Source organism: Ictidomys tridecemlineatus, chromosome 10 (assembly GCF_052094955.1).
Source record: "Ictidomys tridecemlineatus isolate mIctTri1 chromosome 10, mIctTri1.hap1, whole genome shotgun sequence".
Lineage (NCBI taxonomy): Eukaryota > Metazoa > Chordata > Mammalia > Rodentia > Sciuridae > Ictidomys > Ictidomys tridecemlineatus.
In genome coordinates this window covers 51866395-51938483 of record NC_135486.1, presented here as the reverse complement: position 1 = coordinate 51938483, position 72089 = coordinate 51866395, and the positions used below count along the sequence as shown (strand labels likewise).

The 72089-nt window shown below is 41.7% G+C and overlaps 1 protein-coding gene across 1 annotated transcript; it reads left to right on the top strand.

Annotated features, from left to right (window-relative positions):
• The first annotated feature begins 22859 nt into the window (after window positions 1-22859).
• Window positions 22860-67961, top strand: Parp1 (poly(ADP-ribose) polymerase 1). The gene is made up of 23 exons (XM_005326543.5): window positions 22860-23144; window positions 26967-27132; window positions 38356-38471; window positions 40171-40385; window positions 41742-41841; window positions 44543-44659; window positions 45391-45567; window positions 48018-48165; window positions 49593-49733; window positions 50422-50664; window positions 50975-51043; window positions 51201-51333; window positions 52100-52295; window positions 54800-54928; window positions 58531-58614; window positions 60262-60384; window positions 60927-61055; window positions 63371-63469; window positions 63965-64117; window positions 65109-65236; window positions 65968-66029; window positions 66616-66730; window positions 67099-67961. Exons 1-23 carry the CDS (start codon window positions 23025-23027, stop codon window positions 67178-67180), a joined length of 3045 nt encoding a protein of 1014 aa, XP_005326600.1. The 5' UTR covers window positions 22860-23024; the 3' UTR covers window positions 67181-67961.
• Window positions 67962-72089: the final 4128 nt, after the last annotated feature.

The following is a 72089-nucleotide window of genomic DNA, read 5'->3' as shown; positions in this document are numbered from 1 at the left end:
AGACAGGCACAGTGAAATGGATTGCCATTTCAAACCCCAGAAGACTTACTCAATACCTGTGCAGTCAGACTGTCCAAAGGCCTGCTTCCCACCTTCAAAGACAGCAGTGCTAGAAAGCGTTCATCTGGGCTTTGTTGTTGTTTGAAACTTTTTATTATGAAATGTCAATATATCATATACAACTTTTTAAAGGAATGATAATAAAATAGTCATACATTCATCTAACTTAAAAATAAAATAAGCTCCTGAGTTGCCTTCCCAGTTTTATTTTCCCCAATCCCTCAAGAAATAACCACTATTGAAAATGTATCAATAATTTTGTGCCTTTTTTATTTTTTGTGCCAGAGATTGAACCCAGAGGCACTTAACCATTTTGCCACATCACCAGCCCTTTTTTAAATTTTGAGACAGGGTGTCACCAGGTTGCTAAGGGCCTTGCTAAGTTGCTGAGGCTGGCTTTGAACTTGCAATCCTCCTACCTCAGCCTCCTGGTCTACTGGGATAACAGGTGAGCACCACCATGCCTGGCTTTGTGTCTTTTTTTAATGAATTATATGTGTGCATGTAATTGAAACAATATATTATTTAGTTTTTCTTGGCTTGGAATTTTGTATAAATGAACCCACACTAAGTGAATTATTCTTACCTTTTTTTTACTTTACACTATGTTTTTGAGATTCATACATATTGATACATGAGCTGTATTTCATTCATTTACACTGATGTGGAGTGGCCCATTGAATGAATATTCTGCAGTATACTTACTGTTTTACCATTTATGAATATCTGTATCATTTCTATTTGGAGTTATTATGAATAATTTTGATATGGACAAATTTATAATCTTCCTATCTTCCTAGTGCCTATGAGCAAGAGTTTTCCAAGAGGACACCTAGGGCTGGAATTATAGGTCAAAGGAGATGAGCAAGTTCCAATTTATTAGGCAATGAATGGCTATGATTTTATGCTGTTCTGGAGTTAGGTCTATATGGGGCAATTGCCATTGCTCATGTATTTTGCAAACATTTATTGAGTTCTTTTTTACACCAAACACTGTGCTAGGTACTAGATTCAGAGTGACAAAGATACTGCCTTTGTTCTTTAGAGTTCACAAGTTAGATGGTACAATGGACTGAATGTTTATAGTTCTTCAAAATTTCACTTATTGAAGTTCTAATCCTAAAGTGTATTAGGAGGTAGGGGTTTGGGGAATTGATTAGGTAATGAGGGCAAAGCCCTTATCAATGGAATTAGCGCCCTCAAAAAAGAGATCCCAGAGACTTCCTTGTCCTTTCCACCATGTGGCATAATGGTGAGATGACCACTGGTGAGGAAGCAGACCCTCACCAGACACCAAATCTGCTGGCACCTTGATCTTGGACTTTCCAGCCTCCAGACTGTGAGAAATAAGTTCCTGTTGTTTATAAGCCACCCAGTCTATGATATTTTGTTATAGCAGCCCAAGCAGACTAAGCCAGATGGGAAAGCCAGATATGTAAGCAGATTATTATAAAACAGGATTTAGCACATGGTAGAAGAACATCTATGAAGTTTAGGCTGTGGGCAGAATGCCAATCTGCTGTCATGGTTTCTTAATTATAGTTAAAAACCTTCTCTCAGTCAGCTTTGAAAGAAGAGCCACTTGGATAGTATCCCCAGGACACAGATTCTCCTTGTATTCTGGAGAGGAACCTTGCTCTACATGACCCATCTGTGGTATAACCAAAGTGACCAAGTATATCTTGAGTTGACCTGGCTTTCCAAGTGTGAATCATCCCTGACTAGTTGCTTCTTGCCACTTTCTTACACCTCTGCCCACTTGCTCATCTCACCAGTATAGAATGCTTCTCCCCAGAACACTAGCCACAGCTCATAAATTTATCGTGTCCCTATTGGGGCAGAGTGAAAAAAATCACAGGCCACGGCTGTCTTCTCTTTACTCTGTCACACAGTAGGTGGTGACCTTTGGAAAATCAATTGCCTCTGGCCTCAGCTGTAAATCTAGAACACCAGGCAGGTCCCCATGATCCCTCCCTGTTCTAAAACTCTGGGGGTTTTTACTGCATGTAATTGTATTTCAGGAACTAAATACAACTCAATTATTTCTCAATATGTCAAGTAAATCATGTCACAATAAGGTTCTAATGTAATTCAAAAAAAGATCAAAACTAAAAACATGAAATTACTTGCATTTATTTAGTTCTAGCTGAATTTTCTGCCTCTGAAATTATAGAGAAAGGAGAATTGGAATTTTGATGCTATTTTTTTTAAAAAAAGGAAGAGTTATTGACAAATAAATCATAACAATTAAAAAGTGCCTGTGTGAATACAGATAGAAATCTACACGCCCTGGCTGTACGTGGTAGCGCACACCTGTAACCCCATCTAATTGGTAGGATCATGAGTTCGAGGACAGCATGGGCAGTTTAGCAGAACCCTGTTCCAAAAGTTAAAAATAAATAAAATAAAAAGGACTGGGGATGTAGCTCAGTGGTAAAGCACCCCTAGGTTCAAAAACTTTTAAAAAGTGGAAATCAGATTAGAATTATGCAACAATTTCCAATGCAGCACTGTTTCATAAACCCAAAGGTTCCCAGCTGGGTTGTAATGTAACTGGTTTGGTGAAATTATTTCCCTTTTGGATTGATGAGCCATCTGCAGTTTTTTTGGTTGTTTGTGTGTTTTAGTTTAGGCTATCCCCACTCCCCCACACACCCCTTTTCTTTCGACCTTTAACAAGAGAATGGAGAATCTGTCTTGTGGCTTTGATTTCATTTGAGAAACTAATCACTTACACCTTCAGCTTAAGCTATGAGCTCTTCCCAGGGTGACTGGTGCCACCACAAGGAAGACCCATTCTTGACAGAAAATCAGCATCCAAGACAACTGCAAGAGCTTGGAAAGGAAATGAGAATATAAAATGAGTAAGACTCTCAAGGAGAAAATGCTAGTCCTCTAAGAATATGAGAGAGCAGGAAATGCAATGGTCATGATAAGAGCAGGAGGCTTCCTTTATTTATTGTTCATTTATGATCCAGAGAAACTGTTTTTTCTAAGTTGTCTGTCCCAGGTGTCCCTTTGGAGGAGATCTATGTTCAAACATTGTCAATCAGTTAAATAAAAGTAGAGCCCCACTACCCCTAGTTGAAGTGCAACTCCACCAACTACTGCTTGGCATGCAGAGCTGTCAAGAAAGTAAAACTGCCAGGAGCTAGGGTTGTGGATCAGTAGTAGAGCACTTGCCTAGCACATGTGAGGCACTGGGTTTGATCCTCAGCACCACATAAAAACAAATAAAATATAGGTTTTGTGTCCACCTACAAGTAAAAAATACATATGTATGGTATGTGTTTTTATTTTTAATTTAAATGTTGGGCATGGTGGTGCAAGCCTGTAATCCCAGTGGCTTGGGAGGCTAAGACAGGAAGATCTCAAGTTCAAAGCCAGCCTCAGCAAAACGAGGCACTAAGCAACTCGGTGAGACCCTGAGTCCAAATTAAATGCAGAATAGGGACAGGGATGTGGCTCGATGGGCAAATGCCCCCAGTTCAATCCCTGGTACCCAACCCCCCCCCCAAAAAAAAAAAAAACCTGCAAGAAAGTCAGGGAGACCCTGGGAGAAAAGGGCAGGGCTCAGACCTCTCCTCCCCACCCACTAAAACTTCTTGACTTATTGAGATGGTTCCTTCTGATATTCATGGGCAGCAATGGACACAAGGACCCTGGTATAGTCTTGATCTCAAAAGTCTCCCAAAGTTCCATGGGTTAAAGTGTTGGTCCCCTGCTCAGTGCTATTGGGAGGTAGTAGTATTATGAACCAGTTTATATGGACAATGACCAAACAGACTCCATTTTACCCTAAGAGTCCTTGTCATATAAGAAGTGCTTTTTCCCAAAACTCCTCCTCTGTCATCCTGATCCTGCTTAGCACACCCTGCTCAGAAAAGCAAACGTTTCTGTTCTTCTTATACAAGGTAAAATTGTTCTCTTTTTGGTTCCCATTTTTCTTGGACAATGTACCCTGACAGAAAATGATTGTCTAGACATTAGTAACCATTCTTTAACTTGTACTCAACTAGGGTCATTTTGATCCCTTCCCCTTCTGCTTATGATTTTAGATCTCATGATGTTTGTTTAGGGTCTTGAATCATAGCAATAGGCACTTATGATTAATGTCTTAATATGCTTTACTTATGGTATAAAAGGTGTACTCAAACCCCTGGAGGGGGTCAAAGGGTGTAGGCTTGTAGCCTGCCCCTTGGCCTGCCAGATGGTGAGTAAAGATGATTCTGTCTCCTGCTTTAAGATTGACTTGGTGGGGGGGGGGGGTTGGCTCAGTGGTAGAACACTTGATAGCATGTGTGTGAGGCACTGGATTCAATTCTCAGCACTGAATATAAATGAGTGAATAAAATAAAGGTCCATCAATGTCTAAAAAAAAATTTTAATACATTGCATTAAAAAAAAAGATTGACTCAGTGATTTATTGCAATCTCACTATAACATTTTGGAGGCCTCAGCAAGATGATAACTAGTCAAGTCTGTGACTCTTGGATTTACCAGAATCCCTCATCCTCTGACAGAGAGAGGAGCCCTCCCTCTCTAGATGTGGGAGTCTCTGTTTTGTGAGGGTCTGGACCTCCTGTGTTAACCAACTCCAGCCTGCCCACAGGAAGCTCTGGTGCCACTCACATCTGTAAATCCAGAGGCTTTGAAGGAGGACGGAACTGCATTGTGTTTGGATACCTAATTTGTTCTCTCTGTTTAACTTGATTGTAAAGCATTAGAGGTTCCTGATTGTAAATCTTTCGAAGTGTATCAGGGGCTCTCCTCTGGGGGTGTATCAAGTGCTTGATTGTAAAGCCCAAAGGTATATCAAGTGACCAGGAGTCTGAGGAGACCTCCTTGGTCAAAGCCCAGTAGCCCTGGAAGATAGACCATGACTAGAGGCTGGGTTATGTGGAGGAGAGAGTATCTGTCTTTTGTTTTTGTCTTATCCTGTTTGTTGTTTGTTATTGTTTAATCCCCTTTGTTACTTTATGTCTCCATTTCGGTTTGTTTCTAACATTTTTTCCTCAACAGTTTGCCCTAGCAAAACTTGCCAAAATTTTTGTTTTTCACCTTCCTTTTATTTCTGCCTATTGGTTTAATTCTTAGCCTTTCATGGGAAACTGAATCAGAACCTGGCCTGATTACCAAACTGGAAAAAAAGTGGTTAAAAGGCCCCAGCTCACTGAAGCTTACATTAAAAATGTAAATGGCTGCCAACACAGGACTGAAGGAAAAACAAATGTTGGTTTTACTTCTCCCTGGTCACTACACAGGAAAAGAAAATGATTTCAGGGCTCTCTCTCTCTTTTTCTCATTCACACTGCTTTACTCTCTCCCTCTCTCTTTCACATTCTGCCATATCATTTTGTCTAGAAAAATTTGGTTTCTGTCTCTCTGTCAGCCCCAGATATTCACAGAAAACTCCCAAAACTTAAAGGATTTGCAGGAATGAATAACTTTCAACAATTGGAGGTAAGCCAAAAGGTTTTTAAATATGACAGTCCAACTGATAAAGGTTTTTCAAAATAATAGTCTAAAATTTTGTGGAGAGTATCCAAGAGATCAGAAAAACCATTTTAAGACAGGACCCCAACCAAAGGAGACTGCTCTCCCAAGGAGAAATTCCTTCAGGGAGAGATGGGTCCCTGGCCTTTGTCTGTGATCCCTAACGCTTTTCACCTCTGATGGGTGGGACAACTTAAGGGTAGAGGCCCACAAGGCTTTTAAAATTCTATATTGTTTTAATTCATTATTTTGATCCAGTGTGCCTAGGTTAATTTTTTATTTTTCTGACCAGACCTATTTTATCCCACTATAAAAGTTTGGTTTTGTTAAATATATTCTGCTTGGGGCTGGGATTGTGGCTCAGTGGTAGACACTCGCCTAGCCCATGTGAGGTCCTGGGTTCAATCCTCAGCACCACATAAAAATAAATAAATAAATAAATAAAGATATATAAAAAAAAGAAAAAAAATTTTTAAATAAATAAATATACTCTGCTTTGTTCACAGGCCAATTTACAAGGGTTACTCTCAATCTCATAGGTTTTAAAAATAAGCTACAAGGCCTTTATTTGTTTGTTTTGTGTACATCAGCATATTGTCATGTCTACATATATCTGGTACCAAAATTGACATATGCACTCATAAACTAAAATTTTTTTAAAAAACAATATATCCAAATACCTTTGGCTCACATAATTTAAAGGGTTCAATTTAAATTGGGTAAACAGATAAATTTATGTCTATAAAATGTCTAATATCCATTGTTTCTAGGGCTTTACTTCAACAAGAAAGAGATGGCTAATGCTGTTCAACACACTTATCTGATATCTTGGTTTTTAAAAAATAAATAAATTACATTTAATATATCTGAAATTAATCATAAATGTGTTTGATATAGATATCTGATTGGTTTATAGAGTAAAAATGCTGTTAAATATAACATCAAGAACTCTTAACTCCTTGAATTCCATAGGGTAAAATACTTAAACATTATTGGTGTTTTCATAAATTGTTCAATAAAAAAAGAGATTAAGCCAAGCATAGAGATACATGCCTGAAATCCCAACAGTTCTGGAGGCTGAGACTGGAGGATGGCTAGTTCAAAGCCAACCGCAGCAAAAATAAGGTGCTAAGCAACTTAGTGAGACTCTGTCTCTAAATAAAATACAAAATAGGGCTGGGGATGTGGCTCAGTGGGCGAGTGCCCTTGAGTTCAAGCCCCAGTACCCCCCCCCAAAAAAAATAGATGGGGGTGTTAAACTCATTTTGTGTCATCACTAAAAACAAGGTTACTAAAAGTCCCAACAGGTATAATTCTATATACAAAGCGTCCAGAAATTTCAAATACATCTCAATTAGAGTACATAAAATATTTCTTCTTATTAAACTAATTTTTCTAAATTCATAAATTTACAAGGGTTGTTTCAGAATATAAATTTTAAAAGGGGGCCAACAGATAGGAAATAAAATTAGAAAGTTCTAGGTATAAAAATATTTTGAGTAAAAAAAAAAAATTCTAGGTAAGAAAGTCTTTGTGGTAAAATTGTAATACATCTAAGTAAAGAACCAGAGGGTCTAATTAAGTGATTAAAAAGTTTATATAAATAAAGGGTGAGTTTTAAAAGGTTTGTTTTTAACCAAGTTGGCTTATAAATAACAAAAACAGTTAAAGCTATTCCAAGTTTTTCCCTAAAGTCAAATATTAATATATTGATAGAAACCAAAGTTTGATCTATATGTTAAAATGACAAGGATTTCTAAAACTCTAATTTATTCCTAACATTATATCTGTTAAGTTTTATTCTCTAGTCTTAAAGAAATTAGAGTATGTACAACTCTGGTTAAACATAAACTGTTTAATTTTAGAGTATTGTACTACATTACAAAAGTCTAGATTTTTCTTTAAAAACTAAACTTGGTTGATATAAAAACATCAACGTAATTGTGGTGCTATTACTCTTCTTTGTATATTAAATGTGTTCATATCTTCCAGGTATACAAGTCTTTAAAACTAAAAGGTTTAAAGGAACATTTTATCAAGCTAGTGTTCTCCAAACTAAACTTGTCTGTAATGATGATTTTGGATTTATAAAGATAAAAAATTTTATTAGAAATTTATTTATATCATTTAATGTCCTGTGACCAAATCTAAACTTTATGTTATCTTTTACACTGAGATATAAAAATATAAAGGTATTTCTGAAAGATAGCAAGAGCCTGATCAGTTTAAAGGTTAATATTGTGAAACATTTTGCAACTTTTTTCCACACCAAAAAAGTAAAAGGCTCTCAGCCTTTCTTTGGTTTGTTTTAGATGTAATGCCGTGTTGTATTAGCTAACACTCTTACAGATTCAAAAAAACAAAATATGTAAACTTTATAAAATGATATTTTGTTATGCTCGAACTCCGGACCCCCAAAGACCACCAGAGATCGATGTAAGCAGCAAAGAGGTGTTTATTGCAAGCTAGCTCCGTCCTCCGCACACACATACAGCAACTAGTGATGCTGAGAGGCCCTGAGCCCAGGGATTGCAGCAGTTTTATACATTTTTTGGAGAGGGCAGGGACTTCACATACATCATAGCAAATCATCACACACCTCGGGAAAATCAAATAACAACTCTAAAACATGATTAGCACATTCACTGGAGGGAACAAGTTGGGAAGGGGTGATTGGTCAGTACAAAAGGGGTATTCATTTGAACTGATTGGTTTGAGCCAAGAGGGGTGTACGTGCTGAACTACATGGTTTCCCAACTTGTTATCAACCACCATAAAATACTGGAAGGGTCATCTGGCATCCCAGGTATTTCCCTGACTCATGCTGATTGGTGGCTGCTAGGGGGCTGCTATGGATCCCCACCTAGCCTGACTGAGTCAGGGACACCTGGCGCAGCAGATCTCTCCTGTTATTTGTAGATAAACAACTTAGCAGGGTGGGAATGTACCTAGGAGTGCTCTGTGGGTTTTTCCAAGGACAAAGGCATGTCCGTTCCTTGGACAGGCTTTGCTCTGAGATAGAGGCTGTTTTTTCAATTTAAAGAGAGAGACCAAGATCAGCTTCAGAACTAGAACACTTTACCTAAGATTTGTAAAAAGCCCCATGTTGGTAAAGATGGCGCCAGGACCGTTTCTCTTCCGGGAGCTCAGGTCCAGGATGCACTGAATGTCACGAGAACCATCACCTCCAATCCCTGTGAATGGCGCCAACTTTGAATGGCGCACCTCCAGTCCCTGAAGTGGCGGGAACTCTTGGACAATGAAGAAGTTACTGGCCTTCTCCTCCTCATCCTGCGTTAAGCCCATAAACATCAACACCCTGTTCGTGCTCTCTCTCTCCCTCTCCCCTCTCCCATCTCTCCTCTCTCTCTCTCTCCCCTCTCCCATCTCTCCTCTCTCTCTCCCCTCTTTCCCCCTTTCCCCCTCTCCTCCCTCCCTCCCTCCCCCCCCTCTCTCCTCTCTCTCTTCCCCCCTCTCTTCTGCGGCTGCCCACTATGGTCTTGCTAATAAAATCTGGGACAGGTTTTAGATTTGGTCACAGAACAATCTCAGATAATTTGAGATATTAAGCCATCATCTGTTGACAGATAGTAAATAAAAGGGGTAAAAATAACTTCATATCATAAACATTAAAGTTTAAACTCAATTCTCTTACTTTAAGACTGGTGAAACTGGCTTGCTATATGTTTTAAGAGCAAGGCTTAAAGATTAAGTCTAAAATACAGGATTCAAGAAAAACAATATTTGAGTTGCCCTCTGAGTTATCTTGAACCCAGGAAACAAGGGGAAGAGCTCTACAACTCTGGGTCACATGACCTACCAATTAAGGAGATTACTGGACTCTAAAAAGAAAATCAGTGCACATACTGCAAGGGAGAGATGTCCCTAATGCTTCCAAGGAAAGCCTTATGGTGAGCAAGAATTTAACCCATTCTAGTGCAGATTGCACTAGCAAAGCTAAAATGCCGCTCATGAGCTCCCTGCGAGTAGATAGACCCCAAGGGAACTCAGCTGACTCTTTACAATAGATATGAACAAGGTCAGTTTGACCACCTTGATCTTAAAGACTTAGCAAAAACTCTAAAACCAAAACACAGCCATTCCTGGGCATTAAAAAAAAAAAAAAAAAAAAAACAAGGAAGGGCTGGGGTTATGGCTCAGTGGTAGAGTCCTTGTCTAGCATGCATGAGGCACTGGGTTTGATTCCCAGAACCAGGTAAAAATAAACAAATAAAATAAAGGTATTGTGTTCATCTACAACTAAAAAAATTAAAAAGTAATTATTTTAATGTAACTTAAGATGTACACTTGGGGCTGGGGATGTGGCTCAAAAGGTAGCGCGCTTGCCTGGCATGCGTGCTGCCCGGTTCGATCCTCAGCACCACATACAGACAAAAATGTTGTGTCCGCCGATAACTAAAAAAAAAAAAATTTTTTAAACTATTTAAAAAATTCTCTAAAAAAAAAAAAGTCAGTTTAAGGCCTACAGATCTTCCTAACCTCCTACACAGGTAGGCTTAAACAATGTTTGCTCATATAATTATCTAGCCCTAATAATAAAGATAAAGGGATCTCTACTAAACCCAGAGGTCATGCCAATAAAAATACATTTTACAAAAATCAGATGACATTAGGTAACTTAACTAGATATTGTGTTTACATTCCTGATAACTCTAACAATGTTAAAGATTTACATTCCCAAATAAAGGCCTTCTTAGATTTTGTTAGGCCTTGTTACGGGGATAACTTCTCAGCTCTTTCACCTCCTGGTAAGAGATTATTGATTTCTATCATCTTCATGATATTCATTGACAAGTTCTAGATGCTGCAACATTTATTTTGTATTAATCATATTTCAGTACTCATGTCTTTTTGTTTCTCTCATAGAAGCACCCATCCCCAGATGACTTTAAACCTGTTCTTCCTGAACAAGACTTTTACCGTGGACCCCCTCAATCAACTGAGTTTCTAAAAGGAAATTCCAAACTGCCTGCACCATCCCACATCATCCCCTCTCAGTTCAAAGCAGCAAGAGCAGTTTCACCCTTTTCCCTACTGCAGGAAGAGGTCCCTAAAATTAGAGGAGAAAATACAGCAAAAATTAAAGACAGTCAATGTAGTTAGGTAATTGGGCCAGATTACAAAAGGGAGACCAGTTTGGGTCCAAAAAGTTGGAGATCACCTCTAGAGATTACAACAAAAACATCTCCTACAGAAGAATGACATCCCTCAATGTGGTGATAATTACTATCCAAAATACATGTATGAAGACACGAAGTGGTATGAATATACTATGTATATAACCAGAGATATGAAAAAAATCATGCTCTATATATGTAATAAGAATTGAAATGCATTCTGCTGTTATATATAAATTTTAAAAATTACATTAAAAAAAAAAAGAATGACATCCCTCAAAAACCCCAACCACCTTCTAAAGATAAGACTAAAAAATGTCAATCATGTTTTTTTTTTTTCTCTTGCTTGGACTATGTTATAAGACCAAGAAGCTAAAACAATACATTTCATCAGTCAAGCTAATGTATTTACATGGCCATTACAATCCCTTACCTAATTTAAAAGATAAATCAAGGGTTTGATTGTTTCTAGCAAAGGGGGAAATGTTATGGGCCAGGTTATATGGGCAATGACCAAACAGACTCCATTTTACCCTGAGAGCCCTTGTCATATAACAAGTACTTCTCCCAAAAACTCCTCCTCTGCCATCCTGATCCTGCTTAGCACACCCTGCTTAGAAAAGCAAACGTTTCTGTTCTTCTTATACAAGGTAAAATTGTTCTCTTTATGGTTCCCATTTTTCCTGGACAATGTACCCTGTCAGAAAATGATTGTCTAGACATTAGTAACCATTCTTTAACTTGTACTCAACTAGGGACATTTTGTTCCCTTCCCCTTCTGCTTATGATTTTAGATCTTATGATGTTTGTTTAGGATCTTGAATCATAGCAACAGGCACTTATGATTAATGTCTTAACATGCTTTACTTATGGTATAAAAGGTGTACTCAAACCCCTGGAGGGAGTCAAAGGGTGTAGGCTTGTAGCCTGCCCCTTGGCCTGCCAGCTGGTCCAGACTGTCAGCTGGTGAATAAAGATGGTTCTGTCTCCTGCTTTAAGATTGACTCAATGATTTCTTGCAATCTCACTGGTTCCTCCAAAATGGCAGAGTTTTCTCATGGGAGAAGCATTTATTATATAATAAGGAGTCTCAGGATAAAATGGAGTCTGTTTGGTCACTGCCCATATAGCCTGGCCCATAACAATAGAAATTTAAGAGGTGGACGGTGGTCTTCCAGTCACTTGAAACATGCCATTGAAGGGAATAGTGGGAACCCCCCACCCCCACCCCGCGCCTGTGCGCTCTCTCTCTCTCTCTCTCTCTCTCTCTCTCTCTCTCTCTCTCTCTCATTCTCTCTCTCTCTGTTCAGGCCATGTGGTGAGAAGTTTTGTTCCTCTACTCACTCTCTACCATGATGTACCACCTCCACTCAGACCCCAAAACAACCAGAGCCAACCAAGTATGATCTGAAACTTCCAAAAATGTGAGCCAAAAATAAACCTTTTCCTTTTATAAGTTGATTATCTCAGGTATTTGTTACAGTAGTGGAAAGCTGACTAACACAAGTGCCAAAGGTGCCAGGTGCTCAGACCATTGGGAGGATGATGGTTCAACCAATTTATGGCCCTTGTTTTGAACTAAACAGCTAGAATCTCATAGCCATATTCTTAACATCAGGGTTACAGAGATGAAAAGAATAACTCAGAAAAGGAGCCAAGAGGCTTTGCATACAACCCAAACAGTGATCTCCGAGGAATCTAAGCTTACTCTCAAGAGTAAATAGGAACAAGTTCAGATTTGACCAACGTGGTCTTAAACATCTGGCAAGAGAATATCACTTAAGCATAGTCCTATAAGGACATTTAAAAGGAAAAATAATGCTTTTTTTTTTTAATGTAACTTAAGATGTACACTTGTGTCAGCCCTACCAAAGTAAGTAAAGCTGGAGGCTCTAAAGGAAGGGCTCTTGTGTAAGAGTGCCTAATAATAATGATCACAAAGGAGTTGCAAGTTTGTCCTGAGTTAATTTGAGCCTGATTTCATAGACTTACAAATCTTTTAACCTCCTACCTTAATAAACTTGATCTCTTTTCACAGATATGATTATGATTTACTGTTGTCATGGTTTTTAGAGACTGGCTGAATTACTAATTGCTTTTGTGCTAATTGTTTACCAAAAAGTAATGCTTTGCTGCCTTGTTTATTGTTGGCTTAGCATGATCCCTGCCATATGTATGCCCTGTCCAGTCACCAACATCTGCCACTAAGGACTTCTGGACTTCTCTGATGCCGACTACCCTTAACTGTCCATGCCCCACTTGATGAAGAACAAGCACTTTGGATTGCTTCCCCCAACTTCACCTCCTTTTAGCAGGAAGTACCTTGGAGATATCATCACCCCTTTTTCCATAGAAAGGGAATATAGAAATTGATAGTGGTCCACTTTATGCTTTGAATATAGCCCTTTCTGCTCAGCCTCTGTGATTTATTTTTAAAACGAACTCTTCCTCTCTCCCTGCTGCTCCCTAATCTCTCCCCATCCCTAATCTCAGGGGACACAGAATTGCCTTTCTTCCCCATTTTAGGCAGAATTGTGTGCCTGAGTACATACCCACTATAGGAATGAAGTAATTCAGACTTTAGGGATGGTACCAGAAGATCTCAGAAATGACAATCTCCCTAATTAACAAGTGAATTATAACTCCAACAGAGAATACATGGAATAGCCTTTGAATCATTCCTGTTCCTGCTGATGCGCAGAATCACAGCCTCTGGGACAGGAGTCTCCTGTGCTTCTCCTTTGCTAGCAAAGCAATACCATTCTTTTCCTTTTGCTCAATAATAATAATAATAATAATAATGACTCAGAGCCCTGCCTGCAAGATGCCTGCTTTCTAGAGCAGTCACCAAAACATAATAGAGTAGGATTTCAGGTGTTTGTCCTTCCTTATGCTTGAAATTAGTATAGTTTTGGTTTGTTTTTACAAATTGCATGCATTATTTATATAATCAGAAAAAGAGGCATCCAACCTGTTTATATTATGATTTCTTTAAAAAAAAAAAAAAGGGGGGGGGGAGGGATACAAAAAAATAGTCTGGGATGTAGCTTGGTGGTAGAGCACATGTTTGGCCTGCACAAGAACAGAAGTTCTGTAAGGTCCTTGCTTAGCTTCTGGATGGCCATCTTAAGTGACAGCGCCATTCTAAGAAAAAGTTTGCTTTCCAGCCCAAGGGCATTTCTGAGAAAGGCTCACCATTCCATCTTACCAACCCCACCCTTAACCGACCTCTCTAATCCCTGAGCCTGCCCCCTAAAAATCCGGATCCCCAAGCCTGTTTTGCCTCTCTCCGTCTATGGAGAGATATGCCTTTATTTGTCAACTCTGACAAATAAACTCTCATGCCTCTCTTTGCCTGGTCTCTGTCTTTCTTGCTCGCCCATCTTCTGGTTCCTCGCTTTCCTTTCAGATTCAATTCCTAGCACCAAAAAATGAAAAAAGAAATAAGACAAGGAGGGGGAGGTGGTGTGTGGTGGAGGCATCCATGGAAACAGAGTCCTGTTCCTCTCACTCCACATAGGTCCCGGCTCCAATCCACCCACCACAGCTCTCTGAGTCGATTTTCCCTTCCTTCATCATACAACAGCCTTTTTGTCTCCAGGCTCACTCTTTTAACAAACCAACAATATAACATATGGTAAACGGCATTAAGAAGTTAAGAGCAAACAAGGGAAATAAAGTAAGAAATGTTTATATCATTAAAAAGTAAACAATATGGGGAAATTTTTTTTTTAAAGAGAGAGTGAGAGAGGAGAGAGAGAGAAAGAGAATTTTTTTAATATTTATTTTTTAGTTCTCGGCGGACACAACATCTTTGTTGGTATGTGGTGCGTTGGATTGAACCCAGGCCGCGCACGCCAGGCGAGCGTGCTACCGCTTGAGCCACATCCCCAGCCAGGGGAAAATTTTTAATGGGCAAAAGGTATTACAGGAGGGGCTGGGGATGTGGCTCAAGCGGTAGCGCGATCGCCTGGCATGCGTGCAGCCCGGGTTCGATCCTCAGCACCACATACAAACAAAGATGTTGTGTCCACCGGAAAAAAACTAAAAAATAAATATATAAGAAAAAAAAAGGTAGTTCAGGAAATTCAAAGAAGAAGAAATTGAAATAGCCAACAAAATATAAAAGGACTCAACCTTACCAGACATGGTGATGCATACCTTTAATTTCCAGCTACCCTGGAGGCTGAGACAGGACGATCACTTGAGTCCAGGAGTTTGAGGCCAGCCTGAGCAATGTCTTCAAAGAAAGAAAGAAAGGAGAAAAAAAGAAAGAGGAAAGAAAATATACATTCATATATACACACACATATATGTATATGAAACTTTATTGGTAATAAAGATAACATTAAAACTGACAATAAAACAATACTAAGTACTAAGTATATGCAAAGATATGGAACTACTAGAACTCCCCTATCCTGCTTTTGGGGGTACAAATTGGTACAACCAGTTTATAAAACTTTGGAAGAATTTATTACAGCTAAAACTAAGCAAACCCCATAATACAATAATCCACTCCTGAGTAAATATCTAACAGAAATTACACAAAGAAGAATGAAAAGATGTACACATTTCAGTGGGCCACAAGACTTGAAATATTCCCAAACCTGAAAACAGCCCAAATATTCACCCACCAAAGAATAGAAGGTAAACTGAGGTACAGTCACTCAATGGAATAGTACATAGAGATGAGAATGGACAAACTGCAGCCACACCCAAAAATATGGAGATTCATAGGCTTAATACTGAACAAAATAAGCAAGCACAAAAAAAGACACCTAGTGTATGATCCCACTCACATGATGCTCAAAAGCAAGCAAAACTGAAAAGACAGAAGTCAGAACTGTGGGAGGTAAGAGCTAATGGCTGGGAATGGGCAGGAGAGATGCTCAGGAAAAGCTGGGAGGGTTCTCTATTCAGAATTGGCTGGTGTTCATGCAGTAAAAAGTTCACCAGACTGTACCCTCCAGGTACATACACTTCATAATTTGTATGTTATTCTTCAAAAATATCATTACAAATAAAATCAGGAACTCATTAGACCTTCAAAATTTAAAGGATTATGAATTTCCCTGCACACTCAAAATAGTGGATAATGTTAGTTTCACATGTTGCTAGGGGACATATGATCCCCTACAGCTTTTTCAATGGTCAACTTTGTTTTTGTGTTTTTTAAATTTGTTCTAATTAGTTATACATGACAGTAGAATGCATTTGGACACAACATACATAAATGTCGTCTAACTAATCATTATTCTGGTTGTCCATGATATAGAGTTACACAGGTCATGTAATCATATATGCACATAAGGTAATGATGTCCAATTCATTCTACTATCCTTCCTTCCCACATACCCCCTCCCCTCCCTTCACTCCCCTCTGTCTAGCCCAAAGTACCTCTATTCTTCCCTAGCCCCCCTCTTATTCTGATTTAGCATCTGCATATCAAAGAAAACATTTGGCCTTTGGTTCTTTGGGATTGGCTTATTTCACTTAACATGATATTCTCCAGCTCAATTTAATTACCAGCAAATGCCATAATTTCATTCTTTTCTAAGGCTAGGTAATATTCTATTGTGTATATATACCACAATTTCTTAATCTATTTATCTGTTGAAGGGCACCCAGCTTAGTTTCATAGTTTAGCTATTGTGAATTGAGCCGATATAAACATTGATGTGGCTTCGTCACTGCAGTATGCTGATTTTAAGTCTTTGGTTATAAACCTTGGTGTGAGATAACTGGGTCAAATGATGGTTTCCATTCCAGGTTGTCTGAGGAATCTCGATACTGCTTTCCATAGTGGTTGCAGTCCAATTTGCATCCTACCAGTAATCTATAAGTGTATCAAATCCTTCTAGGATTTGTTAGTCAGTTGTCCATTATTCTAACAGAATACCTGAGATAATCAATTTAGGAAGAGGAAGCGTTTATTTTTGACTCACTGTTCTGGAAGTTTTAAACCCATGATCAATTGGCAACAGCTTTGAGCCTTTGGTGGTACATCATGGCAGAACAAGTATTGTAGAATAAACTGTTTGCCTCATGGTGGAGAAATGAAAAAAAAAAGAGAGAGGAAGTGTCATGACCCCCTTGCCCGCAAGGAAGACGCGACTCAGGAATCTTCTTTCAGCAGTTTATTCAGGCCCTTGACATTCTTCTAATAATTCTTCTAATCCTCCTCGGATGCCCCTCCCAGCCTTAATAAAGCACCGCGAACCCCAATGCGAAGCTGCCACGTGGACCCTTCTCACAGGGTGCTAGAAAACGACACGCCAACTTTCTCTGATAAGGAGTTGACAATACGCCAACTCTCTCTGATATGGAGTTGTCCTTCACAGACCACAGCGGAGCCAGCGCCATCATATAATGGCGACCACAGTCCGCAGGAACGGCTCACCACAAGGAAGAGTCCAGGGTGTCCCTATTCCCTTCAAAAGTATGGTCCAATGACCTAACACTTCCTACGAGGTCCCATCTCTTCAATATTCTACTGCCCAGTCACCTCCAAAGAGTGCCAACCTAAGGACCAGGTCCTCACACATGGACCTTTAGGGGACATTTCAGATCCAACTAAAGCAGAATCTATCACAGAAATAATAGCAGAATGGCTGGAGTTGTGGCTCAGTGAATCTATCACAGAAATAATAGCAGAGTGGCTGGAGTTGTGGCTCAGTGATAGAGCGCTTGCCTAGCATGAGTGAAGCACTAGGTTCAATCCCCAGCACCACATAGAAAAAATAAACAAATAAAATAAAGGTATTGGGGTCCATCTACAACATATATATATATATATATATATATATATATATATATATATATATATATTGGGGTCCATCTACAACATACATACATATATATATGTTTATATTTATATATGAAATAATAGCAGAGGTGTGCAAACACAATGCATATGGATGAAAACAGCAGTGTTATTTTTTAAGAACAACAACAACAAAAGGAAACAACTTAAATAATCTAAACATTTTTAAAATTAGCCTAGTAAATTGAGAGATTGAGAGATAGATTAAGCACAGTTCTTCAATACCCATGCAAAACCAAAGTCAGAGAGAAAATATATTAAAGTAAACTAAGAAGGTCGGCAGCAGCTTATTACTCAGATAAACTCACAGCCCAGATGTGGAGAACACCATGCAAGGACACATGGGGGCACATTTGCCAGCAGGGACTGCAGGAGGCAGGTTTTACAGTGACAAGAAGTCCAGGTGACCCTGATTACCATGGGATTAAGTAATTGGCTTGTAGGTTCTGAAGCTGATAAGGAACTTCTCTGTTGGGGGGCGGGGTTTCCTGCTGGGCAGGGGGGCTATCTAGTGAGGCCCAGGGCTATAATATGGATCTTAATTATCCCTCAAAGGCCCTTGTGTTAAAGGCTGAGTGCTATTGGAAGGTGGTGGATCCTTAAAGAGATGGGGCCTAGCGGGAAGTCTAAGGTCATTGCAGATGTGCTCCTAAGGGGGATAATGGGAAGCCAGCCCCTTCCTGCTCTGTCCATATCCTGGCCATAAGGTGAGTGGCATTTTGCTCTAGCACATACTCTCACCACAATGTGCTACCTCACTACAGGCCCCAAAGCAATGTGGGCAACTGATCATTGGGCCAACCAACCATTGGGCTAAAGCCTCCAAAACTATGAGCCAAAATAAGCCTTTCTTCTTTAGGGAGTTGATTGCCTCAGATGTTTGTTACAGTAATGAACAACTAACTAATACACCCAGGAAATCCACAGTTAGGTCTATGAGGTTTAAAGATGGCAAAGCAGTACATGGAATCATAGGTCTTATAAAATACAGTGGACTGATCGGGAAATCCTGAAATATGAACCACAGAGAATCTGGATGTGTAAGGGAACACCTGGGTAACTGCACAAGAGGAGTCTGCCACACAGCAGTATGGGAAGCTGCAAATCATAACAACAGCTAAGAGAAAAAGGGGGGTTCCTGGGCATTGGGCAAGGTAATGAAGACACATTCAATACAGATAAGGGGACTGGAGGGGCTTTGGGATCCCCAGGAGAAATGGGAATTCTTGCAGCCAGGAGACAGCCCACCTGCACCCCCGACCTGCCCTCACCTCCCACACACATAGCCATTGACCTGAGCTGGGTGCCGTGGCACATGTTTATAATCCCAGCATCTCAGGAGGCTGAGACAGGAGGATTTCAATTCAAAGCCAGTCTCATCGACTTAGTGAGGCCCTAAGCAACTCAGTGAGACCCTGTCTCAAAATAAAAAAGGATTTGGGATATGTCTCAGTAGTTAAGGGCCCCCTGGTTTCAATCCCCCGTACCAAAATAAAAAAAAAAAAATCAGAGAAGTGGAGAACATTCTGTTAAAGAGAAAGGAAATCACTATAAGCATGGTAAGAGTTCCCTCATGAAGAGAAATGAACATTTACATCCCTCCTAAAACAGAAATGAAAAAGATGCTCAGGATTCCAGGGCATCCAAAAGGACCCCTTTGGCTTTTTTCTTTTTCTTTTTTTTAATTTATTTTTTCTTAGTTCTCGGCGGACACAACATCTTTTTTTGTATGTGGTGCTGAGGATCGAACCCAGGCCGCACGCACGCTGGGCGAGCGCGCTACCGCTTAAGCCACATCACCAGCCCCTGGCTTTTTTCTTTATATTCTGAGTACTGCCCCCAAATCAAAGGAGAGCCTGGCTTGTCCATTGGCAATAACTCAAAGAAGCTGGGAGAGAGGTTAGACAACTCTGTACTTATGGTATTTTCAATAGCCACCAACCTTGCCTTGTCTATTATCAGGGTTGTAAATTGACATAGGGATTTATAGCAGTAGCTTCTTGTTGGTGCATGGTACAAATTAGTTTCATACGAGGATAGTGGATTTTTTTCTTGAAGAGCTTTCTGTTCATATAAACTCATACAGGGTAAATGAAATTCTTACACTGTTAACTAAATAGCCCTTTGGGGGGGGGGGGAAAGCAGCTACTTTGTGAACATTCTGAATGCTTCTTAGTAAATAAAACTGTTTATTAGTTTCTCAAAAACCAATTGCAGCATTATAATGAGGAACAAACAAAATAATGTTTATGAGAGCCCTTTGTAACATGAAAAGCTACACAAGTATGAAAGAATATTATTAATTAAATAGCTGGGCTGTGCAGAGAGAGGGCCAAGTGTGGGGTTCAGCATTCTTTCAACAAGTGTTTTTGAGTGCTTGGCACTGTTCTAGGCACTGAGGATACTGCTATGAGCGAAAGAAACAACAATTTCTGTCTTCATGGGGCTTCCAGTATAGTGAGAGAGAAAAATGATAAACATATACAGACGCAGAAAATATACTGTTAAGAGTAATAGGTGTGCTGGGTGAGGTGGAACATGCCTGTAATCCCAGCAGCTCAGGAGGCTGAGGCGAAGTAATGAGAGTTCAAAGCCAGCCTCAGCAACTTAGCAAGACCTTGTCTCTAAATAAAAATACAAAGAAGGGCTGGGAATGTGGCTCAGTGGAGGAGCACCCCTGGGTTCAATCCCAGGTACCAAAAAAAAAAAAAAAAGAGTAATAAGTGCAAAGAAGTATATAAGCAGCATCTCAGCTAAAGTAATCAGGGAATACCTGGGATGGACAGATCAGGTGGCTTGTGAGCAGAAGCTCAATGAAGTAGCGGAGTAAACTGCATGCTGGCTGGGTGAAGACTATTTTAGAAGAGCAACAGTTGATGCAAAAAAAGACTTTGAGGTGGGGAGCTATCTTGAGGTGCTTGAGGAACAGGCAGAAGACCTGTGAGGCTGCCATAGAGCTCCCTCTCTATGGCAGAGGGAGCTATAGAGAAGGGGCAGCAATGAATTTTGAGAAGTGGGCAAGGACCAGACCTGAACAAGGGGAGAAACTTGGATTTTATTCTAAGTGGTGAAGAATCTCTGGAGGGTTTTGAGCACGGAGGTGACACAGGTTGCCATATAAAGTGACTCCATATGGTTTCATGGAGAAAAGATTGCAGGAGGGCAGGTATTGAAGAAGGCCAGCTAAGACACTATCTCAGAACCACAGAAGACCACAGTGGCTGTGACAGTACTGGGGAAGGTGGGGAGAAACCATCAAAGTCAAGATTTGGTGACTTGAGACAGATTAGAAAGGAAAAAAGGTGATACCAAGGTGTTTGGCCAAGTAATATGGAGAATGGTGGGCCATATCCTGATGTGGGGAGCAGAGGAGAAAGTTTGTCTCTAATTGAAGTATATACTAAGCCATCATTCAAAAATATTGAGCAGGCAACTGGTTCTCCTTAGGATTCCAGGGCAGGAATTCTTAACCATTTGAGTACGTGCACAGGACCATTTTAGTGGTCTCGGGAAGCCTATGGACCCCTTTCAGGAATAAACATCATGTAAAAAATTACCTGAATGCAATAATATCTTCCAGAGACACTCTCAGGCAAGCTATCCCAGAACCACAAAACAGAATGCTTCAAAGACCAAATTACAATGCTGGAATTGCAAGGCTTATTGAATTAGTTTAGAACATCTGATTTAAACCACTTGCAAAAGGAAAACTTGTTAGGATAGATAACATTTACAGGATATGGTACAGAAAGGTAGAAGAACCATGTGTTCATCTCTGTGGCATCAGCCTGCCCCACTAATGTGAGATTAGAGGATCACAGCTGAGGATGTTCTTGGTGGCTCAATACAAGGTACTGTGACCAGAGTCCTAGGCCAGACTCTGGGGGTCCCAACAAATCAATCTGGCTATTTTCCCCCAAAACCAAATGAGGACAGAAAAGGGAAAGGGATTTTAATCAACATGGCCATATTGGGAAGGCAAAGTGAGATAAAGCATCTCAGTCCTGATTTCGTACCTAGTTTTCATAAACTTCAGTTTTAAGTGCAGGAAGAACTGGGGAAGGGGCTAGAGATATGTATAATTAAGCAGTCTTGGTCAAACTGTGGTCTGGTTCATCATTATTTCATTTCTGGTTGTACAAAATAGCTCCAGAGAAATTCTTATCATTGAGGGCAATCTCCATTTGCTGCTCAGGATATTTATCTATCAGATCTATAGTCTTAAAAAAGGGTGCAATTTGAGACCAGATAATTGCTCTTGCCTAGTGGGCAGTCTCATCATGAGGTAATCTGTCTGCAATGCTCTGCTACCACGTAGGACAATAACGGGAGATATCTAGGCACTGCTTCAGGAGGTCTGGAGGAGGAGAGTTTAAAGGCTGGCAATTGAATGTCCCTGAAAATCTTGAAAATACTCTAATCTTGGTGTCCTTAGTCTTAAAGGGGGACAAAAATAGGTTAGGTAAATTTAGGGCAAATAAACTGTATAACCAGTTTTTAGAAGTTCACCTGGCCACAGCTGTAGCTTGCCAAGCAGCCTACTGAACAGCCATGGATTTTATCTGCATTTTGGGGACAGAGCATATGGATGACAGAATGGGACCAAAGGATCGCCATTTAGAGATGACATAGTTGTCAAAGCAGAGGTGGAATGAACATGTCTTTTGGTGACTCTCTAAGTAAAACTCTTAACGTATGTTTCATCATGTATGCTACTTATTCCATTTACCTTCAACACAGCTAACAGGTTACTAACTTTTAGGATTCTACTGGTGTCTCTCAACCTACTTGCCTACTTAACAGCTGTATCTCTTTGCTTGTGTTTCTTGTTTTCCAAAGCAGAAGTGAACAGTCTAAAATATGGCACGCTCACCATACAATGTATTAAATGAATAAAACAAAAGGCATGGGACTAAAAAAAGAAACTTTGTATTTAAAAAATACAGTTCTGCATCAAATAATGAGTTCCACAATTTTCAAGTAGTGATTATCTTAATAATTTGAGTTCTCTCTAACTCTAAAGTGGTATGAAAACATCTGTGAAGTGCAGGCGTGGTAGTGCACACCTGAAGTCCCAGCTACTGGGGAGGCTGAAGCGGAAGGATCGCTTGAGCCCAGCGATTCAAGGTCGAGTAAAGAGATCGCGGCTCAAAAAGAAAAATCCGCAGTGACTATTGCTACTGTAGCGACCCATGGCGCTTAGACATGCGGGAACTCAGACCCCCGACACGCCTAGGAAAGTTCGCCCCTCCCGGCCGGCAGGGGGCACTCCCGCCGCTGGCCCCGCCCCTAAGCGCGGGTGCTGGGGGCGTTCCCGCCGCCAGGCATCAGCAATCTATCGGGGAGCGGCGGCGGTCGGCGTGGCGTGCTCGGCAGCGGCTTTGGGCGCCTGAGCACTTGCGGTGAGCGGACCGGCGCGGGCGGAGTGGTGAAGCGGCTGCAGCGGTGGTGTGTGTCCAAGTTGCGGTGTCTGGTCCCAGAGCCGCAGCTGCACGAGCGAAGGGATGGCCGAGTCTTCGGACAAGCTCTACCGAGTCGAGTACGCGAAAAGCGGGCGCGCCTCTTGCAAGAAATGCAGCGAGAGCATCCCCAAGGACTCGCTCCGGATGGCCATCATGGTGCAGGTGCGGGGGTGGGGGGAGGGACGGAGCCGGGCGCTCGGCGCAGCCCGGGGCGTCCCGGGCCGCTTTGTGGGCAGCGGGATGAGGCGCGTGGTCCCACCTGGTTAACTGTGTCGGGGCAGGAAGGACGGAGGACCGTCTGGGAAGGAGCCAGGCCTGTGGCGCTGCCGCCGCCCCCAGTGGCCCTCCCGGTCGACCCTTCCGGGAGATTTTGCTGATCTTGCAAGAAAAGCCCGGGAAATAAGAGTTTTCAGCTAGCGGTACCATTTGCTCTGTAAAACTAAGAAACCACTTCTTTCTGGGTGGCAGAATTCTTGTGTTATTGCCATTCGCCTCGGGGAAGAAAAAAAAAATCTGTGCTACTCTGATTATGACCTACCTTCTGGAAGATTTTTGTCCTACATGGGTGGTGTCTACTGGCATGTGAGGATTTTTTTTTTCTTAAACCTATTTTTGGCTCTCATTTCAACACCCACACCCTCTCCTTTTTTATTTTAATTATGCAAAACTGCAAGGCAGTTTCGTTTCCATGTAGTGAATTCACTTTGGACCTGATTTGTGATTGAAAAACCTTTTCCTCAAACTTTGCAGGTTCACAAATTCATTGTCCTTGCTTTTGCAGCTGTCTGGTTTGAGGAAGAGTGGCTCTTGGGGCTTTCTTATCTAGGTTCTTTTGAAAGATTGGGGGGGTCCCCTCTGGTGTTCTCTGAGGCTTCCAAGGTGGTTAGGGAAGTGTCCAGGTGTTGTAGTGAGAGGGTGGGCTAGCAGGCCTTTGCCAAGGCCAGAGGTTCCTGTGTTCTCAGGTTTCCAGTTTGCTGTTGTCTGCCTTTGAAATTCTGGTTCAGTGTTTTCCCATTCCTCCCATCTTCAGCATAAGCTGTTACCCAAGCTCAGTGCTAATGGTCAAGATAATTGATTTCCCTCTCTGCCCTGGACTGTAATGTGTTTCACGAATGACCTGATATCCCTCAAGGGATTTTTCAGTACTTGGGTAGAGGGCAGGAAAACATTTATCCAGTGGGTACCAAGGGCCAACTGTACCTCTGTTATCTCATTTCACAATATGGCAGGGACTGAGGCTGTCATCATGGTATCTTCAGGGCCTTCTGTCTCAGTACCTGGCACAGTACTTTTTCATTCTGTAGACATGTAAGTGCCTCATAAGCTCCAAGCACTGTTAACTAATACCTGTAATTACCATTGGTGACAGAAATCACACATACTGCTAACACACCTTTGCTTTGCTGCTGATATTCAGGATTGAAAAAAAATGATTTTATTTAGAGGTTAGGAAAGACAGATGTAATTTGTTTATTTTTTAACAAAAAGGATACAAGAGAATCAATCCTTCGGAGCTTGGTAAATATTGCTGTACAAGGTGGGTGGTACTTGGTGGAGCTGGGCACTAGGCAGTGTGCCCAGGAGAGAACCCAAGATGTCTTAGCCAAGTGTGGGAGCTTTAGAGTTCTTATTCACAGAAGTAGGGCAGGAAGATGAGACTGGAGAAATAGATAGGGCCTAAGATTTGAAGAACAGTGACCACACCCAGGGTCTTTGATCTTCACCCTAAATGTATAGGCCTGCTTTTAAGTTCCCCCTGCTAGTGCTGGGGGTTCTTAACCTGGGTCTGTGGGTGACTGAATAGAATACAAGAGATCCCCAAATTTAGGTAAGAAAAAATTCACATCTCATCTTTACTAATCTCTAGATTAAGTTCATTATTTTCTCCAGTCATCAATATTAGCAGCAAATCCAAGGTATTTTACCTGGGATTTTTGTCACAACAAGAGACATTTTCAAATCACTTTACAGCTGGGGATTGCTCAAAATAGCATACATAACTGTGACTACTTCAGAATTACTGTTAGTTACGAGTGGTAAAGCTTATAGATTAATGTACCCCGAAAACGCTTTTTTAATGTTTTGATAATTATTTCAATATAGTTTCCTGTGTTTATTATGCATTTAAGGTGTTACTTCTAGAAAAGGACTTTCTTAGGCCTCACCTCCTAGGCCTCCCCGTTCAGCCAGATGATCCTCTTAGTGGGAAGTATGGGCAGAAACCTAAGTATAGCCAGTGTACTGAGAAAAGAAGAGGGGGAGGAGGAGGCTGCTGCTGCTGCTGGGAATTCCAGGAAGGTTCCTGAGAGGAACCTGAACCTGATAAAATTTAGCATTCTGGGACCTCCTTCCCTTTACTAGATATTGAAAGAAACTCTTTATTATTCAAAGTTAGCTTGGTTTTCTGTAGTTGTAATTGGAAATTTTAATTCAGAACTTAAAGTTGGTCCTATAGGCTGAGCTGTGGAAGCCAAAATGAAAGAAGTCATTCTTCTCGGTGCTTGAATTTAAATACCTTCTTTTACATTTGTATGGGGGGATTGTTCTCCAAGCAACCAATACCTGATACTTTTTAGCTATGGTGCCTTGAGGCAGCCTTAGAGGGAAGAGCTGGGCCCGGGTGGGGTGTTTTGACTGGGAGGGGTGGTGGGCCTGTGAGTTCCTCAGCCCTGAGCATTCTTGGCACACAGCACAGTCTGTGTAGACAGGCAGGTGGTGTGGCCTTTTTACACAGAAGAAATAGTGAAGGTTTGGGAAATGGTGGCTGGGTGAGGACTCATCTGTGGTGTGAGCCCTTGGGCAGCGCCTCTCAGATGCCCAGTACTCAACACAGCACCCAAACCAAGGAGCAGAAGGTAGGATCCCCCAGCACAGCCAGGAAGAAATGCTACAGGCACATGTCCTCTTTGGCACAAGGGTAGTCCAAGCTTGCCAAGGAGGGGTTGACCAGGGAGGGTTCCAGGTAGATCCAAGTTGAAGCCACTTTTGGTGTCCTTGACAGCCAGATGCTTGGGTATCTACATGGACTTCCTGGTGATATCTGGTGGAATGAGAACATGGGTTTTCTCTCAGAAATGCTATTTGTCATCTAGTTTTGGGGGCCCATCTTTTCTTTTTTTCTAATAATTATTTTTTAGTTGTAATTGGACACAACACCTTTATTTCACTTGTTTGTTTTTGTATGTGGTGCTGAGGATCAAACCCAGGGTCTCGTAAGTCCGAGGTGAGCTCTCTACCACTGAGCCACAACCCCAGCCCAAGGGGCGGGGGACATCTTTTCTGTTGTTTCCCATTTTTCCCCCCTCTAGATTTAGGGGGAGAAAATTATCTCCTTTTCCTAAAGGAGAGGCAGATCATTCTGTCTCAGGGCCCTCTAGCCCTCAACTGTTATTGCACAGTGCTTTCCTCACAGAAATTAATTCATTCCATTTATCTGTCTTACTGCTGCAAACTTGACACTTTTCTGACACATTTTCTCTGCCTTTCTCATTATCTGGGTCTTGTTCCTCATTATTGGTAACTGCAGAAGCATTTAAAGAGCCACTTTCTAGGCTGTCCAGGCCCTTTGAGTCCAGAGGTGATTGCTGTGGCTATCTGGCCTTTCCAGCAGGTGCAGTGGGGCCAGGACACCAAACGAGTGTCTTGCGCATTTCACTAGTCTGTGCAGCAAATCACTAATGTGGAACAACAAGGGGCTAAAAGGGACACAAAGCAGAGATCTGTTGTAGGACACTACCACTTCATGGCAGTAGTCAGCCACAGTTCTCTAAGCTGTTGGGAAAGATTTTGAGGAGGAACATAGGATAGAAGTGTTGTTAATCACTCACATGCAGCTCCTTGTGGGATATGTGGAGGACACAGGCCAGGCCATTTTAGAGAAGGAAACATTCGCTGTGATGCCGTACACTGAAAGCTAGGGTGGTCTGGCAAGCCTGACTCCGGGGTTGACTGCTCACTCACCACCTCTGATTCCTTTCCTTTCAGTCACCCATGTTTGATGGAAAAATCCCACACTGGTACCACTTCTCCTGCTTCTGGAAGGTGGGCCACTCTATCCGGCAGCCTGACCTTGAGATAGACGGGTTCTCTGAGCTGCGCTGGGATGACCAGCAGAAAGTCAAGAAGACTGCGGAGGCTGGAGGAGTGACTGGTGCGTACACAAAGAGAGGGCTTGGGAGTTTGCCCCCGCTTCCCAAAGCTTCCAGAGGGTCTTTTTGGAGGGAGCAAAGATTGTCCCCCATCTTTCCTTCTGTGTCTCACATAGGTGGTTCAGGAGCCCAGTGCCCATGTGTTTTAGCAACAGCTCCTCAACCTGCCTTGCCTGGAGCGTGTTTGGCCTTTTACTTTTCACATGCTTGAGATATAGCCCTTAATGATTATTTAATCTTGTTTATAAGACTTTGTGTTTTTAGAGCAGTTTGAGTTTTCACAGCAAAATTGAGTAAAAGTACAAAAGTAGAATTCCCATTACCATCAGTTTTTCCCCCACCTTAGCGGTACATGTATTACAGTCGGTGAACATACATTGAGACATTATTATCCAGCATTCGTCAATTCACTGCCTTAAAATCTTCTGTGCAAGACTGGGGATGTGGCTCAGTGGAAGAGCACTTGCCTGGCGTGCATAAGCCCCTGGTTTTCATCCCTAGCACCACAAAAAAAAAAAAAAGAAGAAGAAGAAGAAATAAACAAAACCCTCTGTGCTATGCCTGTTCATCCCTTCCTTCCCTCTAAGCTCTGGAAATCACAAATCTTTTTTATTGTTTCTATAGTTTCTTCTGATGTCTTAGCCCATGTCATGTCAGGTTACATAGGAAACAAAGCGATTAAATGCCTTATCATGAGATGAAATCCTGAGGCAAGAGAGAGTAAAAAGGGAAAGAGGAAGGTGATATCCATGGTGTAATCAAGGGATTGGTTCCAGGATTCCAGATGCTCATGACCATTATATAAAATGTTGTAGTGTTTGCATACAACCTACACCCATTCTCTTGTATACCTGAAGTCATCTCTAGTTTACTCACAGTGCCTATGTAAATAGTTGTTACACTGTAGTAATTAAGGATAATGAGGAGGAAAAAAGTGTACATGTTTACTATAGAGGCGACCTTCTCCTTACGTCTTGCCAAAATAGTTTTTTAATCTATAATTGATTGAATCAATAGATGCAAAAATCCACAAAGGGTCAACTATGTATGGCAGCATGTCAGGCTGACCATAGTTTCATAAGAAATAGTCAGTTGCCTCCAAACAGGTCTTCACCACCAAGCTTCAGGAAGGCCCCTTGAAGAGGAAGGAGGATGTGTTATCACCCCTATTGGACCAGGCTCACCTGAGTGCAGTTGTTCCTGTGCACTTTGAGTGTGGTACTCAGCCTCAGAGTAACTGGCAATCAGATCTCACATCAAAGACTTCCTGGATTTGTGGTTGTTTGTTTGTTGTTTTGATTTGGAGGGCTATTTTCTTGTTTGTTTTTTTTTTATACCAGGGATTGTAGCACTTTACCATGGAGCTACATCTCCAGCACTTTTTATTTTTTTATTTTGAGACAGGGTCTCACTAAGTTACTGAGGCTAGCTTTAAATTTGCAATTCTCGGGCTGGGGATGTGGCTCAAGCAATAGCGCGCTCGCCTGGCATACGTGCGGCCCGGGTTCGATCCTCAGCACCACATACCAACAAAGATGTTGTGTCTGCCAAGAACTAAAAAAATAAATATTAAAAAAAAATTCTCTCGGGGGCTGGGATGTGGCTCAAGCGGTAGCGCGCTCGCCTAGCATGGGTGCGGCCCGGGTTCGATCCTCAGCAGCACCACATACCAACAAAGATGTTGTGTCCGCCGAGAACTAAGAAAAAATAAATAAATGTTAAAATTCTCTCTCTCTGTCTGTCCCCCTCTCTCACTCTCTCTTTAAAAAAAAAAAATTCTCTCTCTCTCTCTCTCTCTCTCTCTCTCTCTCTCTCTCTCTCTCTCTCTTTAAAAAAAAATAAAATAAAAAATTGCAATTCTCCTGCCTCAGCCTTCCAAGTCACTAGGATTACAGGCATGTGTCACCTTGCCCAGCAACTCCCTGGGTTTGATGGAGATGGCCCATTGGTCAGAACTGTGGCCTGACCCTTACCCTGAGATAGTGACAACCTTAGGGAACAAGGCTGTGGCCCTAGTAGCCATGGCCTCCATGGAGTAAATAGCCCAAGCCTGGGAAGGGGAATGAGCCCAAGGACATAGATGAATTGGACCAGGACGTGTAGTTTTATGGTTCCTTTTGTTTTTTTCATTTAAACATTTGATCTGTTTGGAATTTGTGCTGGTGTGTGATGTGAAGAATGCCTCCAATTTTACTTTTTCCGCTTATTGAATAGTTCATCATCTTTCCCACTGATAAAGAGGACTTGTTATTTATAAAAATTCCTGCGTTTGGGGGTCCTTAAATTTTCAGTTCCAGTGGTCAGTTTGTTCAAGTTTCTGTGTTTATGTACACATATACAGTTTTTTGGGAAACTTTAGTTTACAGCAAAATGGAACAAAGTGCATAGGTTTTCCATATACCCTTTGCTTAGTCTTCCATAGCCTCCCCCTCGGCCAACAGCCTGCACCAGAGTAGCACACTTGTTAGAATCAGTTAACCTACTTTGCACATCATTATTACCCAAAGTCCATAGTTTACATTAGGATTCACTTTATTTTATTCATTCATTTATTTATGTGCAATGCTGAGAATCACACACAAGGCAAGGACTCTGCCACTGAGCCACAACTGCATTCCCATTCTGTGGGTTTTGACAAATGTATTTTGAATATGTTTACTTTTACAGTGTCATAGATTAGTTTCACTGCTCTAAAAATTCCCTGTGCTCCGCCTGTTCATTGCTCCCTCCTCCCTAACCCATGGCCATCACTGATCTTTTTTTTACTGTCTCCCTTGTTTTGCCTTTTCCTGAAAGAAATGTAGTTAGAATCTTATTACTAGGCTTCTTGCACTTAGTAATAGGCATTGAAGGTTCCTCTCAATCTTTTCTGTTAGCTTGTTTCTTGTTAGTGCTAAGTAATCCTCCATCAAATGGCTGGCTGTACCTTATTTTATCTGTTTACCTGCTGAAGGAGATCTTGATTGTTTCTGAGTTTGGGCAGTTATAAACAAAACTGCTATAAATGTCTGCAGATTTTCATGTCAATATGTTTTTGACTCCTTTGTGTAGATGCATGATTGCTATATCTTAGGGTAAAAGTATATTCAGTTTGGTAAGAAACTGCCAAACTATCTTCAAAAATGGCTGACCCTTTCTATAGTCCCAGTAGTTGAATGAGAATTCCTGTCTATCCACATCTCTGCTGGTATTCTGTTTTGAATTTTGGCCATTATGGTAGGTGTATAGTATTTTATTATTGCTTTATGCTTTTCTAGTGCTATAATAATTTTTCACATGCTTATTTGTCATCTGTGTGTCTTTGGTGAGGTGTCTGTTTAGGTCATCAGCCCATTTTTAATTGGGTTGTTTTCTTACCACTAAGCTTTGAATCCTTTTGTATTTTGGGGTGAGGCCTGTGGCTCACTGGTAGAGTACTTGCCTAGCATGCATAAGCCCTGGTTCCATTTCCAGCATGGAGGGGGGTGGGTCTTTGTGTACTTATGATAATAGCTTATAATATCTTTTGCAGATACTTTCTCCCAGTATATGACTGGTCTTTTTTTTTTTTTCAGTGTCTTTCATAGTACAGAAGTTTTTAAATTTTAGTGAAGTCTTGCTTATCAGTTACTTCTTTCATGGATTTTACCTTTGGGGTTTATCTAAAATGTCAGCACTAGACCTAGAGTCATAACAGGTTTTCTCTTGTTATCTTCTAGTTTTGTGTTTTATATTTAGGTCTGAGATCCATTTTGAGTTGTCTTTCATGAACAGTTGAAGATCTGTATCTAGATTCTTGTTTGGTGTGGGGGTGGGGGTTTTTTGTTTTGTTGTATGTAAATGTCCTATTTAGCACCATTTGTTGAAAAGACTCTTTTCTCCATTATTACCTTTGCTTCTTTGCCAAAGATCAGTGGACTGTATTTATGTGGGTCTATTTCTGGGCTGTCTGTTCTGTTACTTGTTTATCCTTTAGCTACCCTGTCTTGATTGCAGTAGCTAACTATAAGCCTTAAAGTCCAGTAGTCTATCCTCCAACATTGTTCCTCTTCAGTATTGTCTTGGCTATTTTTAACCTTTTTTCTTCTCCATGTAAACTTCAGAAGTCAGTTTCAATGTCCACAAACTAACTCGCTGGGTGCCTTTAAATTTTTATTTTTAAAAATTTTTGGTATGCTAGGGATTGAACCCAGAGCCTTGTACCTGTAGACAAGCACTCAACCATTGATCTCCAATGCCCAGCCCCACATTTAAATGATAAGAATCACTTCATTGCATTTTGAAGGAAATCATCTGAAACTGCCTCCTAATCTTCTCCCTTCCTAAGTTGGCCCAGTTTAACCTGTTCTCATGACTCCAGGATGTCGCTCCTTTCTTCCCCAGGGAGCTGTTTGTGTCTGTGCTAAAGTGTGTTTCCTCTCTTTGCTCAGCCTTCTTGCAGTTTTCGTATGTGTGGCTCCAAATGTTTTTGTCTGCTGAAAATTGAGAGATCAGTAACACCTCAGAATCTTGAGCAAATTTGCCAAGAATGACTCTACATGTGTCTGTTTTAGCAGAGAATGAATTTATTAAAATTTTTCTTGATTTGTGGCTCTTTTCCCTTTTGAATTCAGGATAACAGAAGTTGCAGACTTAAAGACCTAAATATATTATGTTTAGTTATAATTAAAATATATCAAATTATAATTTTTATAACATGAAAAGGCATATTTTGTTGCAAATATGTTTCATGAAACCATTGTAACCATAAAATTAAGATACTACTAATTGCCCAAGGATTTTTTAATCCAAAAGGCCTAACATGCTATTTCTAGGCATAATGAAAAGTTTAATTCAATCTAGACCTTTAATGTAGATTAATATTGTGAAATGTCTTCTTTATAAAATATTGTTTTAGTACTCATTTTCCTTTTGTTGTTGTTGTTGTTTTGTAAAACACATATAAGAAAATTTTTGTCATTTTAACAATTTCAAAATGTACAGTTGATGGCGTTAAATACACTCACATTACCATCACCACCGTCCATCTCTAGAATCTTTTGACTTTCTACACTGAAACTCGGTACCCATTAAACAACAGTCCCCATTTTTTACTCTCCTCAGCCCCTGGTAACCACTCTTTTTTTTCTATCTGAACTGTACTATTCTAGATACCCAATATGAGTGGAATCATGCAATATTTGTCCTTTTGTGACTGATATCTTCCAGGTTTACTCAATGTTGTAATGTGTCAAAGTTTACTTCCTTAATAATAATTCATTCATTGTATGTATATACCACATTTCGTTTATCCATTCACATGTCATGGAATTTTTGGGGTGGTTTTCACATTTGGCTGTTATAAATAATGCTGCCATGAACAGGCGTGTACACATATCGGTGAAAGACTCTGCTTTTACTTCTCTGCTATATATGCCAGAATTGAAATCTCTGGGTCATTCAGTAATTCTGTATTTTTTGAGGAGCGTCTATACTGTTGTCCATAGGAGCTATACCATTTTACATTTCCACCAGCAATATGTAAGAGTTCCAAATTCTCCACATTCTTAAATAACCATTTTATTTATTTATTTAAAATAGCCATCCCAATGTGTATGAAGTGATAATCTCATTGTGGTCTTGATTTGCAGTTCAATGATATTGAACTCTGTTACTTTTACATCTTGATATTTACTCTTTTCTTGTTTAAATTACAGATTTTCATCATTAATAAGTAAGATTCATTTATTCAGGTCTTACCAAATTTCATGTACCATTCCAGGCATTTAATATCTATTCATTTCATTCAGCCCCTGCAATAGGTCTCAAGGCAGACTAAGGAGTCTCAGGCACAGAGAAGTTAGGTAGGCAGCACTCAGTTAATTCTGGTGGTAAGTCTTAAACCGAATTCACATCCAGGCTGTGCTGATTTTAAGACCAGAATTATGACCTTTTAGCGAAATTGAAAAATAGAGCTGATATAAACATCATATACATCCTGGGCATCTGTCCAGTTGTTCCTTCAATCTCAAGAAGTGGAATTACTGCTCAGGATGAACAGATTTAAGACCTCCTCATGTACGTGCCAAATTGCCTTCCAGAAAGGTTGCATCATGTATGTTTGTATCAGTAATACTTGATGTACCTATTTCTGTACTTCCACGCCATTCTGAAAGTATTTTCTCTCTCTCTCTTTTTTTTTTGGTGGGTGTATAACAATATATCAGATATAACAATATATCTATAGATATATTGTTTTGTTGTTGTATTCAAAGTATCTTTTATTTCATTCTGAGTGAGGTAGAACATTTTGTCATGTGTTTGCTAGCTTTTTTAATTGTAGATGGACACAGTACCTTTATTTATTTACCTGTGGTGCTGAGGATTGAACCCAGGGCCTCACTCATGCTAGGCAAGTGCTGCACCACTGAGCCATAACCTCAGCCCGCTAGCTTTTTTTTTTAAGTTCTTGGGTTCAACATCCAGTAATACAAACTTGACATTGAACATGTTTGAGAATAACAAAATCATAGCATTTGCAGGGAAATGGATGCCACTAGAGCAGATTATGCTAAGCGAAGTGAGCCAATCCCTAAAAAACAAATGTTGAATGTCTTCTCTGAAATAAGGGAGGTGACTCAAAATAGAGTAGGAAAGGAAGGAAGAGCATGAGAAGAAAATTACCATGAGACAAGGAAAAGAGGTGGGAGAGAGAAGAGGAGTTGCAGAAGGAGACCCTCATGGTTTCACAAAATACATATATGATGGTGTGAGGGGGAAGGGAAGAAAGAGAGAGAGAGAGATAAGTGTCACAGTAGAATGGGTAGAGAATAGTGAGGGGAGGGGAGGGAGGGATAGGAGGGCAGCAGAATACAATTGACACTAGGATTGCTATATGTATACACATGGATGTATAACCAATGTGATCCCGCAATTTGTACACGTGGAAAAATGAGAATTCATACCTTATTTGAATCAAATGTATGATATGTCAAGATCATTGTATTGTCTTGAGCAACTAATAAAAAAAAAAAGAAAACAAGAAAATGTTTGAGAAAACATTTCTATACTGAGCATGTATAGAATTTTACTCTTTGTTATTATTCATTCCCTAAACAATGCAGTATAGCAAATATTTACATAGCATTTACATTGTATTATGTATTTCAGTTATCTGGAGATGATTTTAAATATATATAAGAACCCACATAGGTTTATGTGCAGGTACTAGGCCATTTTATAGAAGGGATTTGAGCATCCTTGGATTTAATATTCTTGTGGGCCTAGAAACTGATCCCTCACAGATACTGAGGAATGACTACATTAACCTGTGTCCTTGCTCATTTTTTCTTTTGAGCTATTTTTTCTTTTCTTATGAAATGTAGAAGATGCTGTCATAACATTTTACAAGTAGTTTTCCAGTTTAATCTTTTTAACTAATATGTGTTTTGCCACATTAAAATTTCACTAATGTTCATGTCTTCTCATTTATAGTATTTGTCTTTGGTATTAATTGTGTTTGGAATTTTTAAAATAATTTACACATAGTTATATGTACATATCGCAAGTGTGTATTTCAGTTTTTTTCAGCTTAGTTTTGACAAACGAACACCTATCTAATGCATATCCTATCAAATTGTAGAATATTTCTTTAAACACTAAGAAACAATGTTTGAAGAACATCATTTTAGTTTTTATTATTTTTCCATTCACGTTGTTGCAAATGTCAGGGTTTCATTCTTTTTTCATGGTAATGGTATTTTATAATTACGCAGTGTATACATGTTTCAAATATTACATAATGGTACCTCATAGATTACATCTTCTATGTTTGGGTTTTTTATTATTTTTTATAACTTTATTTTTTAATGTGGTTCTCAGGATCGAACCCAGTACCTCACCCATGCTTGACAAGTACTCTACCACTCAGCCCCAGCCCCAGCCCTGTTTTGTACTTTATTTAGTGACAAGGTCTCACTGAGTTGCTTAGCGCCTTGCTTTTGCTGAGGCTGGCTTTGAACTCTCGATCCTCCTTTCTCAACCTCCTGCGCTGCATCCAGCTAATTAAAAATTTTTTAAATTTTAAAGTAAAAGGTGGAGGAAGGTTTCTTGTTTGATAAATTGAAAAAAATTGTAGAACATTTCTGTTGCATCATAAAGTTCCCTCTGTGCCCTTTTCTGGTCATCCTTCCCCTCCCCAGGAAACCATTTGATTTCTTGTGTGTGTTAGGGGTGTGGGTGCTGGGTGTTGAAGCCAAGGCCTTGTTCGTGCAAGGCAAGCCCCCTACCAACTGAGCTATATCCCAAGCCCCCACTGTTTGATTTCTAACCCCATAGATTAATTTTGGTGTGTGTATGGTTTTTTTTTTTTTTTTTTTTTTTTCCTTTTGTTTAGTTTGTACCAGGGATTGAATCCAGGGGCATTCAACCACTGAGCACATCCAGAGCCCTTTTATTTTGAGACAGGGTCTCACTAAGTTGCTTAGAGCCTCACTAAATAGCTGAGGCTGGCTTTGAACTTGTGATCCTCCTGCTTCTGTCTCCCTGAGGTGCTGGAATTACAAGCATGCACCACCGTGCCCAGCCCTCATAGATTGATTTTGCTTGGCTTAGAGTTTCAGGGGGAAAAGCATTTGTGTGCTTTCTTGTGTTTCTTTCATTTAGCAAGCAAGATACTCATCTAGGTTATTTCACGTGTCATTAGTTAGTCCTTTTTTATTGTAGTCTTTTGTGTCACAATTTATCCAGTTTTCTGTTGGTGACTTTTAGGTTGTTGCCATGAAGACTATTACCAATACAGCTGCATGTGTATACAAGTCTGTGTGTATGTATACTTGTGCTTTCATTTCTTTTGGGTAAATATCTAGGAATGGAATGGGTAATCATGTGATGGATATATGTGCTGCTCATTTGAGAAACTGTCACACAAAGTGCCAGTCATAAATGAGAATTTCAGTCCCTCCACATTGTTACGGACACTTGGTATGGTCACTTTTTTTAAATATTGACCATCCCAATGAGCTGTCTTAATCTAACATTGATGAAGGTTGAACATCCATAATCCAAAAAAATAGGAAACATTCCAAAATACAAAACTTTGAGCACAAACACAACACCACAAATGGGACATTCATATGACAGGTCAACATCAAAATGCTGGCATCATAGACATCATGTAAAATTACCTTTAGGCTTTGTGTGTAATATGTACATAGTATACATAGAACATCAATATCATGCTTAGACTTCCGTCCTATTCCAGAGATGTCTCATTGTGTATATGCAAATATTTAAAAAAATTTTAAGTCCAAAACAGTTCTGGTCCCTAGTATTTCAGATAAGGGTTACATGACCTATATCATCATGGTTTTTTTTTTTTTTTTTTATTGGTTGTTCACAACATTACAAAGCTCTTGACATATCATATTTCATACATTAGATTGAAGTGGGTTATGAACTCCCAATTTTACCCCAATCATCATGGTTTTAAGTTGTACTTCTCTTTAAGAGTTCTTGGTATATTCTAAATGCACATATTGTGAATACCCTCTCCCTGTCAGTAGCTTGCCTTTTTAGTTTAATTATTGATATTTTTGGAACAGGAGTTTTTGATTTTCATGAAGTGCTTGTTGTCTCATATAAGAAATCTTTGCCTATTCTAAGATCAAAGATATACTTTTTTGTTTTCTTCTAAAAGTTTTGTGAGTTTAACTTTCACATTTGGATTTGTAATCTATGTTAAATGTATGAAGAAGAGGTCGTTTGGGTTTTTCCCTATGTGGATAGGCTATTCTAATGCCATTTTCTTGAAAAAGCTTGGTTCTCTCATTGAATTGTTGGGTCTATGTCTGGATTCTGTTTGGTTCTGTTGATTTGTCTAGTAGTACCACAGTGTTTTAAGTACTGTAACTTTTTAGTAACTCATGTAATTCCTCCAACTTTGTTCTTTTTCAATATTATTTTGGCATTTCTAGGTCTTTTGCAATTCCTTGTACACTTAAGCTTATTAATTTCCTCAAAAAAGCCTGCTAGAAACTCGATTGACATCATATTAAATCTGTGGACCAAATTTCAGATAGTTGACATCTTAAAAAGTTTATCTTTGCAATCCATGAACATGATACATTTCTCATTTTATTTAGATTTTGTTTAATTTCAATAAAGGCAGTTTTCAGTGCAGAGATCTGTGTTACTTTTGTTAAATTTATTTCTTTGAGTATGTGTGTCTTACTGCTATTTAAGTAGCTGTGTGCGCTCATTTTTTTTCAGTGTTTATATCTATTATATAGACATGTTATATATTTGTAGATTGAGCTTGTGTCCTTTAAATTTGCTAAATTTATTTAATAGTCCTGGTAGTTTTTTTGTATATTCCTATGGATATCCCACAATTGCAGTCATGTCGTTTACAGACAGATGGCTTTGCTTATTTTTTTCTAAACTTAACACCTTTCCTTTCCTTTTTTTTTTTTTTTCTCTAACTATACTAGGATCTCCACTGCAGTGTTAAATGGTAGTACTAAGAGGACAGCCTTGTCTGATTCCTGATCTTCAGAGAGACATTCAGCCTTAGAATTTATTTTTATATAAGCAAAGAATCTAGCTTTTGTCCCATATGGTTGGCCAGTACCATCAAATCGCTCATTGAATGATTTAACCTTTCCCCAACAATTTAAAATTATACCTTTAGGGCTGGGGTTGTGGCTCAGTGATAGAGTGCTCGTTTAGCACGTGCGAGGCCCTGGGTTCAATACTCAGCACCACATAAAAATAAATTAAATAAAGGTATTGTGCCCAACTACAACTAAAAAATAAATATTTTTAAAAAATAAAATGATACCTTTACCATGTATTTAATTTTTATGTATCTTTATGTTTGATCTGAATCAAGATATTTTCTTTAACCTTGATAAATAAAGTATAATGAAAATTAGAAGGCTGAGTAAGAATATTGCTCCAAGATTTTAAGGTAAATACTTATTACCAAAGCCTGTGTTGGAACTCCAGAGTAAAGGGAGAATGGTGGAAAGCTCTGCAGCTCACCACCAGCCAATATGATGCTGTTCCTGAGAGCTTGTCTGAGAAAAGTCACATTATCAGAAAAGAAGCTCTGTTAAGCAGCCATAGTAAACAGAGATGAAATAGATAAATTGTAGTTCCTCAAAATACAAAGGTGTCCTGGGGAAAGGTGCTGGGGAGGTGATGAGGAAGGTTTGGGGAGCTGTACTATGAAACTGTTGACACATTGCCGTGTGTTCATTGTTCAGGTAAAGGCCAGGATGGAGTAGGCAGCAAGGCAGAGAAGACACTGGGTGACTTTGCAGCAGAGTATGCCAAGTCCAACAGAAGCACATGCAAGGGGTGTATGGAGAAAATAGAAAAGGTGAGCACTTTGTGATGCAAATGTCTGTACTTTATGGAATGCTTGCATTGGATAACTTAAGAAAAGAAGAAGCAGCAGGCTTTAGGTGCTACTGAACAAGTAGTTACTAAAAATATAGTGAGGATCCTAGTAGAGACTGGAGATGGCAGTGACTTTTCTTACAGGCATGTTGGGCCCTGCTTACTCATAATCCAGTCTTCATGTACATAGTGCCTCATCTCTTGGGATACCTGGGAGGGTTTGGAAAGCATTAACACAGGAGGTTCCCCCTGGAATGGGATGGGTCTTGCTTTGTGGCAGATTTAAGTTTAAGCAATAGTTTCCCTCTTATGAGCCTTCACCTTTCTTTTGTTTAATCAGAGAAACTTCATTAACCAAACTTCCCTACCAATTTGAGTCACTAAAGACTAACAGTCCAACAGAATAGATGGCTGGCTGTGGGTGGGGTGGAAGGGAAGGCCTGCACCCTCCAATCTTCTTTCCCTTCTCTGATGTTACATATACTTATTCATTGAAAGTTTCTGCCCCCTCGAGGTATTATACACTGTCTTAGTTAACTTCCTGTTGCTATGATAAAATAATTGAGATAAACCAGCTTAAAAGTAGGAAAAGTTTTATTTTGCCTTACCATTTCAGAGGTTTCAGTCCAGAACTGATGGGGCCTGTGGTACATAGTCATCATGGTGGGAACATGCACAAGAGGTGTCTATTTACCTCATGGTGGTCATGAAGCAAAGACAGAGATAGGAAAGGTCTTATCCTCTCTAGGGCATGCCCCCATGACCTAACGTCTATGAGGCATCACTTTCCAATAGTGTCACCAAGCCTTCAACACATGTGCCTTTGGGGAATACTTGAGCCAAACTACATCATATAGGAAATTGACAAAAATATGGACATGCTGGATCTTTTCAAGTCCTTCAACTGCCAAAAATTGGAGGCAAAAATTAAGGTTCTCTTCATCTCAAGAAATGCCAGGTGCTATATGCTGTTGAGATTTGCTTGGCCTGCAATGGAGTTCTGTGTATTTTTAGCAGCCCTTATGGTTTCTCTAGATCTGTGCCTCACAGGCATGAAACTCCCAGGAATGCCATGCCTAACAAGGGCAGGTTGGCAAGATGGGCTCTTGCCTCTGGGTTCATTACTGTTTCTTAGTGGAGGCTTCTATGTGTAGAGACCAGAAAGTACATGGGAGAATGAAACAAACAAAAAAGTTCCTCTTGAGGCTGGGGTTGTGGCTCAGTGTTAGCATGCTCACCTAGCATGTGTGAGGCACTGGGTTCGATCCTCAGCACCATGTAAAAATAAAGACAATAAAGTCCATCAACAACTAAAAAAATATATTAAAAAAAAAAAAGTTCCTCTTGGGACAGGGAGCTGCACTGGGGGGCCAGCCAGATGTTGTGTGAGATCCAAGTTGTACCCAGCACAACACATCAGGTATTCTTATCCCTGCCTTAGGTCAGCATCCTCAGGAAAATGTTCTCAGTCCCTTACTGTTCCCATTCAAAATGGGATGCAGATCCTTATGGGTAACATAATCCTTGGTGACATAAGAGCTAAAACTTCACAGTAGTCTTTGAGTTGCTGGCCAGGCCTTGACCCCAAAGCCTTTTGCCAATTGGAACACAGGCTGGCCTTCTGCATGTTCGCTGCACTGCTTTGACACTCCCTATACCACATTCTGCTTTTCCCACAGGGCCAGATGCGCCTGTCCAAGAAGATGCTAGACCCAGAGAAGCCACAACTGGGCATGATTGACCGCTGGTACCACCCAAACTGCTTTGTCAAGAACAGGGAGGAACTGGGCTTCCGGCCTGAGTACAGCGCCAGCCAGCTCAAGGGTTTCAGCCTCCTTTCAGCAGAGGATAAGGAAGCTTTGAAGAAGCAGCTCCCAGGAATTAAGAGTGAAGGGTGGGTGGAGCTTGGTTGCTAGGTGGGGGTATTAAGGGAGGCCTAAAGACCTTATAAATTCTGTACTGTTTCTTGTTTTACTTGGATGACTGTCAGAAATCTAGGGAGATGTAGACTAATGCATGGTGACTGCAGGGTTGTGGGAGCGACACATAAAGACCACCACTCTGTACTGCTGAGTATTCCCCTTGCCTAGGTTATCGCCATGGTTCCTCTGATCCCCTCACTACCCACCTTCATTGTCTCCTTAGCATTCTGTAGGCATGTGTGTTCCTGTGTAACTGGGTTCAGAGAACGGTACTGAGGGAATCATGCACATTTGTCAACAGTGACTGGCAGTGGGTAATGAGCTTCCCATCTTGGAGTTGAGAATCTTGAGTCCATAGGCAGCCCCTCTTCTTCCTATTGACCCTTTGCTGGCCCCTCAGTCCCAGAGAGAGTGGCTTGTTAATGAGCACACCAAGGGCAATGTGGCAGTGCTGGTGCGTCATGCTCCTGGGACAGCAGCTGGGCCATGGTCATCAAGCAGTCTCATGCATTATTTCGGTTAATAACACAAGCTTGTTACACTGGCACATATGACTCTGGAATGTGTAAGAAAACGAGCAAACCAGGCCCATAAATGAATTCCTCAGGGTGTTGCATGTGTGGTATGGATGTAGGGATTCACCAGCCACATTTATGTATGATACCAAAATGCTACACATTTGGTTTGTCAGGCACTGAAGTCCCCTATAATTGGGCTATTTTATCTGGTTATCATCATAATCATGTAAGGCATTCTCTCCCTATTTTGTGGACAAGGAAAATATAAAAGTTTGAACTTAGTTCATTGTTGGCCAGGACAGACTGGTTAGAAGGGCTTTCACCTGTCACTTCTTGTTTAGGTTCTGAGTACAGTCCCATCTCTGGTAGTGGTCTCCTGGCCTTGGGAGCAGCCTTGTGTTTTAGCTCCAGAAACCCGTGTTTGTCTGCAGTCCTTGGCTTTCAGCTGTGGTTTATTTCCAATGGAATCCCCACCAGAACTAGTGATTTTGTACCTAGAGTTTTGAAATCAAATGGGGCCTGAGCTCTGAAACATGTAACCAGTTCTAAGGCCCCAGAACAAATTTCAGTTCACCTCCTTGGGTAGCAGAGTATATTATGAAATGGATAGTCTCCTGCCTTCTTGGGTGCAAATACTGCCTGAGTGTTTGACCAGAAGTTTCTAAGAGCCCTGAGTGGGACACGTTGCAGGTAAGTGACAAGCATGTGTAGGGCCCAATATTAGGAGTTAAGATGATATTGAATTGTGTCATTACACATCATTGGGTCTGTTTCAATTACTGGTTCTTTTATATTCCATGTCTCCTTCAGAAAGAGAAAAGGTGATGAGGTGGATGGAGTAGATGAAGTGGCCAAGAAGAAGTCTAAAAAAGACAAAGACAAGGACAGTAAGCTTGAAAAGGCCCTCAAAGTGAGTTCCAAGCTTTGTCTCCTTTCATCGTTCTGTTTCATTCTCCTCGTTCTGGGAAGAAAATTCAAGGAAATATGTCCCACTTACTAGGATAGGATCTTTAAGAATTCTCAGATTGATAACCTTTGTTGATAGCCTGGCTTTCTTCCCAGTTAGATTTCCTCCTCTCAAATATAAGATTTTCATTTGGAGGAGAACCCACAATTTGGCCATAGGTTCCAAGCCTGTATCCAGGCTCAGACAGACAAAGCACTCAATCTTCACTAACCAGACTCAGCTAGGGAGGGAGAATCATGCTTTATCCTAATTGGGCCTTGCTATACATTCTGCACCTTTGGGGATACTTGCAAACATAAGAAACCAAGTATTAAATTCAAGGGTACTAGAGGTTCACAACATGGACAAGTGTTTTGAAGATTTGAAGAGAGAAAGTTTTTCTACTTTATTTTATATTATTGGTACCAGGGATTGAACTCAGGGACACTGAGCCACATCCCCACATCCCCAGCCCAACTCTCACTGAGTTGCTTAGCACCTCGATTTTGCTGAGGCTGGTTTTGAACTTGTGATCCTCCTGTCTCATCCTCCCTAGCCCCTTAGATTACAGTTGTTTGTGCCACTATACCCAACTTCATTTTTTAAATGAAGGTCTCAGTAAGCAAAGAAGTGGAAGGCATGTGATGAAAGAGGAGAGATACTGGGTGTTTGGGAAATTAAAACAGTTGATCTCTTCCTGGGAACATGGTTTGTGTGAGCCATCTGCTTGGGTCTCTTGTGTGAGTGTTCAGATTTTGCTGGTGAGATAAAAATTAGAGCTGAGAATGGTGGTGCACACCTATAATCCTAGCAACTCAGAAGGTTGAGGCAGTAGGATCACAAGTTCAAAACCAGCCGTAGCAATTTAGTGAGGCCCTCAACAACTTAGCAAGACCCTGTCTCAAAATAAATAAATTTCAAAGCATTGGAAGCAATTTCTGATCTGGTTTCAATTGCTTATTAAGAACCACAAATTTGGGGCTGGAGTTGTGTCTCAGCAGTAGAGCACTCTCCTAGCAAGTGCGAGGCCCTGAGTTCGATCCTCAGCATCACATAAAGATAAGTAAATAAAATAAAGGTATTGTGTCCAATTATAACTAAAAAGTAAAATATTTTTTTTAATTTTTTTTTAAAAAGAATCACAAATTTTTTATTGTCTTAAGGTAAAAATTAATTAATTAATTTATGGTGCTGGGAATTAAACTCAAGACACTCAACCACTGGGCCACATCCCTAGCCCTATTAGAGACAGGGTCTCACTGAGTTGCTAACTGCCTTGCTATTGCTGAGGCCGGCTTTGAACTTGTGATCCTCCTGAGTCAACCTTCCAACTGCTAGGATTATAGGCATGCACCACCATACTCAGCAAAAAAAGAATCTATTGTGTGCCATTCTGAATTTTCCCTTCATTTAGTTTGGTGTTATTCTCTCTATTGTTGCCAGAGATGTAAAGAAAGAAGAATAAATTGCTCCCTTAGCCTTCCCACCCTGGCACCTCTGTTTCTGCTGGCTCCCCTTCCTTGGTTGTGAAGAAAATAGTTCAGATACTTTCATTTAATCCTATGCCCACTACACTTTTTCCTTGCACCTCCTTATCTCCTTGTTTCTTTGCCTCAGCATGTCCCCTGCTATAGGGAGGGTGAGAGTGTTGTTGAGAGCCTTTAAACATGGAACTGGGAAGCAAGCTGAGTGTATGACTGCCGCTTCACCAGAGGAGTTCAGATGCTCACTTGGTGCTGATAGCAACACCATGGTTATGGTAGGGCTGGCATTGTCATCTCCATTTGACAGAGGTGGGATCTGTGACTGAGATGGTGCATAACACCCACCCTCCTAGGAAAGAGGAAGCTCATCCTGGCCTTGACTCTAAAACAAACAGGCTGATACTTGCCTCAGCAAGGTGGTTGTGAGAATAAATGAAATGATATGTGCAAGTGTCTCACAAAGGACATAAACATTAAAGTCAAGATTTAGCCAGGCATAGTGGCACACTTGTAATCTAAGCAACTCAGGAGGGTTAGGCAGGAAGATTATAATTTTAAGGCCAGCTTGGTTGACTTAGGGAAACCCTGCCTCAAAAAAATAAGGAACAACTGGGAAGTTGTTCCGTGGAAGAGTGCCCTGGATTCAGTCCCCAGTACTACAATAAAATGAATAAAATTAAGACTAAAATTCTATTTCCAAAAGAGCTTAAATATATTCTTGCATGATTCTGAATACAGTGTAATATTAAGAGAACTAGTGCTTGGAAATCACTGGAAGAATAGCCATATTTTACCTCCTTTAATTGCTGGATGTTGGCTAGGGTAAATGTGGACCCTGAGTCCAACCTAGAACCTCCCAGGCTTTTCTCTGTATCTCCTGGTATTTGTTTATTAGGGATTGGTTGCAGGGCCTCTAGGGACTTGGTTTCAGCCTTCCCCATACCTCAAGTAGTCTCTCCTCCCCACCTTGTAGAGTATTCTTCAAGAGACCACACTTCAGTTTTAATTTAATATCCACATGAGTGTGACTGGAAGTAGAAGTTTGCTAGCTCACCTTGGAGAGGCAACACAGTTGATTCATAAGTGTAGATTTGGAGGCTGAAGGCTGGGGGCAGACTCTTTCAGTTGACTTCCTCATTTTGAAAAGAGCTGGTCTCTGACCTGCTGGGTCTTGTCCATAGGCCCAGAATGACCTGATCTGGAACATCAAGGATGAGCTAAAGAAAGTGTGTTCAACAAATGACCTGAAAGAACTGCTCATCTTCAACAAGCAGCAAGTGCCTTCCGGGGAGTCCGCGGTGAGCTGCCTTTGTGTTATGTGGGACGTGCATGTGAGGTCAACCTTGGAGATTTGGAGTGACTGTCTCATGGAGCATGGGAGGCCCTCCATTTGAACACCTGCTGGTATTAACTGAGAGGATTAAAACTTCTGTAGTTGTGTTGCACGGTCATCATTGCCATCAAGGTCAGCATTTCCCTGGGACAAATGGCGTGGACTTTCTTAGATCAAACTAAACATTACCATTTGTCATTCTTAGAATTTTGGTGAAGACTAACATGAGACATATATTTACCTTGTGTGTGTTCATGCAACGTGCTTTGCACTCTCTGCTGCCTCTGCCCAAATTCCCCAGGATTGCCAAGCCTGCAGAAGGCGTAGATTTAAGGAAACATGGGAACTCAGTGGCATGCCCATGTGCCACTGGTTTTTCCCACTTCCTCTTCCCTGCTGTTATGCTCTGGAGCTGAGCTTGGCATAGCAACCTGTGTAGTGGATGCTCTGACTCTGTCCTGCTTTCTAAGTCCCTGAGGGGAGGAGAGGCTGCAGGATCCCTTGACTTAGAGATAAGGTCTCTGAAAGTTTGAGAACCCACATCTCATTGTTAAGCAGCTGCCCAGGGCTGCTGTGAGCCCCTGTGACAGGCCTCTGCAGTGAGTGAGACCTCCATAAGGTCTTCCATTGCACATTAGTAACTGTCCTTTATTGGAGTGCTTCCTTTCCTCTCTGACATTTCTTCAATGGCTTCAGATCTTGGACCGAGTCGCTGATGGCATAGCGTTTGGAGCCCTCCTTCCCTGCGAGGAATGCTCTGGCCAGCTGGTCTTCAAGAGCGATGCTTATTACTGTACTGGGGATGTCACTGCCTGGACCAAGTGTGTGGTCAAGACACAGACACCAAATCGAAAGGAATGGGTAACCCCAAAGGTAAGGGGTTGGAAGTGTCTTTATCTCTGCCTTCTGGCCTTGTCTACCCTTGTCCACTAATGACATAGTTCCTATGTTACTAGACTTCTTTATAGCTGGGCCATCCTCATCAGAATAAAGAATAAAATTTTATTTATTAGTTCTATACGTTAGCAAACCACGTAGCTATGGAACCAAAGCACCTGTAAGTGTGAAGTTTGAGGTTTGTCTGGCTAGTGTAAAACCTTGCTTGCAAAGACCATGAAATATTTTTACTTTTATTCTCATGTGCCTACTGTGAGCCAGGTACGAGGGATATAGGATGAGTAAACAGTAATTCCTGCCTTGGATTGGAGAGTTTTTCTCAAGAGCATATCCTTGCCTTAGTGCTAAAGAATTGGGTCTTGTGTTCACATGGCTCCTCAAATCAAGCATTTTCTTCATTGAAATGGAACTCTATTGAATTCTCAGATATTCAGGACACAGAAAGCCTCAGTTGAAAAGCCTTCTTTGGAGACCTACTGGTGGGGATCTGACAGGATCTCACCTGTTTTCTCAGACTCAGGTCATCTGTTCCCTGCCTCTGTGTGTGGAACATTTGAAACAATGGCATATAGTAAGCTGTTAAGCACCAACTGTTCCACACCTAGAACTGAACTTCCATTTTGGGTTGGTTTTTTGTTTGTTTTGTTTTGTTTTATCTTGGATTTTGTGGGGAGTTTTGTTTTGTTTGTTTTGTTTTTGTGATGCTGGGGTTAAAACCCAGGGCCTTGTGCATGCTGGCAAGCACTCTACCACTGAGCCACATCCCCAGCCCTTTCATGTTTCTCCTGGCCATTGTCTCACTTGCCTCTCTGTTCACTGCAGTAATTCTCTCCCTCCCAGTCTCTTCTTTTTACCTGAGTGCTCACTCTAAAGTGCTTCTGACCCTGGCACTTTCCTCATCCTTAAAATCTTAATAGTGATTCCTCAACATTCTCAGTTTTTCTAATTTTAAATCTTACAGATTCCTATTTTTGTGTTCCTTTTACTGTCCTCAGTGAGAAAATATTAAGATGGCAATAGGCATAATGAAGTTCTTTGTATTATACATACCAATTACAAAGCATCTATGTACATTTTTAGAAGGTATGTACATGGGACTGGGGTTGTGACTTAGTGGTAGAGCGCTTGCTTCACATGCATGAGGTACTGGGTTCCATTCTCAGCACCACATAAAAATAAATAAATAAAATAAAGATACTGTGTCCATCTATAACTAAAAAAAACTATTTTTTTAAAAAAGGTTTGTGCATATGTGAGACATTTTTCCTTCTTTCAGTATTTGCTGCTATGTGGATTTGTGAGGTCAGTGGCTATTTCTCTCAGGTGCTTTTCTGACAGAATTGAGGTCAGCTCCTTCGTGTCCCCCAGAGTGCTTGTGATCTGGCTTGTGGCCCTTCTGCAGCCTTTGTGCCTTCCTTCTCCCATGCCCCTCATACTCATGGACACACGCTCTTCCCATCTCAGTCTCTCTTTTACACTCCCAGCAATGAGGAACTCCCCAGGGTTCCATACAGGCCATTGTTTGTTACTCTGATGTCCCTTCTTAGGCAGTTCCCTGCTTTTTCATCTCCTAGCAGTCTCAGGAGGTTGCTTCCTATAAGTGTCCTCCCAGCATCTCCAGTCTTCATCATCTTAGCTTGTCAAGAACTGAGCTCCTGTGATAAAGTTTGCCTATCTATATCTGACTCCCAGAACCAGACTCAACCTCATTCTTGGGGTTGGAAACTATCTTTAACTTCTCTGCAGTACATGGCACTTACTGTCAGAAGCTGTCTGTCCATTACCTCAGCTGGCATTCACTGTGCATGGACTTAGCTGGAAAAGGTGGTTTCACTTGGATGAAGACTTAGGAACATAGGAACCAGGGTCTATCCCCAGAGCTTTCTATGTTTGACATTTACCTACCTAGAGCAAGACCCATTGTAAATCACCTGAGATGAAGACTGAACCAATGCTGACAGAAGCATTCACAATAAAGGTTGTAGGGCACTCTGTATCTATTTGTTTGCTTTCTAAGAAAGGAAGGGACTTGCCTTCATTTCCTGGTGTTTGCAGTCTTATGGGGCTTTCAATCTTGGGATGGGCATTTCACTCCAGAAAGGCCTAGTGATCAAAGGAGGAATTCAAGAATAGGGTTGGAGAGGTTGCAAGTATAGGTCCCTGTGGCAATTTCCCTGGCCTTATTGTCAAAAGATTTTTATCGTAAAGTCAGATTGATGCCAGCTGTCTCATGGACATAGAAGTACTAGAAATAAGTATCATAGCAGCAATAAGGTGTCTTTCAGTCTGGCAGTTGCACATTTTTCTATTTTATGTTCTTTAGTATAAGAAGGAAAAAGATTGCATAGGCCAAATCTCCTTTGTTATTAGGTGATTATTTCAAAAGATAGCTAGTTTCTTAAAAAACTAAAATTTGTATTCTTTAGGAATTCCGAGAAATCTCTTACCTCAAAAAATTGAAGGTTAAAAAGCAGGACCGGCTATTTCCCCCAGAGACCAGTGCTCCAGTGGCAGTGGCACCCCCACCCTCTTCAGCCTCAACACCTGCTGCTGTGAACTCCTCTGCTCCAGCAGGTACAGCTCTGGGAGCAACTGTGGGCCAAGCCTACCGTAGCTACTCAGGGAGATGAATTTGCCTCCATGCTGCAGGGACAAGGAGTTGGTGAATAGGATTTTTGGGGTGGGGGGGTCTCTGCTGATAATGTGGGGAAGCCCTTGGGCCCCCTCCCTTACCTGGGACCTCTCCTGGGGCAGGGATAGGGGACATTAACAATATAAAGTCCTCAAATGCAAATGACTTTCTTACTCTTTTAAGCTTAGAGAGGGGCTCCTGGCCTGTACTCCCTGCAGTGGTGTTTGGTGTGTCCTTCCTGCACTGCGGAGCCTCCTTCCAGGCCTTGATTCCCACCCTTACCCACCAGCACTTTGGACCCAGTGTTCTACTTGATACCTATTATATACAGAGTTAGAGAAAGTTCTTAATCAGTATTAGACTTGCTTCAAGCCAAGACAGACAGATGAAAGTCAGAAGAGACCCTCTGGTTATTTATTCAGGGATTCGCTCTAATAGTGAAGGCCACAGTGTTGTGGGTGGAGGATGAGTTTCCACCCCAGAATACTGGTCACTGTCATGCACCACCCTGCTGCTTGCAGCCTGGGTTCAGGTGCATATGTGGGAGGAATGTTCCGGTCCCTCTTTTCAGGGTCCCCTCCTTTGTTTTCCCCTCGTTTACATCCAAATTGATGAATTTGTTCTCTGTGGAGACCATGGCCAGTTTTCAGTGAAGTTCTGTCAGTGTCTCTAATATCTGCCTTCTGAGTGAGAGCAGAAAGGACCTCTCCCTACATCTTCTGGTCCAGGCACTGTGTTAACCAACGCTTTGTTCCTGTCTGCAGCAAACAGAAGGCAGCCCCTATCCAGCCCATCTACCCTGGACACTCCAGCACCAGCCTACCTTTTTTTGCTTAGAATGATTTTGCTCAGTTTGATTGTGCTAACCAAAACCTTGAGCAGTTGTCACAGACATGTCTAATTTTTAAATAAGAATTGCAGTTTGTTTTAAATAGGAGGTGGGTTGAGAGGAATCAAAGAAGGTATTAGGAACTCACGTGACCTACCCTCTGCCTACTCCACTCTGACCTCCTGGCCCCTCATCCCCAAGTGCATTTGTCTTCTACCCTCAGAGCAGACCAAAGGTCTTCCACCTAACCACCCAGATCACAGCATTTCATGGCTTGTCCCCTGCCCTTCCTCTCCATATTGAGGGGTGCATATGGGTTCTCAGTTGGTAGTCTGCTTTCCTTCTGGTCCTTTATTTCGATTTTTATGGGCTTTCCCACCCCTCACCCCCACAAAAAGCTGATAAAAGAGGGATACTTGCCAGGGATCCTGCAGCCTGGTTTCCCTGGGTGCTCGCTGCTTGGTTTTCTGCTCCTCCTCCCCTCTTCCTGGGAGCAATGCCAAAGTGTCCAAAGTGATGATTCTGTTCTTGCTATCCCAGATAAGCCCTTGTCCAACATGAAGATCCTGACACTTGGGAAACTCTCCCGGAACAAGGATGAAGTGAAGGCCACAATCGAGAAACTCGGGGGCAAGTTGACAGGGACGACCAACAAGGCCTCTCTATGCATCAGTACTAAAAGTGAGTTTAAAGATTTACTTGTAAGGCAGAACAATGTTTCTATCTTGCAGATGTGATGAAGGTTCAGTGAGGAAATTTGTGACAAACATCACTCAAAAACTCATCATCATCACTCATGTTTTTTTACAAAGGGAAACTAGTATTTGCACTTTGTAGTGCAGTAGCATACATTTGCATGTGTCTTTTTTGCCAACCAGCTATAAACTATTCTCGACTATGTTGCACTGTTTTGCAACACATTGGTGGGATTGCAGGAAAACAAAAGTTCACAACTCAAGTAGGTTTGGAAAATGCAGAGATAAACAGGTTTCTTTTGTTGTTGTTAGTGGTACTGGAGATTGAACCCAGGCCCTCATGCATGCTAAGCAAGCACTCAGTCACTGAGCTATACCCCGGCCCATTCCTTTATGGGGAAATTGGGCCTATGTGCTTGACCTTGTCTGTGGCACCTCCTGACATCTCACCCTATTGAGTAGTTTGGAGAGGGCTGCCCTTGAGTTATCACACCTTAAAGCAGATTGGCCAGTAAGACTGTTGTTGGGATACAGCCAGCTCTGTGAGCCTTAGAATTGAAAGGCAAGGAGAGCTGCAGGTGACGAGGGTGGGGAAGTAGAACTGTAGTCATTGGAGACTTGGTTTTAGTTTAAAGCTTACTGCTTAGGGCTTTTTTCCCTCCAATTTTGAACAGAGGAGGTAGAAAAGATGAATAAGAAGATGGAGGAAGTGAAAGAAGCCAACATTCGCGTTGTGTCTGAAGAGTTCCTTCAGGATGTCTCTGGCTCGACCAAGAGCCTTCAGGAGCTATTCTCAGCACACATCTTGTCCCCATGGGGCACGGAGGTGAAGGCTGAGCCTGTTGAAGTAGTGGCCCCAAAGGGAAAGTCAGGCACTGCTCTCGCCAAGAAGAGCAAGGGCTCTACAAAGGAGGAAGGTGAGAGCCCCTAATTGCCCCTTCTTGGGTCCAAGGGCCAGGGAGATCATTGGCCCCATCCTGCCATGGTTCAAAGACTATCTGTAGTGACTGGTTTGCCTGTGTAGGGCCTCTCCATCTGTGTCCCTGAATGGTCAGCTGAAAGCTGCCTAAAGCAATGTTTTCAACTCAGTTTTCAGCAGCCCCCTTGGCTGGTCGGGGAGGCAATGCAAAGATGCCATGCTGGCAAATCATGCATATGAAAAATACTCATTTGCCTTCTATCTTCCCCTTTCTGGTTTAATTTTGGTTTTCTATGTCTGCTACCAAGGTATCAACAAGTCTGAAAAGAGAATGAAATTAACTCTTAAAGGGGGAGCAGCCGTTGATCCTGACTCAGGTAAGTAAATAGGGAACACGCAGGTCTGTAGGGAACCTCCCTACTGAGGAAGGTGTGGTACATCCATCTAAGTGGGGGTTATCTAGGCTCCTAAGACCCCTCTGCCTGAGAGCACGGGCCTTGGGTGAGAACTGCAGGAGCTTTACCTCTGGGACAGGTCTGGAACACTCTGCACATGTCCTGGAGAAAGGCGGGAAGGTCTTCAGCGCCACCCTTGGCCTGGTGGACATAGTGAAAGGGACCAACTCCTATTACAAGCTGCAGCTTCTTGAGGATGACAAGGAGAGCAGGTAAGCCTGGGGCCACTGTCCAGGGGTAGGCCTGTCCTGTCCACCTTGTGAAACCAAGGTTGCTCCCAGACCAGGGCCTAAGACCTAATCACAAAGAACCAAAATATTTTAAGATCATTCTGTAAAGAGAAGGGAGCCGCTGCTACCAATTGTGTAACTATCCTTGGGCCTACCTCTCCCTGGGTATGGCTTCACATATTCTCCAAAATGGCTTTTCTTCTAGTAACAGAATCAAGATTTAAGATTTTCTCATTGTACCTGGGGTTTTTTGTGTTTTTTTTTTTTTTCAGTATTTTTTTTTTTTAGTGTAGATGGAAATAATACCTTTATTTTGTTTTTATGTGATGCTGATGATCTAACCCAGTGCCTCACACATGCAGGAAAAGCATTCTACCTCTGAGCCACAACCCCAGCCCCTGTACTCTTGTTTTTAAGTTCTTGAAGCATACAAAGTTTGGAGAGCATTGAACTTTTTTATTAGTTGTGGCATAGAGAATTAGATCCAGGGCTTGGTACATGTTATGCAAGTTCTCTACCATTGAGTTACATCCCTGAATTTACTCTTTAATGTTACTTTAAATTACTAAAATGATCATGATCATTTTTCATTTAGAGTTCTTCCTTGGTGCTGGAGATGTAACTCACTGGTAGAACTGGTAGAGCATTTGCTTCACAAGTCCCTGGGTTCTGTCCCCAGCACCCAAAAAATAAATAAAAGTTCTCCCTCCCTAGATGGAAGCTCATCCCCCTCTTTCCCCATTCATAGGTACTGGATATTCAGGTCCTGGGGCCGTGTGGGCACAGTGATTGGTAGTAACAAATTGGAGCAGATGCCATCCAAGGAGGATGCCATTGAACATTTTATGAAACTATATGAAGAAAAAACGGGGAATGCCTGGCACTCCAAAAACTTCACAAAGTATCCCAAAAAGTTCTACCCTTTGGAGATTGACTATGGCCAGGTAATCAATCATTTAATGTTCCTACACTATCTACTCCTAATAAAAGGATGGGATGTCTTATTCTTTAAAAAAACACATTATGGATCAGATAGTGTTATTAGGGAATATTACCCAGTGTTCAGAGAACTAAATCCAAACAAACAAACAAAAAACCTAACATTCTACTACCAAAGATAACAAAAGAAAACTCTGGAGCAATATCTATGAATATATAGAAGGCTTTTTATCTGAACCCAAGATTAATTGTAGATCATGTGATAGAAATACAATAGCTTGACATGCTCTACCAAGAATTTGGGATTACTAGGAATAATCCCAAATTATTCCTAATAGCTATATTATGTAGTTTGAGAATATTCCTATGTATGTTATTTGATAGCATTTAGTTTTCTTTTGGTTGATACTTTTGTGTTCCTTCAAGGGATATGGAGAACAAAGTGTTAACCTTTTTAAAATAAGACTGTATTCACAACTATAGTCCTAACAACTCAGGAGGCTGAGGCAAGAGGATCACAAGTTCAAGGCTAGCCTCAGCAACTTAGACCTTGTCTCAAAATAAGAAAACTGGAGATGTAGTTCAGTGAATTCAATCCCAGTACCCCACCCCTCACTCCACTCCCCAAAAAGAATCTATTACTCTTAATGTGGGAAATACACATTCATTTTATAAAAGGAAGGAGATTTGTAGATGAGTACAGATTTTAATTCCAAATCTTTTGAGACTTGGGATGTCAAGGGCAATTTTTTTCTTCATAGGGGATGTCATGAGCTCTCACACTAAAGTAGAATTACCTTTTTATTATATAGTATTAGGTGGAGACCTTAAATTGGAGGCACAGAGGCTTGGTCTGACTTAGTAGTGCCCCCTACTAAATTAAATACTTGTTTTAGAAATTTTTGAGAAATAAATACAAAGATACAAAAAATAGAAACCACCCAGAATTAGCCACAGTTAAAGTCATGGTGTATATATCAGTCTAATGTCTTTAAAATTGGATTCCTCCCTTACATGTTATGTTGCAACCATCTGCCTTCTGCCCTAAGGTTCTGGGAGCATTTCCTCATGCCTTCAAAGTTTTTTGTAGTCACCGTTAAAAAATCAAAAGGAAAACAGTAAAATTAATCTTAGTAATTAACTTAACCCAGTATATGCAAAATTTTCTCCTTTTAACATATGATTGAAAACCATTAATCAAATTATTAATGAGAAAATTTTTTCTATATTAAGTCTGAAATTAGTTGTTTATTTTACACTCACAGGACTTAGTTTGGAGAGACCACAATTTAAAACCTTAGTAACTGTATATAACTATATTTCTGAGTAGCTACCATATTAAATTAAACTGTATTGATCTAGAGCATTAGTTGCTAGACCACATAAAATTTCATCCTGTGAGTGGGCCAAAAATCATAATTGATCAAAATAGTTCCCTCACTCCTATTTAGATTACATCTAGGCATTTGCTATATTTACTGCCAATACACATAAATATTTGTGCGCTTCTGTAATTCATTAGAAGTGGAGTTCATAGGTCAGAAGGAATGTGCACTTGATAAAGCTTTTTGGGGGGGCGGGGGGTGCTGGGGATTGAACTCATGGCCTTGCTCATGTGAGGCAAGCACTCTACCAAGTGAGCTATATCCCCAGCCCCTTGATAAGGCTTTTTAACACATTGATAGTTTGCCTTTCCAGTGAGTTTACATTTAAGACTCAGTATTATAGCATGGAGACAACCTCCACTATGAGAGTAACAACAGCAGCCTTGAGCATTGACAGGACTTGGTTAAGCCAGGCAGGTTACAGGTTCAAAACCCAAGACCAGTTACCTTCCACCAAACAAATGCCAAACACTGTTAGTGGTTAGGTACTATAGTGTGATATTGACCTAATCTTCAGGAAGCAGGGATAAAGTCACGTGTAGTGTGTTGAGGCAGTATGATTCCAGAGAGCAAGGCTGGGGGGTGGAAAACCAAAGTAGAGGGAGAGGGAAGGTGAATGCTAGCATGTGCTTTTACACTGACAAGCTGGCTGGCAGGATATGATACTGGGTGCTAGATCTATTGGGACTTCAGAGAAGTCTGTATAAACTTGTGCTTGCAACAGCTCTTGGGAGAGGAGTTTGCCCATAAGTCCTATGTCCCATCTAGGTCCAAGGTTCACCTTCACAACTGCTCAGCACTTCCATGTTGGGCCTTAGAGGGCACTTGAGATTACCATACAGGGTGCTAGCAAGCCCAAGAAGAATCAGCCCATGCAGATTCTTCCGTGGTGGCTGGAATAAGGATCTGGAGCAGCCAGGAGAACATGAGAGTGCATAGGAATTATGTGCCCATGTGCAGAGCCACATGTACTCCTGACCTGTCGCCCAGAAAAAAGTAGCTCTTAGCTGTTTTTTGCTTATGCCACTCCATCCTGTGTCCTAATTGCCATGTCCCCCAATAGCAATACCACCTTGCCTGTGCTGTCAGTTTGGTTCTCTTATTGATTTTCTTTCTACTTTAAGGATGAAGAAGCGGTGAAGAAGCTGACAGTAAACCCTGGCACCAAGTCTAAGCTCCCCAAACCAGTGCAGGAACTCATTAGGATGATCTTTGATGTGGAAAGTATGAAGAAAGCCATGGTGGAGTATGAGGTTGGTGCCTTTGATGATTTGTGAGCATTTGCTAAGAGTGATGATTAAGTATTGAGCTAAAGACAAACTCTTTGGTAGTTCTTGTTTTCTCTTGTGTGCTTCTCAAAAATAGAAAGCACAGGACGGCAGCTTCTTGTACCTGCCCTTCCTCAGAGAGTGTGAATATGGAATCCTGAAGCCAAAGATCATTTGATTGTTTTGAAACATGTAGTATGTTGTAGAGAACTGTCCCCACGTCCCCAATCCCCTTTGTACTTTTTCCCCTCCTAGGTGCCGTGATAGCATGGGTAGGTCTAATCTTTGGGGGCCCAAGTAAACTGGCCAACTAGACTTGTCGTGAAAAGTCTGAAACACTCTGCTTGAAGAAAAAGCGAACTGTTAGTTTTCTATCACTCTGACAAAATACCTGAGAAAATCAACTTATGAGGGAGAAAATGGTTATTTTGGCCCATTGTTTCAGAGATTTCAGTCCATGGTAGCTTGGCCCTGTCACTTCAGGCATCTGTTAGCATAGTACCTCGTGACAGAAGCACATAGGGGATGAAGCATGTCACCTCACGGTAGCCAGGGAGCAGAATAGATACGAAGGGGCCAAGATTGCCAGGCCCCCCTCAAGGGCACACCTCCAGTGACCTCACTTCCTTCCACTAGGCCCCCACCTACTAAAGGTTCTACCACCTTCAGTAACACCGAAGGCTAGCAACCAAGCCTTCAGCATGTGAGCCTTTTGGGGACATTTAAAATCCAAACCATAGCACTGTCAGAAGGCACAGAGAGCCTCTGACTCTTGCTTCCTCTGATAGGACACATACTAGCTATTTTTAACAAAGGGATGGAATGGTGGTTGGTTGAGTCCAGCACTGTAGGTGGAGGCCAAGCACTTCATGTGCATTCTGCACCTCGCCTCCACTCTTGCCCAGGAAACAAGTGCAGAAGGGCTTCTCATTTCTTGTTGCTGCCTGTCTAGCAAACATAGCCTCTCCCTTCCCCAGCCACTGAGCCCAGAGGCTTCAGGGTGCTCTAGAAAACAACAGCTTCCTGTGTCCTGGGCTCCTAGGAACCCAATGCAGAGGGTAAGATTCTTGGATTAATCGGCCATTCTGTTCCTTCTCCAAGAGGCTGCTCACTCACCCTCATGTTCTATGACTTCCCATGTTCTTCAACCCCATAGACATCAGGACCAACCCAGCATCTCCCTAGCAGGAGCTCCACGTAGCAGGACTGCTCTGCCCCCACTGCTGTTACAGAGCAGCGTTGAATTACATCCTCTGATGAGTTTGGAAAAGGCCAGGGCCCATTTTCACAGAAACATAACCTGACTTCTGTCTGCAAGAATGACTAGTTTAAACAACTTACACCATACCAAGATGTAGGTGCATGCAAGAGAAGAGAGGAGTTGCTGGGGTAAGGGGAGAAGAAAAGGATTAATGTCTCATTCATGTTCTGAGGTCCGGGCATCATTTCTAGCCTTTTGTACTCCGGTTTGTCTGTGATTCATAGATGTTCTCAACTATCCTCAGACCCAACTCTTCCTGTGAAATGATGTTTTTATGTTGATTTTTTTTACTTAGCTGGTTAATTAAATAGCAGGAAGAGAAAGGCCAGGGCTCTGCTGCTGAGACACCAGAAGGCAGCCTGTGGGGAGTGTGAGGAAAGCAGGTGCCTACCTTGAAACTGAGTGAAGGAGCCCACATGGGATTGAGGTCAATAAGCAGACATGGTGACCCTGGGGAGGGGGAGGGCAGGGGTTGTGGCTCAGCAGTAGAGTGCTTGCCTAGCACGTGTGAGGCGCTGGGTTTGATCCTTAGCACCACATAAAAATAAATAAATAAAATAAAGGCATGTGATCATCTACAACCAAAAAGTTTTTTAAAGGGGTAGTGGGGAGGGGAATCCAGACTGCAGCTCTAGGAGCCACTTCTGGCTGCAGCTATGGCTCTAGGGTTCTAGCATTGATTAAAGTATGTGTTCTTTTTCAAAAACAAAAACCTTCTACCACTTGAAAATTCTTGTCTTTTGTTTCTGGTCTGGAGCCCAGGGTCTGTAGGCATTGCTCCCACTTCTCCCTAAACTGGGCTGCTATGAATCTGGCACTCCCAGCTATATGTCCAGTGCTACGCCTGAGTTTCTTTTCCAGAATGGGGGAGGGAGTTGTATTTTTTGAGTTCTTTCATCCTGCTGGCCTGTGTGTACATTTTGAGGGGTTTAAAATTAGGGCAACTAGGTGTTTTTTGTTTTATATAAACACCAGAATTATACGCTTGGGGACTATTTGCTTCTCCTGGACGTCTGCTCTTGCTCTGGTCACCCTGTACTTAATGGAAACATCTCTTTTAAGAATTCTTTCTTTAGAACTGCTTTTAAAGTCAATTGATAATCCACACTAAAGTCACTCTGCTTTTCTGTTGTACCATGTTCTTCTTCCCCAGACTTGGCTCAACTATTTAACTGTTGCCTAAAATCAGATCTTCCCCCTCAGGGTAGAAGGTATATGTATTTCCTGTGCAGAGAAACATGCATGCCAGGGCTTGTGGCTGTTAAATTAGAAGCTATTGTCACTGGCCCCTGATTGCTGCCTAGTGAGCTGAGTATCTTTAACATCCTCTTATTTAATTTTATCACCATAGCAATCACATTTCTAAAATTCTTGTTCAGCTCCGTCTTGTTCCAGGGTACTCCAAGAGGTGCTGGAAGACCAAAGATGGTTAAGGCACATTCTCAACTCCCAGGAACTCTGCCTTCTTGTCAATGTCTATTGGGAAAGGCCAGGTGACAAATGCCTTAGGATATAGAGTGTGGGGACCACTGATAGCTAGATGTCTCAACCTGGGGACCAAGTAACACAATCAGGGTCTCTCACAGGATGGAGTTGAGTCTGTCTTTCAAGGAAGGTGGCCCCATTTTATAAACAGGGAACCAAGGTTGGCTGAAAGCAGCTGCCTTCCTAGCTAATGTGATTGATCAATCAGGCCTTCTGCCTGCAAGTCCCATGCTTTTCTGCTTTAGCATGCAGCCTGCCTGCCTTAAGGGTCACTCCCACTATAGTACAAGCAGTGGCAATAGTGTTGAAACCAGTGTCTAACCTTTTGGAGTGACTGATTTGAATGAGGCAGCATTGATTAAAGTATGTGTTCTTTTTCAAAAACAAAAACCTTCTACCTCTTGAAGATTCTTGTCTTTTGTTTCTGGTCAGGAGCCCAGGGTCTGCTGCCTTGGCTCTGGGATCCTGGGAAAGTGGCCTGAGGTGGGGAATCATGACCAATGGGCCCTAATTCTCACTTTGAAATTGGATTGGGGATTATGCCATACTCTTCTAGAAGTGATTAGGCTTTTTGAGAATAAGGATGGGGCACTGGCTTATCCCAGCCATGAATGAAGTGAGCAGAAATCTTCTTCCAGACAAACCCCAGCTTCCAAGGTGGGGAGGGGCTGTGTCCTCTGTTGAGTTGGGTACTGGGTCTCCCCAGGAAAGCCAGGCAGGCCTCTGGCTGCCTCCATTGGGGGCCCAAGAGGCCTACAGCAGGTAGATGATTGGTCCAGCCCTTCTGTCATCACACTACAGTATGCTCAGCTTTCAAAGGGCACTCACCCTGTCTCCTCAGATTGACCTTCAGAAGATGCCCTTGGGGAAGCTGAGCAAAAGGCAGATCCAGGCTGCATACTCCATCCTCAGTGAAGTCCAGCAGGTGAGCAGGGGGCTGCCTGGGTATATCATTTTCCATTCTAGTTTTAACAAAACTGAAGTACCAAACCATAATTCATGAGGATGTGGATTTTTTTCAATTCAGGATCTCTATTAAAGTGCCTGTCACTGGCCAAAATTATCATAAAACAGCACTTTTCAGATATGTAATAAGCTTCCTATAAACTTGACCCAGATTTTCGTCCTCCTGTCTCTTAAAAACACTGATTTTATTTTGTGTATCTGTAAGAGTTAGGCTGTTTGTTTTGCAGTTACTAGGAAGTCTTCAAATAGAAGACATTTTCTTTCATTTATGCTTATTCAGCATTTATTTATTATGTACCAAGGTTCTCTGGTCCTCAGAACCTTCAGGCTACATTCTAGAGGATTTGGAATATTCTTCTTATATTTGGGAATAGAGTACACTGTGAAGAAACAGAAGTACCCAGAAAGGGTACTGCCTGGCTACTGGAGAAAAGGCCCTGAAACAAAGCAGTTAAATCAGTTACAGCCCAACATAGTGGGACATTCCTGTAATCTCAGCTTCTCAACAGGCTGAGGCAGGAGGATCACAAGTTCAAGGCTAGCCTTAGCAACTTAGTGAGATCCTGTCTCAAGAAAGAAAAAAGGGCTGGGGATGGCTTAGTGATTAAGAATTAACTGGGTTCATTCCCTAGTGCGTGCCCCCCCTAATTATCCACTAGCTGATAATACTCAAGGCTTTTCTTAGTGCAATCTTTCCCTATTCCAGAAGCACTGGATGTGAGGGCTGGAATAGCTTCCTTTCCCATCATACAGAGCAAGCCTCCGGCACATAGAATTTTGCAGCCTGGAAAAGTGAACACCAGAATGAGAAGTAGATCTGCAGGGTACTAGCTTGTTACCCCATGACCATTCTGTGATCACATAGACTGTTTGCCAAATATGCAGTAACCCAGTGGTCCAGCTTTTCATGCATTTATTTAGCATTCTCTGCATATGGGCACTAAATGACATTATGTCAATAGGGATTACTTAGCTTCTCTGTGCCTGGCCACCTGGACCTTCAAGAACAATAAACAAATTTCCCACTTCAAAGGTGGGGTCAGTGGATAAAAGGACTTGACTGAATTTTATAACAGTGGGAGGGGCTGGGGTGGCTCAGTGGTAGAGTACTCAACTAGCATGCATATGGCCCTGGGTTCAATCCTCACCACCACATAAAAACAAAATAATGTGGCCACCTAAAACTAAAGATACATAAATAAATAAACATTTTTTAAAAAATGGGAAACCCCCAACTTGAAAAATCTTCCAACAAAGTTAAAGAAATTTTTACAGCAGTAGCTATGATCCCACTTGTCTAAATTTTACAATTGATATAATAGCATAGTTCTTTGTGAAAAATGAATTGTCCCATGAGAAGCCCATTGTGTTGGGCTGTCCTGTTAGAAAGTAGGAGATCCTACCCCTACTTAGTGCTGTCATCCCAGTAGAAACATGGTCTTCTGATCATTTCCCCACACGTACTGGCTCAATGGCTCATGCTTAGAGCAGACTACCTATAGACTTGGCTGAAACACTCATCCTCTAAAGGAGAAAGTCTAGCCAAATGCTGGAACTTGGAGCTACTGCCTCTCAGTCTTACATTTTTTTCCTCCCTCTTTTCCAGGCGGTGTCCCAGGGTAGCAGCGACTCCCAGATCCTGGATCTCTCAAATCGCTTCTACACTCTGATCCCCCATGACTTTGGAATGAAGAAGCCCCCGCTCCTGAACAATGCAGATAGTGTGCAGGTAGTGCTGAGGCTTGGGAGGAATACCAGGCTACTGGGCTAAGCCTTGCTCCTTTGCAGCTACCCAGTCCCTCATGGTCTGTGGGGGCAGAACCACCTCCATTACCTCATTTTGAAATGAAGTTTCTACCCATATTGGTGGAAACAGAGCCACAGGGGATAAATGATTGTTTTTCTTGCCTTTGCTCTACCAAGTCAATTTGGGAGGAGCCACTGGGCAAGGAGATCTTTACTTGCTCAGAAGAAGCCTATGAGAGTTCCTGACTGAGTTATACATCTTTAGTGTAAGTTCCCACCTACCATCAGTGGGCAAATGGAAAGGCAGTTTTTACTGCCATTTAACAACTCCTCCAGGCAGTGAAGCCTCATTGGTACTCCAGGAAATGCTGTGAGTGACGATAATAGGCTAACCCTGATGAGCAGGGAGATCTTCCCTCCCACTGTGTTGGACAATGTCTGCACTCCATTTGTGTGCCAAAGGTGTAGAGAATCTGACTACCTCAACTTGGCTCTTAACTCTGCGTCGGTCTTTTGTTCCCCCAGGCCAAGGTAGAAATGCTGGACAACCTCCTGGACATTGAGGTGGCCTACAGTTTGCTTAGAGGTGGATCTGATGACAGTAGCAAGGACCCCATTGATGTTAACTATGAGAAGCTCAAAACTGACATTAAGGTAAGAGGGCCTGCCCTTCCTCAAACATCTTAAGCACTTATCCCAAGAGTAGTGGTTCTAAACTTGAATATGCACCAGAATCTCCTTAAGAGCTCATTGAAACACAGATTGCTATAAGTGTGCTTTTCTAATAAATTCTCAGATGTCACTGGAGGTCCTTTGAGACCATCTGGACATTTAACCTATAGACAGGCACCTAGTTTGCAAGGCAGACTTCCAAGCTAGCACCTTAGCTAGTGTGGAGACTCATTTTTGAGAACTCTTGTCAAAAAATTCTCTCTTCTCTCTTTTCTTCTCTTCTTCCTCTCCTCTCCCCCACTCCCCTCTCCCTTCTCTACCTCTCTTCGCCTCCTTCTCCCTCTCCCTTTCCTTTCTGTTGCCCTTCCCTCCCTTTGTATCTCCCTTCCTCTCTTTCAAAGCAAACCAGAGGGTGGCATAAACCTTGTAATTTTAGGTTCCCACTTAGAAGTGAAATGCCCAATGACAAATATAAGGAAAATATGTGCCTGAGCTTTCTTTTTCTCTGAGGCCAAAATAGCCCAGATTTGGCACACACGTTATCCTGAACGTAAGTGCGTTGGACACTCATACAGAAATCGCCCTGCCTGGGCCAACCAGAGGAAGAATCTGTGCCTTATCTCCTAACTTGTCCTGAGTTTGGCTTTGTTGCCTGTGCGCCTTGATTTCCTCAGCCGCTGCTTCCCTGTTTGTGGCATGGCAGGGGCTCAAGCGCACTATAGTGTTGAGCCAGAGCCAATTTTCCTTGCTTAGGACAAAGCACAGGTCTAGGGTCCAAGCAGGGTTAGACACCAAATGTCCCTTCTTTTCCCTTCTTTATATTTATTTATTTTTATTATTATTTTTTAATGTTTTATTTTATTTTTATTTTAATATTTATTTTTTAGTTTTTGGCGGACACAACATCTTTGTTTGTATGTGGTGCTGTGGACCGATCATGCCGCACACATGCCAGGCAAGCGCGCTACCACTTGAGCCACATCCTCAGCCCCTTCTTTTCCCTTCTTGATGGGAAAGCTGTGGGTTCTTAGTGAAAGGATTCTTATTATTTCTGTTTATAAGTTTTAAGGTTTTAGTTAAGAGACAGCAGGGAGGGGCTGGGGATGTGACTCAAGCGGTAGCACGCTCGCCTGGCATGCGTGCGGCCTGGGTTCGATCCTCAACACCACATACAAAACAAAGATGTTGTGTCCGCCGATTAAAGAATAAATATTAAAAAAAAAAAAAGAGACAGCAGGGAGCCAGGTAGAGTGGCACACGCCTATAATCCCAGTGACTCTCCACAGACTGAGGCAAAAGGATCACAAGTTTGAGGCCAGCCTGGGTAGCTTAATGAGACCTTGTCTTTAAAAATAAGACATAAATAAAAGAGTGATGTGGCACAGGCCTGTAATTCTAGCAACTTAGGACGCAGAGACAAGGGATCATAAGTTCAAGGCTGTCTCAGCAACTTAGCAAGACTCTATCTCAAATTTTAAAAAATAAAAATAAAAAGGAATAGGAATGTAACTCAGTGGTAAAGTGCCCCAGGTTCATTGCCCAGTATCTAAAAAAAAACATGCTGTGCGCCGTGGCACATACCTGTAATCCCAGTGGCTTGGGAGGCTGAGACAGGAGGATCATGAGTTCAAAGCCAGCCTAAGCAAAAACAAGGCGCTAAGCAACACAGTGAGACTCTGTCTCTAAATAAAATACAAAATAGGGCTGGGGATGTGGCTCAGTGTTCAAGTGCCCCTGAGTTCAGTCCCTGGTACCAAAAAAAAAAAAATTGAGAAAGATCAGAATTTCTATATTTTCCAAACTTTAAATAAGAGTATAGAAACATAAGACACACATAGCCTCCTTCATGATAGATTCAGATTTGTTTAGTGTAGATTACATTATTAAGCATGTGCTCTGAGCCAGACATAATATGGGTGGCTGTGAAGATTAACGACTGAGCATTTGTCCTGAAAACCCCAAGAGTTGATCAGACTTTTAATTTCAAGGCATCATCTTTATCAGTGAGCTAGACTGCTTTTTCCTGGGAGTTGGTTCATAATTCTGGGTTCCCTCGCTTTACTGATATTGAGCTCCATATTTCTAGCTTTACTGATACCAAAATTCACAGGATTTTAAGGGAATCCTGGAAATCCTATCTGTCCAGCTAAATGAAGAGCTGGCACTGTGGGCCCAAGGCCTGTGAATTGCTTTGACCCACAGGCAGTTGGTCCTAAGGTCTGTTGAGCTTGTATATTAATATCTTCCTGCTTTCCTCTGGTCTCCCATGCTCTAATCCCAAAATGCCTATCTTGTAGGTAGTTGACAAAGACTCTGAAGAAGCAGAGATCATCAGGAAGTATGTTAAGAACACCCACGCAACCACACACAACGCCTATGATCTGGAAGTTGTGGATGTAAGAACCCTTCTCCCCACCCCCTTATGTCCTGCCAGCTTCCCTGCCCTCTCCTCTGACCTGGGCCTAGGTAGAAAAGATCAGTCTCCTTGACTTTAAATTATCAGAGGAATTGATTCATTTGTCTGTTGAACAGAAAAACTAGTAGTCTTATAGTTGGGTGGCTTTTTATTCTGTTTTAAAAAGGACATTTCCATTTCCCAGACCTGATTTTAGAATCAGAAAGTGTGATTGATTATCAGAGGTTCAAGATAAAGTCCTACAGTGTCTGTCTACTTCATTATAGTGCTAATTTTCATAGTTAGTCCTTACTGAGTGGGATCTTGATGACTTGTGTCACTCTGAGCCTGGTGGAAAACATCTTCCTTATTGCAACAGACCTTTTAATTTCTAGCTATAGAGACAGGTGATCAGCGCTCCATATCCAGCCAGAACTTTCACTTAACCAGATTAACAACTACTTTTATTTCTCCCCTTTGTTGAATACCCACCCAGATCTTTAAGATAGCGCGTGAAGGGGAGAGCCAACGCTACAAACCCTTTAAGCAGCTTCACAATCGAAGGTTGCTGTGGCACGGGTCCAGGACCACCAACTTTGCTGGGATCCTCTCCCAGGGTCTGCGGATAGCCCCGCCTGAAGCACCTGTGGTATGTGCCTGGCCTGGGGAGGTGTGGGGAGCATAGGGTAAATGACACCTGTTCCCACAAAGAGCTTGCAGGTACTTGGGTTAGAGTGGGTGTGTCCCCTGTGAACAAGGGGCCTTATTTAAAGATGTGGTGTTGGCTTGGCTGTGACTGCTCAGGTGGACTTTTTTTTTTTTTCTCCAGCCTCACAGCTATAGCCCCAGTAGTGCCTTCACCTTTATCCTCCAGGTCCCAGCCCTGTCACAGGTGCAGCTGCACGGGCAACAACTGTAGTTTTTGAAACAAAAGCAGTAAACTGTCCAGGCCAGGGATGCTATGAATGCTAATTGGGTGTGTTGACAAGCAAAGAATGGGCTTTGACCACAGGCCAATCTGAGTCCGGATCTGCTCCTACCACTTCCCAGCTAGCAGCTTCCATGAACTTGTCTTTTTATCATCAATAAAGTGGATAATAACTGAGTAAATCCTTACCCAGACACAAGGGATCTGGATTATTAGAATGGACCGTCTGGACAGGACCTTGGAGATGGCCTTCCAGGCCTCATTTTACCATTGTAAAAAGTGAGGCGTGAGGAAGTGTAATGACTCGTTAGTATTGTGTAGTCTGATCAGGCCAGTGACCCAAACACTAAACCCTGTGTTTCACTTATATAGAAGGGAATAGAAATAATAGCCAGTATTCTTGGGTGTGTACATGTGCCTGGCACTAATCTAAGCTAAAATTTATGATTGCATTTAATCTTTACATTAGCTTCATGGGATTATTTTCCCCAGTGAAGGAAAGAGAAAAGTGGAATCCGAAAAATTAAATAACTTCTTGCAGCCCCTCAGCATCCAGCAGCTTGTGGATCCGACAGCCCGGGTAGTCTCTGGGCTCCAGCTTATTAAAAGTGATGGATCACAGCCCTTAGCTGGGTGCCAAGCTAAAGTCAAAACTCAGTAACTAGCCTAACTTCCCATTAGGTTTTCAGCTGTCCCTTTTCCTTTCTTGCAGACAGGGTACATGTTTGGCAAAGGGATCTATTTTGCTGACATGGTCTCAAAGAGTGCTAACTACTGCCACACATCTCAGGGAGACCCGATAGGATTAATCCTGTTGGGAGAAGTTGCCCTTGGAAACATGTAAGTAGACCTGGCTTTGAGGCCAGAAACACTTAATGGGAACAGATAGAGTAGACTGAGGAAAAGAGAATCTCTTTGGCTGGGGGGTGACCAGGAAAATTCTCTACCAGTTATGACTCTTCGCTTAAAAGAATCAGAAACCAATTCAAAGCAAGGGAACAAGGGAGATACAGAGATGCCTCAGAAAATTCAAGGACAGGAATAACTAGGCCTCAGGAACCAGCAGTATCTGTTCTCCCTGTGGACTGGGAAGCAGAGGTTAAATCACAAAAAGGTGATCACCCCATAACTCCCTTCTGCCTCTCACTTATTTAGATTTTCTGAGATCAGCAAGGATGGAACTGGAGTCTTAATCTCAGTTCCGAATTCTCCACAGAGAAAATCTGATAAGTCTAGCTTGGTTTAGGCATCCGCCGTGATCCTATCAGCTGTAACCCAAAAAGGGAGGTCCAGGGATTGTTAGCTCAGATAAAACCTCCAGAGCTGCTGGCCACAGCTCCAAACAGGACCTTCCTTGAAAGTGGCTTCCTAGTAGTGATCATTAAACAATGAGGTTCAGGAAGAGTTACACCTGCAAGTTCTGGAGCAGTGCCAGAAACTTGGGAGGGAGTTCCAAGAGGTGCTGGGTTCTCTGGGTCTTTAGCTCATCTAACATTGTTCTGCTAATTAATCTATTGGTTTTGAGAACCAGTGTCTTGAGGGATCTTCTGAGACTATCCTGTCTTGATTAGGTATGAACTGAAGCATGCTTCTCATATCAGCAAGTTACCCAAGGGCAAGCACAGTGTCAAAGGTAATGTGTTGCCAGAGCTGCTGCTACATCTGGGGACCCTAGGTTGGCAGGATAGGCGGTGCTTCCTCCAAAAGCTAGTGTTCTTGGGTTTGGGTATTAAACATCCATTCATTTCAAATTAAAAAGAAATTTCCCTCTCTGTGGGTACAGCTAGTATCATAAGTGCCATAGGTCATTCTCAGTGTGAGCACCAGTAATCAGGGGCATTCACTGGCTTAACCTAACTCTTCTAGCTATAGCAGGCAAGAAGGGGGCCTCAGGTGACAGTGGCACCTGCAGCATCTTAGATTGCTGGAGTTGGTAGCATATGATGATTCAGGACTCTGAATCAGGTGTAAGCGACTGCTGTGCATTTCTGTTCATCAGTGTCACCCCTTAGGGGTCAGCTGTCAGTCTTCTCACACAGAACCAGTTATGATTGATACTGTAATAGGATCACCAATTTATAGACTTCTGACAAAGCATGAGGTATGGAATTTGTGTGCTTAAAATGAGAACCTGTACCCAGCCTAAAGTAGCTCTCATACCCCCTGGACATTTTTACATCCATTCTCAATTCCTATCACTTGCACCTTCTGTTTTTCAGGTTTGGGCAAAACTACCCCTGACCCTTCGGCCAGTATCACTCTGGAGGGTGTAGAGGTTCCACTCGGGACCGGGATCTCATCAGGAGTTAACGACACCTGCCTACTATATAATGAGTATCCTTTCGTGAGTGTGCTATGTATGAGCACAGAGGAATGCTTTGGAGTCATAACATGGCTTACATATGCACAGATCACCCAGGGCAGACTGTGATTAGATGTCCTATAGTGGGTCTTATGGTGACTATGGCCCCTACATAGTCTCCCTGTATGGAGTGAAAAGTCTGACTCTGGTTGGCTCACAGGGCACAAGCCTTTCCCCATTTCCAGAGGATTGGCTTTTTGTCTGCCTAGGAGGCCCTCAACTCAGTCCCACAGAGAAGCCCCAAGGATGACTTGCTCATAGCACTGAGCATCCTATCTTCCTTGAGAAGAGGCAGGACACAAACTCAGCACTGTTAGCTCCTTGACATACTTCCCTCCAGGTACATTGTCTATGATATTGCTCAGGTAAATCTGAAGTATCTGCTGAAACTGAAATTCAACTTTAAGACATCCCTGTGGTAAATTGGGAGGTGTGAGTTGCACCCTGGTAACTCTGGTATGAATTCACCAAGAGTGCTCATGCACCAACACACCCAGCAGAAACCTCAACTAAGTTGCCAATGGATGTTACCTTTACTAAATCTCCTTAGAAAAGTGTTTTTATATGAACAAGTTAAAAGGTTTTTCCCAACTTTTCAAATCCCTTGTTTTATGTTGCATTGGGGGTTGGGAGATTTTATCCAGCCAGGAACAGCCCTGATAGATACATCTAACAGTAGAAGGAAAGTTGGGGAGAGGTTTTTGTTTTGTTTTGTTTGCTTAGACTAGTCCTGTGGAAAAAACCAAGCCACGTTACAGCATCTGCCTTACTGGTTTCCCAGGGGATGGAAACAATGTGTTTCCACCCTTATTTTTTCTAAGTGTTCATCTTTAGTTTTAATTTTGACAAAATGTGAAGCATTTATTTTGAGCTAAAAATAAAAACTAATTTCATACTACTTAGATTTTCTTTTTTATCTTGTACTTGTTATTCTCATTTTAAGTTTGTGTTATTTGGATTTTTGTTGATGGATGTGGGGAGACCCAAAGGAGGAACTTTAGTTTCTGTTAGAAACAAAAAGAAATTTTTCTAGAAATACTTGAACATGGAATATCTCAGAATATGTAGTAAATAAAAGTTTCATTTGGAATTTTTGACTTCCCTATCAGCAATTTTGTCTTCCAAATTAAAATCATCTATAATCACCAATATAGCTACTCAAGGGCTAATAGTCATTCTTGATTAAAGTGCAAATGGCTTCTATACTCTTGTGTCTGGTCTCATTCTGACTACGGATATGGTTAATCTTCACAGTAAAGGGTCTGCAGAGACTATGGGATGTTTCTACCTCTGTCTCTGAAATCTCAGAATACCAGGCATCTCCCAATTGGGAATACCCCACCTGAGTGGCAGAAAATCAAACACAAAGCTTAGGAAAATCTCATTTTTCTTTAATTGATCGGGTACATTTCGGTGAGAAAGCTCGTGTTATTCTGGCCTCTGAAAGACTTATTATATGAAACCTCCTTGCCTCATAGAATTGTCTTTTGTTTAAGAATGATACTTATGGGCTGGGGATGTGGCTCAAGCGGTAGCGCGCTCGCCTGGCATGCGTGCGGCCCGGGTTCAATCCTCAGCACCACATACCAACAAAGATGTTGTGTCTGCCGAGAACTTAAAAATAAATATTAAAAATTCTCTCTCTCTCTCTCCTCTCTCTCTCTTTTAAAAAAAAAAAAAAAAAAAAAAACGCCAGTCCTGAAGTGGTGGAGGGGCTGTTTATTCTCAAACCTCCATTTAAAAAAAAAAAAAAAAAAAGAATGATACTTATGTTTGCATTTGTGCTCTCTGAAAGTCAGGCTACGTCTTAAATGTCACTTCTGACCTTTTACAGAAGGTGAATGGGAGGTGCAGGCAGAAGGTGAATAATAGGCAAGAGAAAGCAGCCACCAATAGCAGAGCACTGCAGAGAGCTCACCCTGGAGAGCTCACTGCAGAGCTCCAGGAATTAGATTCTAGGAACCCTTCTCTAGCAGAGCAGGGGAGAGAAGCTAAGTGAGCTGCTGTCTCAGTATGACCACTGGGAATTGGGGTGAGGGAAACCAAGGACAGAATTCATTCAGGACAGGAAAAAAGATAACCACTGAAGTTTTCTCTGAGTTGATCTGGTGATTAAACAGGTGTCATTTATGACCTATAGCTGTGTCCTGCAGGGGCCAGGATTGTAACTTCATGCAGTTAAACTTTGAGAGCCATACAAACCATAGCTAAGGTGTTAGGATTTCAGATAGAGAAAAGTAGATAAGTCAGTTTGATGGCAATTAAGTTCTTACCTTTTTTTAACTTTTGATGAAAATCCTTAGCACCTTTGACCATCTCTTGAGATATTAGCCATTCAGTCAAGCTCATCAGCTCCCTGCATACTGAATGTTCTGTGCTTTTCAGGTTTTTTTAACGGCACAGGAAAAAAGCAATTACCTTCGCAGAACCTGATTTGAGAATTTTTAGGTTGAAATGACTTTAAAGGGTTCCCTGTAATCAAAACTGATTTCTAAAGAGAGATTCATATTTCTGACTCTGTATTTTTATTCTAAAAAGAAAGAACTGATCATATTATGTTGCAGTATTTACTTGCTTCTCTTTAAGCTCTATCCAGGAGTAACAGCTACCATACTAAAATTAAGAGCCAGGGCTGTACTTATATGCTAGCTCAGGGTAGAGCATTACCTAGCATGCATGAGGCCCTGGGTTTCATCCTCAACACCACCAAAAAATATATATTCAAAACCAGCCTAATGCAGAGTGCTTCACAAGAGAACAGGTGACCTGCCCTCTTGCCTTTGTGCCTGATGCAATAGCTGCTCAACCAGTACTTAGTTCATGTTTCAGACCACACTGTTCCACACAGTGGCACATGTGTGGGTTTTCAAAAGTTCTGAGAAGCATCATTGTTTCAGTGTGTCACCAATGGGTTCTGCATTGATGATTCTCTAGCTACATTTTGGGTCTCGCATGGCCTGGGAGGTAGAAAACAGCTCATCCCAGAACATTTCTAAAAAGTTGCTATAGAGTGATTTGCATGGAATTTTACCTTAGTGGTGTAAACTTCATAGCCTGTGCTATGAACCAGATGAAATCCAGAAATGACCTGGCCCCTGGTGTGTGCGTAATATATATTCTGTATTAACTGTTCCCACTGACAGTCTGGAATTTGCATGATGTTGACCTTCAGAAACCTGTAACTTCTCACTGCTGGGATTTGCATGTTAAGAATGGTTTTCTTGCCTAGTGCACACCTGTAATCCCAGCAGCTTGGAGGGCTGAGGCGGAAAGAGCACAAGTTCAAGTTCAGCATGGGCAATTTAGCAAGACTATATCAAAATTAAATTAATATAATGGTGATGTAGCTTAGTGGTAGAGCACTCCTAGGTTTAATCCCCAGTACCACAGGAGGGGTGGGGTTGTCCTTGGCTCTCTGTCCCTCCCTGTTCAGTAGACAACAGCATCTTCTCATGCAGTGTCAGCCATGTCCTCAAAGACACTGGTGAAGGTTGGAGTGAATGGACTTAACCCTATTGGGCACTTGGTCACCAGGGCTGCTTTCAACTTTGGCAGAATGGATATTGTTGACGTCAATGACCCCTTCATTCACCTCAGCTGTATGGTCTACTTGTTCCATCATTGACCCACAGCAAGTTAATTGGCACATACTAAGAATGAGAAGTTTGTCATCAATATAAAGTCCATCTTCATCTCCCAGGAGTGAGATCCTACTAACATCAAATGGGGTGATGCTGGTGCTGGATATATTATGGAGTCCATTGGTGTCTTCACTACCATGGAGAAGTCCAGGGCTTATTTGAAAGGTGGCACCAAAAAGGATCATCTCTACCTCATCTGCAGATGCCTCCATCTGTCATGAATGTGAACTATGGGAAGTACAACTCCCTCAAAATGTCAGCAATGCCTCCTCTACCACCATTACAACTTTGGCATTTGGGATGGCCCTTCTGGAAACTGGCGTGATGACTATGGGGCTGCTCAGAACATCCTTTCATCCATTGGTACTGCTAACACTGTGGCAAGGTCAGCACTGAGTTAAAGGGAAGCTCACTGGCACGGCCTTTGTGCCATCCCCAAGGTGTGAGTCATACGTCTGATCTGCCATTAAGAAAAAGCTGTCAAATATGATGAAATCAATGTGGTGAAGCAGACATCAGAGTGCCTCTGAAGGGCATCCTGAGCTACACTGAGGACCAAGTTGTCTCCTGCACTTCTCATTCCACTGTCAATGCTGGGGCTGGCATACTTGTTTTCTGGTATGACAGTGAATTTGGCTACAGCAACAGAGTGGTAGGCCTTATGGTCCATACGGCCTCCAAGGAGTAGGAGTCCCTGGACCATCCACCCCAGCAAGAACAGGAGAGAAAGAGCGAGTCATCAGCTGCTCTCAAGTCTTCCAACACAGAATCTCCCCTCTTCCCAGTTTCCACGCCAGACCCCGTGAGGAAGAGAGTCCTATTGTCACCATCAATAAAGTCCACTTCATCCATACTACTCTGCTAAATAAAAAGAATGGTTTTCTTGGGCTGGGCATGTGACTCAGCAGTAGAAGACTTGCCCAGCATGTGTGAGGCTCTGAGTTCCATCCCCAGCATGCCAAAAAAGAAAATATGGTTTTATGATGCTCTTAAAGTATACCTGAGTGCTTTAGGGCTTTGCATTTTCCTAAATGGTGTTGTTTCCTTTCTCCTAAGTTGTGCATCTCAAAAATTCAGAATCACATTTTTGAGGTAAGTTTTTCACCAATCAAGGCCTTTTATGCTGAGTCTCACTTGGAGCTACTGGGTTTTAATGAGGTCCAGTCTCATAAGCAGCTATATCATTCCATCTCCACATGGAAGGTGAGAGCAGCTTCTCTTGATATTCATTAAATATGCCCATTTGTGTGGCTTATGACCACTGACAGTTTTTTCAGGTATTCTGGGTTATAAGGTACATTTCTGGGAGACTTAGGGAAGGCAAAATATTCTTTGGTGAATAAAACGTTAGTGAAAATGCAGCCTGCCACTGGTCCAGCAGAGACCAGGTGTTTGTCCTGTGCACATTGCCAGTGGACTTGGCATGCTCATCCACTGCCACAGCCTTCTACAGAGCTTTTCTTCTGGTTGATAAATTGATTTCACAGAGCAAATGCAGTTGTGGGCTCAGGCCTATGAATTCACCATTTTTACCATCTATTCCTTTACCCAGATGGAATCAATTGAAAGGTGGAATGGCTTATAATGATGCCAGTTGTAGGACAACACCTTGAAAGGATGGGGTTTGGGGTCTTATAGGACAGAGTAGATGCTTTAGATCAGAGGCCAATATGTGCTACAGTCCCCCACA

Coding starts and splice junctions, on each gene's coding strand:
- Parp1 (XM_005326543.5), top strand. CDS start 23,025: ATGGCCGAGTCTTCGGACAAGCTCTACCGAGTCGAGTACGCGAAAAGC. Junction 27,133..38,355: donor GGAGGCTGGAGGAGTGACTG/GTGCGTACACAA, acceptor TTCATTGTTCAG/GTAAAGGCCAGGATGGAGTA. Junction 40,386..41,741: donor CCAGGAATTAAGAGTGAAGG/GTGGGTGGAGCT, acceptor TGTCTCCTTCAG/AAAGAGAAAAGGTGATGAGG.